This window comes from Bos javanicus, chromosome 1 (assembly GCF_032452875.1).
Source record: "Bos javanicus breed banteng chromosome 1, ARS-OSU_banteng_1.0, whole genome shotgun sequence".
NCBI lineage: Eukaryota > Metazoa > Chordata > Mammalia > Artiodactyla > Bovidae > Bos > Bos javanicus.
Genome location: NC_083868.1, coordinates 60,375,343 through 60,447,431, shown reverse-complemented (window position 1 = coordinate 60,447,431; position 72,089 = coordinate 60,375,343).

The following is a 72,089-nucleotide window of genomic DNA, read 5'->3' as shown; positions in this document are numbered from 1 at the left end:
GAGGCAGTAGCTCTCTTGACATCTGTCTTATCTTATTTTAGGCATTCTAAGAGTTTGGTAAGAAAGCCTGTTTCAGTGTAGATATCAAGAGGTAAAGAGGAAGGGCGACAGAGAGCGAGAAGAGGAACATACGCGTATACTTATGTAACAGTAAGTGAAAGAATCATTATAGGCGTGCTGTTCTTCCACTGCAGAAATAAACAAAGACCACCCGATTGAGGATAAACAGGCTTTTATTTAGTGTGTGCTCCATGTAAGAGATTCAGTCACCATCACTTAAGTTTGGTGGAGACTCAGAGGCAGGCAGGGGAGTGGGAAAGTTTTGTAGTGAAAAAAAAAATGGAAGGCTTGAAGTATGCTCTGATTGAAGGCTGTTGGCACAGGGAAACTAGAAGTGGACCTATAGATGTGGAGCATCCTATGTGATTGGTTTGGGGAGCATCTGACTTTCTATCTCATTGGTCCTAAACTGGAAGCAGGAGGTGGGGCGGGGGGTGGGGTGGGATTAGGCGGTTGACAGTTATTAAAAAGTCCCAAACTTTCTGGACTGGTTGCTACAAAGACTGTGGTTTAGTGCCCTGTACTGATTTCTACAGACTGTGTAGATCAGAACTGTAACATCACCTGCAATCTTGTCATTTTTCATTTGTATGTTATCTCTCGCCCCTCTTCCTGACACACATCCACACTAGAACCCAGTTTTAAGCCAGGGATTTCACTTTTTTCTCCTCTTTCCTCCACTTCCTATTTCTATCCACTCCCCATCTTATACCACCAGCCTTTTAAGTTCAATTCCTCCAGCTTTCTAGTCCCATACCTTGTTGTTCTTTAGTCATTAAGGAGATTTGGGAGAATGGCATTGAAATATGTATAATATCATGTATGAAACGAGTCGCCATTCCAGGTTCGATGCACGATACTGGATGCTTGGGGCTGGTGCACTGGGACGACCCAGAGGGATGGTATGGGGAGGGAGGAGGGAGGAGGGAGGAGGATTCAGGATGGGGAACACATGTATACCTGTGGCAGATTCATTTTGATATATCGCAAAACCAATACAATATTGTAAAGTTAAATAAAATAAAATTTAAAAAAAATTTTTAAAAAAAAGGAGTTTCCAACTCTGTTGTGACCCCATGGACTGTAGTCCATCAGGCTCCTCTGTCCATGGGATTTTCCAAGAATACTGGAGTGGGTTGTCATTTCCTTCTCCAGGGGATCTTCTCAACCCGGGGATTGAATCTATGTCTTCTTCATTGGCAGGTAGATTCTTCACTACTGAGCCACCAGGGAAGTCCACAGCTTAAGTCCCATTGCTAGTCATTACGTTTTCTTGGATAATGCTTGCTTCCAGTAGTTTTATTTTTCTCTATGCTCTTGCTACATTTAAAATTTGTGCCACATCATTGAACACTTGATTATAAAATGATTTTAATTGATTTTCATTAATTTGTGCATGTTAATCTTATCTCCTCAACCAGATTATAAATTTGAAAGCTGGTTTCATAGCTTATACTTTCTCTTATATTTCATAATACTTTACACTGATGAGTACATGTAGTAAATTCTCAGTAGATAATTGCTAATGGAATATTTTTCATACACACTATTCAGCTGAAGAGATAAAGGGGAACTGACTCAGAATTTTATCCACCACCATTGCAGATGCTGATTTCAGCCTCAACCATCCCAGCTTCCTTGTATCTGGTAGATTCTGCATGAAAAACTTCCATGACCCATAAGAAGGGTTTCTCTTGCATCAAGTGAAAAGGAGAAATGTCTCTAGTGATTTTTTTTTCCAATTTATGAGTCCCAGAGAGCAGTGAACCTGCTAAACAATGAGGTACATTGGGTTTTTCAACAAGAGGGATGTGGGGGTTCAAATATCAGAAGGAAATAAAAGTCAAATGTCTCCCAGAATATGTGGCAGAAGTGAAAATTCATGTGAAGAGCTGTATGAGTACAGATTGAGTATGAACATTTTGCTAATTAGAACTCTCTACATAGCTCTGAGAGGATTTCAAATAAATTCTCAGTAATAGTTGGAGTAGAATTTTTTAAAAAAAGGAGTTGTAAATAATTTTTCATCCAAAACTGAAACAAGGATATATATGCTACATATTTTGTATGTGGACAGTCCAGCTAGGTGTGTATGTATGAGTGTCTATTCATTGGGGCGGCTCTTTCTAGCTAGAGGAGAGTCAGAGGTATGATGGAGCAGCTCATACCAGCTTGAGTCAATTGGTCAATTTTCAGAACTTTTGCTTGCTAGTTAAATCACTGATGACTGGGAATCAGCCATTTTGTAAACACACCATGGATATTAGCAAACTACAAATCAGGGCTTTTCTCTTCTGAACACACTAAAGACTGAAGAATAGGATCATTCATCTTCCTTTCCAGAGAGTACCATCAAGGAAGGACAGGCGTGATCAGACAATTCATTTTCTAACTTCCACAGAGTACCCTAGAGTCAGAAGTATACAGTATTAGAGTTGGATGAGATCTTTGAGGTCCAGAAATGAAAACTGACTTGCCCAGGATTTTCATAAAGCTGGTCTGATCATGCAGGGAGTCTGAAGAAACACCAAGTTTTCTTACCCTCACCCCCTACTTTCTGGAAATGCATGGAGTATTTGATTATTCAGGATGGTATATTTTCCTCTCTTCTCCCTCTCACATCAAGGAAAGCTCCTGCTGGTAAGGCCAGATCACTCTCTTGTGTCAGAGCCCAGCTCATAAAATGCTATTAAGTGAATTACTGATGACCTAATTCCCAGCTGCAGGACACATTCCATTAGAGGCAGGCTGGCTGCCAAGTAGTGTCAGCAGTGACTGGATGGCAGGAGTGATTGAAACCATCCTGCCTTGGATGGCTGGGCCTTGGAGAATGCAGCTCCTGGTGGGGAGGAGGTGCTCCTTTTCCCCAACATTAGTCCCATGTCTTTTTCTGAGAACTGAATTCATCAGCTTCAAAGAGAATTTTCCTGAAATACCAAGGCTTACCATTACAGAAGCAACTAAAGTAGTGATTCCCTTATCATAAATATCTAGAATCAGCAGCAGCTTTAACCACTGTGACCCATTGCTCCAAAACTTTGGTCACCTGATGCAAAGAGCCAACTCACTGGAAAAGACCCTGATGCTGGGAAAAATTGAGGACAGGAGGAGAAGGGAGAGACAGAGGATGAGATGGTTGAATGGCATCACCAACTCAATGGACAAGAGTTTGAGCTAGTAGAGATACTGAAGGACGAGGAAACTTGGCATGCTGCAATCCATGGGGCCACAAAGAGTGAGATTTGACTTGGTGACTAAACAACGACAACCCATAGCACCAATTTGCAAGTATTGTTTTGCCATCCACATCATTATTTCTTTCTTGCTTTTATTTATTGTCAGGTTGTCCTCCTACTTACATATTTCATCTTTTCAAAGCACAGTGAGTTCTTAGTTAGTGATATGGTAGGGAAGAGTAGAAACAATATGGTCTATTTTTAATTTACCTAAGTACTCCACACATAAGAGTTGGGTAAGTATGTGCTATTTTTCTTTTTTTAAATTGAAGTATAGTTGATTTACAATGTTGTGCTAGTTTCAGGGATAGGGCAAAATGATTTATGTATATATATATATATATATACACATACATATACATAGTAATATAAACTATGGGCTTCCCTGGTGGTTCAGAATGCCTGCAAAGCAGAAGACCCAGGTTCGGTCCCTGAGTCAAGAAGATCCCCTGAAGAAGGGAATGGCAACACACTCCAGTATTCTTGCCTGGAGAATTCCATGGACAGAGGAGCCTGGCAGGCTACAGTCTGTGAGATCACAAAGAGTTGGATGTGGCTAAATGAATCTCTATATGTCTTCTTCTTTAGTATAAGCTATGAGATCAAATTGCCAAAATCTGCTGGATTATAGAGAAAGCAAGGGGATTCCAGAAAAACATCTACTCTGTTTCATTGACTGCACTAGTCTTTGGCTATGTGGATCATAACAAACTGTGGAATACTCTTAAAGAGATGGGAATACCAGACCATCTTACCTGTCTCCTGAGAAACCTGTATGCAGATCAAGAAGCAACAATTAGAACCTTATATGGAACAACTTACTAGTTCAAAACCAAATGTTGTACTGGTTCAGTACAACAAGGCTGTTTATTGTTATCCAGTTTATTTAACTGATATGCAGAGGACATCATGCAAGATGTCAAGCTGGATGAGTTACAAGATGGAATCAAGATTGCCAGGAGGAATATCAACAACTTCAGATATGCAGATGATAACACTTTAATGGCAGAAAGTGAAGAGGAACTAAAGAGCCTCTTGATGAAAGTGAAAGAGCAGAGTGGAAAAGATGGATTAAAACTCAAAAAAAAAAAAAAACAACAACTAAGATCATGGCATCCGGTCCCATCACTTCATGGCAAATAGAAGGGGGAAGGTAGAGCAGTGACAGGTTTCCTCTTTGGGGACTCTAAAGTCACTGCAGATGGTGACTACAGCCATGAAATTAGAAGATGATTGCTTCTGGGCAGGAAAGCTGTGACAAAACTAGACAGTTATTAAAAAGCAAAGACAGAACTATGCCGACAAAGGTCTGTACAGTCAAGACTATGGTCTTTCCAGTAATCATGTACAGATATGAGAATTAGACCATAAAGAAGGCAGAGCACCAAAGAATTGATGCTTTTAAACTGTGGTGCAGGAGAAGACTCTAGAGGGTCCCTTGGATGTGCAGGAGATCAAACCAGTCAATCCTAAAGGAATACTCACTGAAAAGACGGATGCTGAAGTTGAAGCTCTAGTATTTATGCCATCTGATACAAAGAGCTGACTCATTGGAAAAGACCCTAAAGCTGGGAAAAATTGAAGGCAAAAGGAGAAGAGGGCGACAGAGGATGAGATGGTTGGATGGCATTCAATGAATGTGAACTTGAGCAAACAAACTCTGGGAGATGGTGAGGGACAGGGAGGCCTGGTGTGCTGCAGTCCACGGGGTAGAAAAGAGTCAGACACGACTTGTCAACTGAACAACAACAAAATGCATCTGTTAATCCCAAATTCCTAATTTATCCCTCCCAGTCTTCCCCTTTGGTAACCATAAATTAGTATTTTATGTCTGTGAGTCTATTTCTGTTTTGTGGATAAGTTCATTTGTATAATTTCCTTTGGATTCCACATATAAGTGATATCATATGATAGTTCTCTTTTTCTAACTTACTTCACTTAATATGATAATCTCTAGGTCCATTCATGTTGCCGCAAATGGTATTATCTTATTCCTTTTTTTATGGCCAAATATTATATCATTGTATGTATGTACCACATCTTCTTTATCCATTTATCTCCCTATGGAAATTTAGGTTGTCTCTATGTCTTGGCTATTGTAAATTGTTATGAATATTGGAGGTACAAGTATCTTTTTGAATTAGAGTTTTCTCTGGATATATGCCCAGCAGTGAGATCATATTATAACTCTACTTTTAGTTTTTTAGGGAACTGCCACACTGCTTTCTGTAGTGGCTACATCAATTTACATTCAATATATGGGTATTTGTTTGGGGGAAAACACATCATAAATGGAAATTAGATAAGTCCCATGTGAGTCATTTTTTGTTGATATTTACTCTTCTCAGAATTGGTATACTGCTACTGCTAAGTCGCTTCAATCATGTCCAACTCTGTGCAACCCCATAGACGGCAGCCCACCAGTCTCCGCCATCCCTGGGATTCCCCAGGCAAGAACACTGGAGTGGGTTGCCATTTCCTTCTCCGATGCATGGAAGTGAAAATTGAAAGTGAAGTCGCTCAGTCATGTCCGACTTTTAGCGACCCCATGGACTGCAGCCTACCAGGCTCCTCTGTCCATGGGATTTTCCACCCCACTGGAGTGGGGTGCCATTGCCTTCTCTGAGAATTGGTATAAAAATTAAAAAAGATCAAGCACTTTGTAAGCTATAAAATAATACAGTAAATGGAAAAATTTTGTTAGAAGTTAAAGAAAAAATGAGAAAGTACTTAAATTTCAAAAGAACTTTGGATTCAGTCGGCCTGTAGAAGGATGGGAAATGATTTAGCAGAAGTAACAGTGGACCGGAGTCAGGGAAACTGGGTGTTAATGTCGGCTTCACATGAAATCAACTCTGATATTAGGTAAGTCATTTATCTCTTCTTGACTCCTACTTCCTCATCTATGAAATGTAAAAGTAGGTTGGATGATCCCCAGATCCTTTCTAGCTCTGAAATTTCCATCTTTAAATCAAAATGCAAGTAAACTGGAAAATTCCCTCACTCATTATTCATATCCTAACTTATTTATTAAATGCTTAGGACAAGCCATCCTATGTAGTTTTTTCCTTTCATCTCTTTTTTCTCTAACTTTTACCCTCTCCATCTTTTTATTACTTACAACCCAATTCTTCCTTTCATGACTTTTACTTTGTCTCTATTATCTCTGCTTTAAGTTTTTGGTTGTGTCACACAGCCACTCCTTAAATTACTAAACTCTTCTAGTCACAACATCATGCCACATTGACCACCACTACTATAATGTAGGGTTTCCCAGGTGGCTCAGTGGTAAGAATCTGCCTGCCAATGCAGGAGATGCAGGAGATACAGGTTTAATCCCAGGGTTGAGAAGATCTCCTGGAAAAGGAAATGGCAACCCACTCCAGTATTCTTGCCTGGGTAATCCATGGACAGAGGAGCCTGCAGTCCCTGGCCTCACAAAGAGTTGGACAAGACTGAGCACACACACACCAAAATGTACTGTATAACTGCATTTCACTTTTTGGATGAATGAGGTATCCATGTGTCTGTGGGTGTTTATTTGAAGTTAAGAAGGCAGAGGGTTTTATCAATTACCCAGAAGCTTGGCAGAGTGGCCTTGAAGTAAACAAGGAGTCTAAAGATTCTGTGGTAAACTGTGTGACTGAAAATTAAAAAAAAAAAAAAAAAAAGTGAAAAGAATGAAAGCAAGTAGACTCTTGGCATTCTGTGCTTTTGTTGTTTGTTTGTTTCCCATCTAAAAATTGCTAATATTCTGCTACATTGCCAAAACTCTGGGGAGAAGTTTTTATTATAGATATATTCCTTAATCAACTGAGAGTAGGAGCCTAGAAAACAAACCCTTAGTAATCGATATCTCAAAGACACAGAACTGATGAGTAATTTGAGCACATGTGGCTTTCTTGTTTTCTCTCCTTTCTAAGAAATAACTGCCCCTCTTTAATTCTATAAACTCATGATATCTTCTATCCAAAGGCTTACAGCCAAAAATTACAGCCTTTGGCTTCCTTGTCCTTTAATGTATTTCTGAATTTTTCCTAATTTTAGAGTGAAAACTAGAATATCATGACTGAACACCATGCACCAAACTCAGACCATACGTGATAGGTATTTCAGAAATCTCTCCAACGTGTTCTCCAGTGATGTTATCACTTACCTCTTCATTCCTACATACCATGACTCTGAAAATGAGCTCCAGCTGGCACACATTCTTCTTTATTTCAGTCCTATCTCAACTGGGCAAGTTTCTTAATTCCCTTCATACTCATACAGTTCTTACTCAACCTGAACCCTTATGTATTCTACAGCATTCTTTCTCACAATTCTAGCCTCTGGGTCTATTTTAAAATTAAACCAGTAGAGCATTTGAACCTCTAATATCAAAATATTGTGATTTAGTGAGTGGTAAAATGGAATAGAGGCTAAGCTAGGACCAAGAAAAGTCCCTTATAAATCCTGGCAATAGAAATAATAAGTTATCAGACAGAAAAAAAGATGTGGAAAATTAGCCCACTATGTCACTTGACAGACAATTTTGCAGACTTGGCATTTTATATCAGGCAATTTGTAAAACTTCTTTTCCTATTCTATCCCTACAGAGGTTTTCCCTGTATTTCTCTCTTTTGTGTCGATTATAAAAGGCTAGACTCCAGAGGCATTTAATATAAACTGTTCTCTTTATTTCCCCTGTATTATAATTAATTTTACCTTCCCTAGAATTCCCGTGGTACTGATTACCTGCTGCCTGGCACTATTGATCATTTGTAAGCGTATCTGTCACCCCAATCAGAGTGTATGCCCCTTGAAGGCAAAGACCATTTCACTCACTTTGCACCCACTGGGCTCATAGTAGACCTCAGAAAGTGTATATTAAATTGAATTGCTTTCTCTGTGTAGGACTGGCAGGCACTCTGATGGCTTATAATGGCTTTTTCTTTTTTCAAACACTTCCTTTTTTGGTGCAAACTCCACGTGACCCACAGTTATCTAGGGCAGTAAGTAATGTTTAAGTGATTATAGCAGAAAGCCGAGATTCCACCAGCGCTTTGGGAATTTCAGCCAGAAATCGGCAGAGCCACCTGCTTAATATTTTAAAGAAGCGGCACAGTCGTTTCATAGAGGTTTCTGTCATCGATCCCCTCTGAGGATTCATCACTCAGCCACATTTAACATTCAGTAGGTCAGACCTTTATTCAAGATGACATCATCTGAGCCCTTGTGCAATTCAATCTTCCGCATATATTCTGCCCAACCACCAACTCTTCCTCCTCCCCCAACCTTTCACTAGGGATTCAGCCAATAAATAGCAGGTAATCTGGAGCCTAAAGCTTTTTGCTTAGTGCCATTGCAGGGGGAAGGGTGGAGAGGGAAAGATAACCTTGCAACCCCTCCTTCAACTGCAATGAACCTTTAAGACTCAGGTCTCTGGGCAGAGCAAAAAGTCTCCATTCCTCCAAGGAAATGAAAGGGCCTATCAGCTGGGAGCCCAGACAAGGACAGGGGTTCCCAGTTTCCTGGGGAACTCTGTCCCTTACAACCTGAAATCAAACATGAGCCTTTAGAAGATACTCCTCACATGTGAAATAAGCTCCCCTCTGCCCCTGCTGCTCTCTCTTTGAGTTCGTCTGTGAGCGTGAGGTGACTCAGTAATGGGATTTTTCTTTTTTCCATTTGAGTCCTTGAACACTCACATGCTCGCTTCGACCATCCTCCCTTCTTTTACGTCCTCTTCCCCCGTTTTGCCTCATTTAAATACAAACGCTAGGTTTCCCTCCTGCTAGCTGCCAGTGACTTCAAGTAGGGTCTCCATGGAAACCAGAAGGCTTACACTGCAGCCCCAGTAAGGAATGTGGTAGAGGCTTGGCAGGGTCTGGGGAAGCTGCAAGGAGACCCTCCCTATGTTAAGGTAAACCTGCTAAAGAACAAATTGCATTCAGGAAGAAGGTATAAAATGAGGTAGAAAGAGTTGAGATTCTCTCTCAATTTTGGTTTCAGCCTAGAAACCTTCAAAGGAGAAAACAGCTGGAGAAATCCCAGGGTCCTCGCCTTGGTCAATTTCTTCTGTACTCAGTAGAGCTCAGCCTGATGTGGACATTATTTAGGGGAGTCAGTCTCTGTGTTTAGTTGCAATGAAGCAGCTGCCACGCCCTATTCAAAATGGAAGGGAGCCAAGACCACTGCACTCCTCCAGTGTCCCCGGATAGTCTACATATATTTACTCATTTTATCCTCAGGAGGTGGCATGATCACCCCTATATTATAGAAAGGGGAACAGGCTCAGAGATGTTACTCTTCAAAGTTGATAATTACTAAGGACAGAAATTTGAGCTCAAATCTATGATCATGAAAGTCCAGATTTTTTTCCAATTACAGTCTGAGCTTCCTAGCTCATTTTTTTCCATAAGGAATTTACTGTAGGTGAATCTCTCTCACGTCTTCATTGAAAAGAAGATCACGACAACTGTTCACAAAGAGACTATAGTAGACATTCAGCAACGCTGGGTTGAGTCTGTGAAGCTCTAGAAGTGACTGAGTTGGGGACAGCTGCAATGGTCTTACCTTTTCATGACAGTGCCAAGAGAGGGTCTGAAGATGCAGGCTTTCTGAGAAGCTCTTGGGATCATGTACATGAGAAAGTGGTGGGTAGTTCCATAGCTTCACACTTGATGTAAAGCCTTAAAGGAAACTAGACCTCCAGAGTGGCTATGAAACCCAGTGGGACCCTTTGGGACACCCTTTCCTCCACACACACTATGTCCTCCATCTCTTGAAGTAAAATATTTTCCTTCAGGTCTTCCTTGAGTCTCAAAAGGCTGGCTCAAGACTTAATGATCAAGAAAATGGGAACAAGTAGTAACAAAGACTAGCTCTTGTGCCAGGAATCTGGTAGCCATTTAAACAAGAGATCAGCCATATAGAACAGTGCAGGACATTTAGATCCTCCCTGAAGTGCTTCACTGGTAGTTCAGTTGGTAAAGAATCCACCTGCAATGCAGGAGACTCTGCTTCAATTCCTGGTTTGGGAAGATCCCTTGGAGAAGGATAGGCTACCCACTCCAGTATTCTTGGGCTTCCCTTGTAGCTCAGCTGGTAAAGAATCTACCTGCAAAGAGAAGACCTGGGTTTGATCCCTGGGTTAGGAAGATACCCTGGAGAAGGGAAAGGCTACCCACTCCAGTAGTCTGGGCTGGAGAATTCCATGAACTACAGTCCATGTGGTCGCAAAGAGTCGGACATGACTGAGCGACTTTCACATGGCTGAAGGACACAGATAAGAGTATCTGATGCACATTCATAGCTGTTTTTATAGAAATCAGACTCACACCAGATGGAAACTGCTGCCCACAAGTATTCAGACTTGAGACTGACTGGACCAGAAGAATGATGATGTTGACTCCTGAAACATCATCCTGTTACCTCACCACCAACCAATTAGAAGAACACGAGCTGATCAGGCACCCTGCAACCCACATTCCTAATGTTGTGTTCTTTAAAACAAAACAAAACAAAATAATACCCTTCCCTGAGAAGAGTTGAGGAGTTTGGATCTTTTGAGCATGAGCTGCTCATTCATCTTGCTTTCAGTTCAGTTCAGTCACTCAGTCATGTCCGACTCTTTGCGACCCCATGAATTGCAGCAAGCGAGGCCTCCCTGTCCATCACCATCTCCCGGAGTTCACTCAAACTCACGTCCATCGAGTTGGTGATGCCATCCAGCCATCTCATCCTCTGTCATCCCCTTTTCCTCCTGCCCCCAATCCCTCCCAGCATCAGAGTCTTTTCCAATGAGTCAACTCTTCGCATGAGGTGGCCAAAGTACTGGAGTTTCAGCTTTAGCATCATTCCTTCCAAAGAACACCCAGGGCTGATCTCCTTTAGAATGGACTGGTTGGATCTCCTTGCAGTCCAAGGGACTCTCAAGAGTCTTCTTCAACACCACAGTTCAAAAGCATCAATTCTTCAGCACTGAGCTTTCTTCACAATCCAACTCCCACACCAATACATGACCACTGGAAAAACCATAGCCTTGACTAGACAACCTTTGTTGGCAAAGTAATGTCTCTGCTCTTCAATATGCTATGTAGGTTGGTCATAACTTTCCTTCCAAGGAGTAAGCGTCTTTTAATTTCATGGCTGCAATCACCACCTGCAGTGATTTGGGAGCCCCTAAAAATAAAGTCTGACACTGTTTCCACTGTTTCCCCATCTATTTCCCATGAAATGATGGGACCAGATGCTATGATCTTCGTTTTCTGAATGTTGAGCTTTAAGCCAACTTTTTCATTCTCCTCTTTCACTTTCATCAAGAGGTTTTTTTAGTTCCTCTTCACTTTCTGCCCTAAAGGTGGTGTCATCTGCATATCTGAGGTTATTGATATTTCTCCTGGCAATCTTGATTCCAGCTTGTGCTTCTTCCAGCCCAGCGTTTCTCATAATGTACTCTGCTTTAGAGTCTATAATAAAGGCTATACTTTCCTTCACAGCTGGTGTCAGTAGATTAGCCTTGCTGTGTGTTGGGAGAGTGGAACCAAGTCCAGGTTAGGTAACAGCCATTTCTTGTTGGATCTCTACTTCCCCTTCTCTTGTTTGAGATAACACATCCCAATTCTCCTTTGATTCTTTTCTTGGTATATTAAGGATCCTTGTATTAGTTTCCCCTAGTGCTGCGGTAACAAATTACCACAAATTTGTTGATTTAAAACAATATAACTTTATTATCTTACAGTTCTGGCCCTCAGAAGTCTCAGTGCACAAAACCAAGGTATGGATTGTGTTCTGTTCCTTCTGGAGGCTCTAAGGAAGAACCCATTCTTTTCCTTTCCAGCTTTTAGAGGCTGCTCACATGCCTTGACTATTTCCTCTTCAAAACCAGCATTAGCGTCACCCCCACATCTATTTCCATATTCTTCCTCTGGCCCTGACCCTACTGCCTTCTTCTTTTAACCCCTGTGATTACCTTGAGCCACCTGAATAATCCCGGATAAGCTCTTCATTTCAAGATCTTTAATTTAATTACATCTACAAAGTTTCTTTTGTCATCTAAGGTAATATATTCACAGGTCTGAGGGATTAGGATAAAAGTATCTTTGGAGGGGGCATTATTTGGTTTACCATAACTGTATGTCTTTTCTGTCTTAAAAACGATGATCTATTTTCAACCTTTTGTCACACTTATCACCCAATTGATCTCTTTCCCACAATAGTCAAGTTTTTGTTTTGTTTTTCTTTACAAAAACTAGCTCATACTTGCTGTCTCTTTTTCCTCACCCATCATTCATATAGTTCTGTTACTACTGGCCTCTAGTCTCTTCATGATACAAAAACTATTATGTCCAAATTAAAAAATTACCTTCAAACTTCCCATTTTGGTTGATATTTACCAGTCTATTCCTAACTGAACTTGACAGCAGCCTTTAACTTTGTTGAGTATTTTCTTTTTCGTGATGTTCAGTCTTCCACTGGATACCAAGATAATAATTCCTTTTTCCTCCATTCTTTTTCTACATCTTTGACTTCTACTCAGTCTTTTTTGTGGACTTCTTAACATTGGTCTGTCTTTAAACACTAGTTTTTTCTAAAACCTTACTACTCAAAATGTGGTCTAATACTTGGAGAATCAGCATGAGCTAGTAGCCTGTTAGAAATGATAGCAGGTCTACTCCAAAGACCTGAATCAAATTTCGTATTTTAGTAAGATCTGCAGGTGACTTGTATACACACTAATGCTTTATAAACACCTTCTAGAATTTTGTTTTCAATCTTGTAACATGTTCCATAGAAGAGTTTATCTACTACTCCATCTCTAGACACAAGCCCCAAATTTATATATTCAGTCTATATCACTCTTTGTATATAGATTTATCAGACATCTTTCTATACACATTCCATAGACATTTCCAAATCATCCCATCTCTAATTATCATCCCCAACCATGCTGCACCCCCGCCCCCCACAAGGTTCCCTGTTTTGGCGAATGATAATTTCTTCACCCAAGTATCCAAGTCATAAAACCTTTTTCCTTTCCTCACCCCCACATTCACTCAGTCATTTTCCCATGTCAGTTCTCAGTATCTTCTCACATCTCCAACTCCTTCCACTGACATAAGTCATAATTATATCATCTGTTACTTCTTAACTGATCTACTTGTCTGTGATCGTACTAGAATCCCTTGACTACTGCCATTCCAATGTTTGAGAGATTTCTGAGATACAAACACACAGGCTTTTACACACACACACACACACACACACACACACAGCTTGATCAAGGCAGTCTCTAGTTTTAAATATTCCCTATCATAAATCGACTACTGTCCCAACTCTTTAGCATGATACAAAGGCCCCCTTGATTTGACCCCTGGCTCTTTTTGTTGCTCCCTCCCTGCACAAATATTCTGGAGTATTGGTATCTCATAGCTCCATCCTTCTTTAGTTTGTATAATTTCTGCCTTTTCTTCAACATTTTGCAACTGATAAATCCTTGACACCCTACCTTTCCCCCTCACTCTAACATCACTTTAGCCCCATTAGAGAAGAGTACCTCCTTTGTATATATATTCTTTTACATACATCATATATATCTCTGGGGCTTCCCTGGTGGCTTTGTGGTAAAAATTCTGCCTGCCAATGTAGGAGACATGGGTTAGATCCCTGGGTCAGGAAGACCCATTGGAGAAGGAAATGACAACTCACTCCAGTATTCTTGCCTGGAGAATTCCATGGACAGAGAGGCCAAGTGGGCTACAGTCCAGGGGACCGCAAAGAATCTGACACAACTGAGGGATTGAGCACACAAATGTTTTATGAATTAATTGGTCAAATAGATAGTCAATTGACTGACTGATAAATAGCAGCCCCTAGGTCTCAGATAGGGATGTAAAGATAGGGATCACTGGGCATATTCAGCCCACTCAACACTCCACAACTTAAATTGGCAGGTACCTTAAGCCGGTGCTTTTAAGGGTGCTGGATATCCCCTCAAAATACCTTAGTGTAATGATACTTTCTCTGGTTTTTGGATTATCTCCTACCTAAATTAGTTGGAAGACTAAAAGACATAAATATAAATCTGACTACTGCAATATGATTATAATTCAGTTGCTTGATTTTACATGTAAAAATGTTTGAAATGTAAAAGTGTGATTGATTTATAATTAGATATTTTAAAGAAATTAGTGTGTTTCTTGTGTTTGGGCATCCCAGCCACTAAATGCCTAGTTACACTAGGAATGTGTCGCTTGCTGCATAAATAAAGAGGGCTTCTTCTCTGGAGCAGGCATGCACCTCTAGTCCATGACGCTGCCACAGCCTCTGCTGAGACTTACTGAGAAGGATGTTCTTCCTCCCATGGCTGGACAAGGAAAGTCTTGGTTTCTGAGGGGAGCTTCAGGCTACCATGGCAACTCCCAATCTTTTCTCTAATTTCTGTGTATGCTACTCCACCAGGGAGGTAGAAAGCTGTCATCTTTTCTCCTTTCCTTTCTCCTCTCCCTTTTCTTCTCTACTGGGTCTAGGATGGGCAGAGGCTAACGCTAAGTCCTGCTTGTGATTTTCCACACCTGGTGAGACTTGATGTAAGTTCACTGAATTCTAGTTCTATCTCTGAAATGACATTGTTAACCCTTAATCAGAAAACAGTCTTAGCATTGTTTCTCTATTCTTTTTGAAGTCAAAATGCAGAGTGGGAAGAAATGGAGTCTAGGCTACAGTTGAGAGAAACTAAGCAGGTAAGTAAAAGCCAGATACCAGGATAGGCTGATAGGCATGCAGAGTGTATGTGTGTGCGTGTGTGCTCAGTCATGTCTGACCCCATAGATTATAACCCACCAGCCTTCTGGAATTTTACCTGGTAAGAATACTGGAGTGGACTGCCATTTCCTTCTCCAGGGAATCTTCCCGATCCAGGGATCCAAACTGCATCTGTTGCATTTCCTGCATTGACAGGCAGATTCTTTACCACTGTGCCATCTGGGAAGCCCAACAAGTATGCATAATCCATTTCAATTCAGAATTGGTGGAGTTGTAGAAGGTCCTAGGACAAGGATTTTCAAACATGCCTGCTATTAGAATACATGTCAGGAGTTTTAAGAAATATAGATGCTTTGGCCCAGACTGCATTAGAGTCAAGCAGGGTGACTTTGCATGGTCTGCACCAGGAAAACACGAGCAAAACATGAAAGTAAGATGTCCAGAATAAAATTCTATAAGAGATAAGAGCCAAACTAAGGACTTTTTATAGGTGCAAAAGGTTGGTAGGTAAAGCTGAAAGCAAGCTATCAGGACAGGGAAAAAAGGAATGCAAGGCTGTACCAAAATGGTAAAAAACAAGGTCTAAGAAGCCAGCAGTAAAATAAAAGTGGGTGAAGCCCCCAGTTGGGTTGGGATATATAAATATTGGTGTTGTACACACTATTTACCTCAACCCTTAGGTTTGGTTACCCCTCTCTGTGCTTCTGTAGAGCTTTTAATTGCATTATTATTCACCATTACTGTTACTATGTAGTATTATTTACTACTTTTTAAATTATAATTTTTCCATTTACATGTTTAAATCCCAGGGCCTAGTACTTCCTTACAAAGAAAAGATGCTCAAAAGACAATTTGAATGAGCTACTCAACCAATACTTACAGTGCTCTACATGACAGCGTGGTCAGGGTCAGGGAATAAGAAACAGTCACTGAAACGGACAAAGCCCTGACTCTACCCTGGACAGGGAGGAATGACATGACTTCATACTTTCTTAATAAAACCAGTGCATCCATTTCTGGGAGATATCAACTAGACTAGACTGTTGTTTTGGATGTGAAATCAATGTTGACTTTCTTCCATTCTATCCAGAAGCACAGTAATAACCAGAGGTATAAACGGGTGGATGGTTTGATAGTAAATAATGTGCAATTTCTTCCTAGTTCCCAATTCAGTCACTGAACAAAACTATTTGAACAAGGAACTGCATTAAACATTCAGGGATATAGTGATAATTGTGTTCGTGTGTGTTGTGGGTATATTGTGGCATTATTACCTCATTTTTTTTAAAGGAAGAGGTGTTTTATATATGATATAAATACAGATATTTAAAATATTAATTTAAGATAAATTATATATCATGATTTTAAATTATAATTAAGTGGTGGAAGTGAAAGTGAAGTTCGCTCAGTCATGTCTGGCTCTTTGCGACCCCTTGGACTATACAGTCCATGAAATTCTCCAGGTCAGAATACTGGAGTGGGCAGCTTTTCCCTTCTCCAGGGGATCTTCCCAACCCAGGAGTCGAACCGGGGTCTCCTGCATTGCAGGCAGATTCTTTATCAACTGAGCTATGAGAGAACCCAATTTAAGTGATAATATATGTCAAAAACAGAGAAGAATCCAAGATTTTGCCCAACTTGCAAGGTAATTAATTAGCCTCCCATAGTTTTATGAATGCTAGCATAAATCTTATAGGTCAGAGACAAAGAAATTTACTACTTGCAGCTCAGCAGCTAGCATTAGATTTATGTTTGAACCACTTCCTTGTGTCCTCTAAGACCCCCAAAGTTGACACAGGTAGGCACAGATAACTGCTATGGAGTAAATACAGTTGTATTTGTCACAGCTGAGGAATCCTGAGGTTAGGAAGACCCAATCTTTTATAGTGGGCTGCAAGCAAATCCACCCAGTCTTTATCCTTGAGGAAGACATTGTCTTTATTAAACTGGACAGCAAACAAGCTTGCTCTCTCCTCTGGAGAAATTAATGCCACTATTTTCCAAGGTGGTTTGCCATATATACTCTTGAAGACACAGTTTAGAACCAAAAGTTGTCAGTGCTTCTGCTCACAAGTTGTGCAGAAAAATAAGGGATTCGTGGTGAACTGTCTCCCAGTCGTATAATGGTACAGGTTAGTGTTCACTTGGGTATATAGAGAGGAGGGTGAGGAAAAGGAAGAGTGAATTGTCAAAAGTAGATACCAATAATAAAGCTAACACAGAATAATATATCCTAGATCTAATTAAGAGCAGAGCTGGAGAAAAGTAGAGAGAAAAGTGGACATATGCTTGAATCATGGAGAGAGAATAACTCAAAGGATTTGAGTGAGAATTAGAGAATCTAAGCAGCTTCTCAGGGCATCTAGAGGTCAATAGCAAGCATCTCCAGGTTTCAGTGCGAGCTTGAAAGAACCCGTTTCCTTCCAAAATGATGTTGCTAAGAAACAGTAACTAGAAGATATGGAAGTAAAATAGGGTAAAGATAAAAGAAAAGCCAACTTTAAGTAGCTATTACAAAGAAACATAATAAAGCTGCTTCATAGGAGGCTCAGTGGTAAAGAACCTGCCTGCCAGTGCAGGAGACACAGGAGATCTGGGTCCAATCCCTGTGTCAAGAAGATCCCCTGGAGGAGGGCATGGCAACTCACTCCAGTATGCTTGCCTGTAGAATTCCATGGACAGAGGAGCCTGGTGGGCTACAGTCCATAGGGTTGCAAAGAGTCAGACATGACTAAGCAACTGAGCACACATACTAAAGCTGCCACACTCTACCTGTAATGTGCTCAGTTCAGTCATTTCAGTCATTCAGTTGTGTCTGACTCTTTGTGACCCCATGGATTGCAGCATGCCAGGCTTCCCTGTCCATCACCAGCTCCCGGAGTTTACTCAAACTCAAGTCCATTGAGTCGGTAATGCTATCTAACCATCTCATCCTCTGTCACCCCCTTCTTCTTCCACCTTCAATCTTTCCCAGCATCAGGGTCTTTTCAAATGAGTCAGCTCTTCACATCAGGTGGCCAAAGAAAGTATTGGAATTTCAGCTTCAACATCAGTCTTTCCAACGAACATTCAGGACTGATTTCCTTTTGGATTGACTGGTTGGATCTCCCTGCAGCCCAAGGGACTCTCAAGAGTCTTCTCCAACACCACAGTTCAAAAGCATCAGCATTTCAGCACTCAGCTTTCTTTATAGTCCAACTCTCACATCCATACATGACGACTGGAAAAACCATAGCCTTGACTAGACAGACCTTTGTTGGCAAAGTAATGTCTCTGCTTTTTAATATGCTGTCTAGGCTGGTCACAACTTTCCTTCCAAGGAGTAAGCATCTTTTTATTTCATGGCTGTAGTCACCATCTGCAGTGATTTTGGAGCCCCGCCAAAATAAAGTCTGCCACTCTTTCCACTGTTTCTCTGTCTTTTTGCCATGAAGTGATGGGACTGGATGTCATGATCTTAGTTTTCTGAATGTTGAGCTTTAAGCCAGCTTTTTCACTCTCCTCTTTCACTGTAATGTGATGGCTTACAGTAAATAGGGTTGGTGGATGCTCACCTCTATCCCAGCTTTATGGAGAAGTCTCAAGCTGGTTACCTTGAATTCTACCCCATATGAGGACCCAGGTTCCTGTCTATCTACATCGTTATAGCCCTCCTGTTTCAAAGGCCAATGAGTATCCTAGGGTATTGAAATGGGGAAGGATTTGTATATAACAGAATTACAAATAAATAACTAAAAAACATATAGGGGTTTAATTCAATACTTTTTCCCTCTCATTCACAAAATTCATTCCTAGTGTTCCTAATCAGGGGGTATATTCATCAGCTTTGCAGCATTCACAGATGACCCCCAAATCTTAGTGGCTTTCAATAACAGAGCACACTATAATTGGTGGCTGCAGTTTGACTGTAAATTCTATGTCCCTGCTTGATTCCTTTTGGCTCTGTTCCATGTATTGTTTTATTCCTGGACCCAAGCTAAAGAAGAAATTGCTGAGTGGGATGGGCCATTTCATGGCAGGAGACATAAGCAAAAGAACTGGCAGGAGCTCACAATGCCTCATGGGCTTCTGGAAGATGGTAACCCACACCAGGTGTGCTCATATTCCTTCACCTCAAATATATCAGACAGCTGAATTTAACATCAATAGGCAGCAGTTTTTACAGGAAGTGAATGTACTTGTAAATTATACTATAGTTTACGATGGGACATTTTCTTGGGAATATTTCTTTACTATCACTCAGGGATCTTTCCTCCATTTTGGGTTAGCACTATTGTCTAGGGTCTCTCTGAAATGGAGAGAAAAGTAACTGTCAGGAAATCTGCTAGAAAGCAACAGTCAAAAGATGTACATATGGGGATGAAGGTTTCTAATCCAAAAGAAAGTTCAAAAAAAGACATCAAGGGAACAAAGTGGTGCAGGTCAAAGGCATGGCTTAGAAGTTGCTGACCGTGATCACGGTGTCCTGTGCTTTGGGTCACTCAGAGGAGTCTCAGGACTCCTGAGGACACTCAGAGTCTCCCTGAAAATCAGACAGGTTAGAGGCACCAACAGTTTGCTTTTCTATCCCTAGCAGTTCACTAGCTGTCCCAGGCAAAGATGATTAGATTGATTCCCTTCCCTTTTGCCCTAGCCACCTTGTACGGAACACATAGATGGAATGTTCCTGAAGCTGGGCATTCTGGTTTCCTTGGGCAACTATATCTGTTTCCTTCACTTTTAAATCATAAATTGTTGTTGTTCAGTCTCTCAGTCATGTCCGACTCTCTGCGACTCCATGGACTGCAGCGTGCCAGGCTTCCTGTCCTTCACCAACTCCCAGAGCTTGCTCAAATTCATGTCCATTGAGTCAATGATGCCATCCAGCCATCTCGTCCTCTGTCATCCCTTCTTCCTCCTGCCTTCAATCTTTTCCAGCATAAGGGTCTTTTCTAAGGAGTCAGTTCTTTGCATCAGATGGCCAAAGTATTGGAGCTTCAGCTTCAGCATCAGTCCTTGCAATGAACATTCAATGTTGATTTCCTTTAGGATTGATTGGTTTATTTTCTTGGGCTCCAAAATCACTGCAGATGGTGACTGCGGCCATGAAATTAAAAGACACGTAATCATAAATAGGTCTGCTCTTAAATAAACTCTTATCTTTACATTTACTACAAGGCCCAAGTGCCTAGGGGGAAGTAGAACAGTAAGGAAATGCAGTGAGTCAGGAGAGCATCTTTATTAAAGAAAGAATTTCTTTTTTATCCTTGGGGAGAAGGAAAGGGCAACCCACTCCAGTGTTCTTGCCTGGAGAATCCCAGGGACGGGGGAGCCTGGTGGGCTGCCGTCTATGGGGTTGCACAGAGTTGGACACGACTGAAGCGACTTAGTAGCAGCAGCAGAAGCAACAGACAAATGAGACCGAGTGACAGACAGAATGCAAGGTTGCTCTTGCCCTTGCCTGAGTACTGCATCCTGATTCATCCCTCAGGTAAATAAGAGGGCTGTATATCTAGATTAAAATTCACATATGCAACAGGACCTTGAGGAAATACTTTGCTCACCAGGGTCCCTGTTTTATGTGTCTCCCAGGCCCTATCCAAATCCCAATCTTCTATGATTACACTCCAGATATAGAGATTATTTTTCTATTTGCTTAATAACCTCACTTCAACATCTCAGCTTTAAATTGAGAAACCAACGCTGTTTAAATTCTAGTTAAACCCCACAGCTTTCAGGAACCGTGGGGACCTGGCACTTTAGTTGAAATTACACGTGTGCATCAGTGAAAAGAAGAATGCCAGGATGACTAAAAGATTTGCTCATCATGTCCCCTCAATTCTTTAAAGCTTTGATCCAAAGAATTGCTCTGTTGATTTCTTGGCTATTTAGATTTCATTACTATTCTAGCCACAAGTGAATTTTTGACATTCTGAATGAGCAGTTTGCTTGCATGCCCAAAACAGGAGGGGAGACGTCAAGGAAGTGCTCCTGAGAGTGACAGAGGACATGGTTTGTGAGACCATTTGGGTTGTTTTTGTGAAAGACTTGGAAGCTGTAGCTGTATCTCTCCTACAAAGGATAAACTCCCCAATCTCAGTGGCTTTATCAAATGACATATGGCTGTGGGGGGTTGGCGGGGTGTGCATTCTCTTTGGTTGGCCAATTCGTGAGTAGATCATATACACACACAGGCCCTATCTGTTTGGGGGCACTTCCCTCCTCTAGAGACTCAGGTTACTCTCTGCTCAGGCTGTGAATGAGGAAAGAGATAGTAGTGGATGATGAGCCCGGCCTGGCCGATGGTATCAATCACTTCTGCCCGTATTTCACTAGCCTGAACTTACCACATGGCTCCATTTAACTAGAGGCGGGGGAAGGGTTGGAGTAGGAAATGGCAACACACTCCAGTATTCTTGCCTGGGAAATGGGCTACAGTCCAGAAGGTAGCAAAGAGTCAGACATGACTGAACGACTGAGACCAGGGAAACGATGGATAATGTAATCTAGTTAAATGCTGAGTCAGAAAGAACAGCACAGGAATTTAATGAATAACCAGTCAATTTTTGCAACAGGCTATTTCTGAAATTGAGAATGCAGTCCTCCTCACTTTGTATCCTCGGTGTTCACAAATTATTGCTGAACACTTTCTCTCTGGCTTTCTGGGTGATGCTGTTGCTTCAGAAGTCTCTGCAACGCTTAGGAACCCTGCCAGCCAGCCTCCCTCCCACTCAGCTATCCCGACCCCCACCCTCTGCTCTGTATGGTGAAGATACTGCTGGTGAGAGAGAAGTTCTGTTTACGATTGGGGCGGGGGGCGTATAAAACACTTATAAAATATTGCTCGGGGCACTGAATTTATAATTTTACCACAATCCCCTTTTCCAGCTTCCTCTACATCCACAGTATCTAGAGATAATTTCTTTCTGTTTTCTTAGGCTACAGACTGAGTTTATTTTAAACACTAGTGCCCACCCTCAGGGTTTCCTGACACTCATCCTATGGGCAGGACTCCATGCCAACTTGAGGATATGAGACAGGTTTAAAAATAGCATTTCTGTCCCCACCCATAACTTTCAGAGAATAGGTGTAGAAATATTCTTGTGTGAGATTAAAATTGGTACCTATCCCCTGGCCCCAGCTTCCCCTTCATTTTTAATTGCTTCCTTCCTCCTACTATTTTCCACACTATCTGAATTGTATCAGCCCCAGGCATATGGGAAAGTGGGTTCTACCGGATGGCTATTGTCAGTCAGGAAATAGCTACCATCAAACACTGTTTGCTAATGATCATATTTGATGTGATAAAATGGATGTGAATATTAAGTTTGAACCAACTCAGCACCATCTCAGATTAAAAAAAAAAAAAAAAAAAAACAGGCATGAGGACTGACAGCTTTGCATACACCATTTTCTTTCTATTTTCTGTAATTCTGACATATTCACATTTCACTAAATAAGAGTGAACACCACCACCCACCCACTCACCAGGCGTTCACTTTATATATAGCTGTAGATATTCAATGCAAAACAAAGCAAAGAAGGATTCATGTGACAGCATTTGTGACGGGATTTTGAAGAGAGCTGAGACTAAGATTTTTATATTTAATTACCAGTCCAGGTTGTGGTTCTACAAAATGCTGTTGGTTAAGGCACTACATATCCTTGTGCTTCAGTTGCTTGTTTATTATTCATTCATTCATTCAATATTTTTGTGTATGCCCTGAACATCTGGGACTATGCTAGTCCTATGAACACAGAGTAGAATGAGTAGAACAATATTCTTGCATAAGGAGATATACATATGCAACTGTTGCTGTTGTTCAGTCACACAGTCATGTCTGACTTTTTGTAGCCCCTTGGACTGCAGCATGTTGGGCTTCCCTGTTCCTCACCATCTCCCGAAGCTTGCTCAAACTCATGTTCTTTGAGCCAGTGAAGCCAGTTACATTTGCAATAGTAACTGCTATATCTGGAGAAAGGGGAGCATGAGAAAGGCTTCATAAGTCTGAATGGTTCTTTAAAGATGAAGCATTATCCAGACAGAACTCTATCTTACATACCTTTGTGTTGAGTGTTTGCTATGGGCTGGGCACTGTTTGGGGGACTGCAAATGTGATAAGACCTATGGGTGTAGAGACTGGTAGGATTTAGAGTTTAGAAGACCTTATTTACTGTGCATGGGTTTGAACTTCACATCTGAAGACTTTGTGAGTAGAGAGTCATAGGATCAGTTTCTCAGAATGGCTTTCTTACTCACCATCGTTGTGGGAAACAAGAGGATTGCACAGATTCAAAGGTTATGCCACTATTTGGCAACTCTTTTATTTATTCACTCTCAAATCCTTAACTTCATACAATGAACTATTTCTGGATCTTTTTCAAATGGTCAGGGTCATTCAGTTCTGTTTGCGTTCTCACCCTGAACACATTCCACATTTCAATCACGGTGAGAGAAAACATTACTCTTGGCTTAAAGTTCCTTTCTCAATTTCTTTCCACTCCTTGGATATTGGAAAGTCCCGGAAATCAAAGTTCTTGAAGCTTAGCTTGAGGAGTCTAGGAGATACAACTCCTAGAAAAGAGTAAATTATCACAGAGGGTGCCCTCGATTCTCTGTAGGCATCTAAACACAGAGTGTGAATAAGAAGTGTCATGCTTCTGAGAGTGTGGGCCTAGCATTCTAAACTGGTTAGTTTGAGTTAATAGTGAGGCTCCCTACTGGCTTTCAAGTTCTGGATACAACTCACTGACTCCAACCACTGACCACCCACAACTCATTTCAAGAAATTCTGGCCCAACAGGCCTGAGTATGATTATCCTTCAAGATAAGTTTGTTTTTTTCATGGAGCAGTTTGAATACAATGAGCTCTTGTGACTCGTCAAGAAAGCCCAGTTGCTCTCTCTGTCCAGTCTTCTCCACTCAGAGGCCCCAGCAGTTCTGGGAGAAATTTAAGCTCAAAAGACAGCCTAGCCTGGACTTCTTCTGAAATTTTCCAGGAAGGGCTCAAGCTCTGCCCCTATTCCCCCTTCATCCCCTGAGATAATGGGCTTAGAGTACCTACCTTCCTTATTACCATCCCCCTGTGGGTGTTCTGGACCATGTCAGTGAGAAAGAGTTGAGCGAGTTCCCTCTCAGCGGGATACTGGGATCCACTTGCCTCAGCAGCTGTCTGGTAGCCTGTAGCCAAGTACACTAGCCGCTGACACCCAGGAAGTCCAGACAGCTATGTTCAAGGGGTTCAGCTACTGCTGTTTTCCTCTACATCAGCTCCTGAGGATGGGTGAATAGGGCAACTCTTTTTGCGGGAAGTAGCCACACTTCCTGGAGAAGGCAATGGCAACCCACTCCAGTACTCTTGTCTGGTAAATCCCATGGATGGAGGAGCCTGGTAGGCTGCAGTCCATGGGGTCGCTAGGAGTCGGACATGACTGAGCGACTTCACTTTCACTTTTCACTTTCATGCATTGGAGAAGGAAATGGCAACCCACTCCAGTGTTCTTGCCTGGAGAATCCCAGGGACAGGGGAGCCTGGTGGGCTGCCGTCTATGGGGTCACACAGGGTCAGACACGACTGAAGCGACTTAGCAGCAGCAGCAGCCACACTTTCTTTGCCCCTACCTACCACGCCACACACCAACCAATATTTATAACTTTGGGGAGGGTGTTTAGTTTTTAGCAGGCTGAGTTTGAAATGTAAAGTTCACTGAGAACTTTACACAGTTCTCTGACAGAACTTTACACAGAGTGCGCATCAGTCTCAGGTGGACCTACTAAACACTTCCTGTGTCTAAGGCTCCCTTAGCTAGTGCTCTCTGAACCAGACCTCCAGCATCACAGTACTTGCAGCACCCATTTCATTAACTTCACAGGCATTCAGGAGAGTAACTCACCCAGCTCTCCTGCTCTCATCCTGCTCACCACTGCTTAGGCATTAAGAACAAAGATTGAAGGATTAATCAGTTTGGAGATACTGATAATGTCAACACAGAGGGGTGGGAGGGAGCCTCTGTGACATTATTCCATGTGCCTTCAGCATTTGGGGGGCTCATGTTCCTGGTATTCTTGAAGCATCATAGTGGTATTCCCTCGTTAAAGTTTACATAATTTTCTCACTAGCTCTAGAAAAGCACTTCCCCCAAACCTCAATTTTCAATAACTATTTTTTTCAGAAACAAGGGGAAAACTTCTCTTAAGAGTAATGGAGGGGATTATTTGTAATTGCAAATAGGACTTTTATCTCTGACTATATTTACAATGCTGACCAGAGCTCTCCCCTTAGAAATGGGGTCATACTCTTTTTTTTTAAGAAAGCTGAATCAAAGACAGATGAATTTGTGAATCATATTTCATGATGCTTTTGGGGAAATGAATTAGAATCAACAGACTGGAGCACCTTATACAGATTGCATCAGAATCAAAGTGAGAAAAATGCTTAGGGCCATTGCACATGTGCTCTGATGCCTGTGATATAATTTAAGCTGAGACCAGACACACATGTTAACACTGTCACAAAGGGTATCTGCTTGTGTTTGTCCCTTACTGACTCAGTTCAGACTGTTTGACAGCCACTCCCAAAATAAAGCTTCCTGCAACTTCCCTGACTGATGTTCAGGGACTGCTCTGGGAGTTTTGACTCCAAAGAGAAGTTCTTGGTACACATGAAGAGATATTCCACTCTTTGACAGCCAGAACACCAAAGGGTTCAGGTCTTAGTTGTGGGCAACCTGAGTCCCTCTAACAGAAAGAAAAATATTATCTAGAGAGAATTCTAACTCAGTAAAGTTTCTGGAAGCTTCCATGGTGCCTTTCATAGCAACCCAGCAACCTCAAGACCCTTTTATCTCTTTGTACCAACATTCATTCTCTTTCTCAACAAATGATTATTCAACACTCACTATTTGGCAGACATCATTCTAGGCCAGTATTTCTCAAACTTTAGCTTGCATCAGAATTGCCTGGAGAGCTTTTTAAAACACATATTAGCAGCATCCCATGGCCAGAATTTCAAATTCAGTAGGTCTGGGGTAGAAGTCAAGAATCTGTGATTCTGACAAGTTCCCAGGTGATAATTATGCTTCTGGTCCAGGAACCATACCTTGAGAACCTCTGTTCTACTCATTCATAAAGCAAAAAAAAAAAAAAAAAAAAGCAAAATATATGGCAAAAAGATCTGTATTATCCTGAAAATTATACTATTTTCTGTCAAAAGAGCAACCACAATGACCCATTAAAGCTGAAACTGAATAGTTCAAACTACAGGTATGAATAAAGTTGGCTTCTCTTTCCACAATACAGGATGGACTATGTCTTCAGAAAACATAACTGCTTGATCTCTGTTCCCTGGGAGATGAAATAGTCTTACCCTCTCTCATAGAATGGGTCAAATCACTGTTTATAATGGTATAGATAATAAGACAAAACAAGTTTAATCTCCATTTTAAAACATGTAGACATTCATTTCCTTCTACATAAGTTTTGGGAAAAAATCTCTTACAAAGATATAATGGAAGAAGCAAGTTAAAAGACAATTAAAGTAAAGTTGGCCAATAAAAGATCAAATTCTGAGTTAATACAATAGTAGTGCAGGTAAACAATAGGAAGGAGGGAAGACAAGAGAGGTTATAGAAATAGCAGCACCTGGGCTTAAAAACTCATCTAGAGTGTGAAATGAAAATGAGAGTGATATCAAGAGTGAGTCTTAGACTTCAGTGTTGGAAGTCATTTACTAAATTGTCATTCACTAATACCTAAAATCAGTAAAACTTGAAGGAAAACAAGATTAAGGAAAAGTCAATGAGATCAATTTTAGAGGTTCCTTAGGCTATTCAGATGAGAAAGTTCTATTAGACAGCTGTGTCTAATAAAGTTGAGATCAGAGGTGTATTTTAGTCAGTCAGTTCAGTTGCTCAGTCCCGTCCGACACTTTGCGACCCCATGGATTGCAGCATGCCAGACAACCCTGTCTATCACCAACTCCTGGAGTTTACTCAAACTCATGTTCATTGAGTCCATGATGCCATCCAACCATCTCATCCTCTGTCGTCCCCTTCTCCTCCCACCTTCAATCTTTCCCAGCATCAGGGTCTTTTCCAAGAAGTTAGTTCTTCCCATTAGGTAGTGGAAGTATTGGAGTTTCAGCTTTAATATCAGTCCTTCCAAAGAATATTTAGGACTGATTTCCTTTAGGATGGAATGGTTAGACCTCCTTGCTGTCCAAGGGACTCTTAAGGGTCTTCTCCAACACCACAGTTCAAAAGCATCAATTCTTCGGCGCTCAGCTTTCTTTATAGTCTAATTCTCACATCCATACATGATTACTGGAAAAACCGTAGCCTTGACTAGACGAACCTTTGTTGGCAAAGTAATGTCTATGCTTTTTAATATGCTGTCTAGGTGGGTCACAACTTTTCTTCCAAGGAGCAAGCGTCTTTTAATTTCATGGCTGCAGTCACCATCTGCAGTGATTTTGGAGCCCAGAAAAATAAAGTCTACCACTATTTCCACTGTTTCCCATCTATTTGCCATGAAGTGATGGGACCGGATGCTATGATCTTAGCTTTCTGAATGTTGAGCTTTAAGCCAACTTTTTCACTCTCCTTTTTCACTTTCATCAAGAGGCTCTTTAGTTCTTCTTCACTTTCTGCCATAAGGGTGGTATCATCTGCATATCTGAGGTTATTGATATTTCTCCCATCAATCTTGATTCCAACTTGTGCTTCATACAGCCTGGCATTTCTAATGATGTACTCTGCATATAAATTAAATAAACAGGGTGACATATACAGCCTTGATGTACTCCTTATCCTATGCTTCCTGACTTGCATACAGATTTTTTAAGAGGCAGGTCAGGTAGTCTGGTATTCCCATCTCTTTCAGAATTTTCCACAATTTGTGGTGATCCACACAGTCAAAGGCTTTGGCAAAGTCAATAAAGCAGAAATAGATGCTTTTCTGGAACTCTCTTGCTTTTTCAATGATCCAGCAGATGTTGGCAATTTTATCTCTGGTTCCTCTGCCTTTTCTAAATCCAGCTGGAACATCAGGAAGTTCACAGTTCATGTATTATTGAAGCCTGGCTTGGAGAATTCTGAGCATTACTTTAATAGCATGTGAAGTGAAGTCGCTCAGTTGTGTCTGACTCCTTGTGACCCCATGGACTGTAGCCTACAAGGTTCCTCTGTCCATGGAATTTTCCAGGCAAGAGTACTGGAGTGGGTTGCCATTTCCTTCTCCAGCATGTGAGATGAGTGCAATTGTGTGATAGTTTGAGCATTCTTTGGCATTGCCTTTCTTTGGGATTGGAATGAAAACTGACCCTTTCCAGTCCTGTGGCCACTGCTGAGTTTTCCAAATTTGCTGCCATCTTGAATGCAGCACTTTCACAGCATCATCTTTTAGGATTGGAAATAGCTCAACTGGAATTTCATCACCTCCACTAGCTTTGTTCATAGTGATGCTTCTTAAGGCCAACTTGACTTCATATTCCAGGATGTCTGGCTCTAAGTGAGTGATCATTGCATCATGATTATCTGGGTCATGAAGATCTTTTTTGTATAGTTCTTCTGTATATTCTTGTCACCTCTTCTTAATATCTTCTGCTACTGTTAGGTCCATACCATTTCTGTCCTTTATTGAGCCCATTTTTGTATGAAATGTTCCCCTCGGCATCTCTAATTTTCTTGAAGAGATCTCTAGTCTTTCCCATTCTATTGTTTTCCTCTATTTCTTTGTACCGATCACTAAGGAAGGCTTTCTTATCTCTCCTTGCTATTCTTTGGAACTCTGCATTTAAATGGGTATATCTTTCCTTTTCTCCTTTGCTTTTTGCTTCTTTTCTTTACACGGCTATTTGTAAGGCCTCCTCAGACAGCCATTATGCTTTTTTACATTTCTTTTTCTTGGGGATGGTCTTCCTCCCTGTCTCCTGTACAATTTCAAGAACCTCTACCCATAGTTCATCAGGCACTCTGTCTATCAGATCTAGTCCCTTAAATTTATTTCTCACTTCCACTGTATAATCATAAGGGATTTGATTTAGGTCATACCTGAATGGTCTAGTGGCTTTCCCTACTTTCTGGTTCCAAATAGGGAAAGAAGTACGTCAAGGCTGTATATTGTCACCCTGTTTATTTAACTTATATGCAGAGTACATCATGAGAAACACTGGGCTGGATGAAGCACAAGCTGGATCAAGATTGCCAGGAGAAATATTAATAGCCTCAGATATGCAGATGACACCACCCTTATGGCAGAAAGCGAAGAGGAACAGAAGAGCCTCGTGATGAAAGTGAAATAGGAAAGTGAAAAAGTTGGCTTAAAGCTCAACATTCAGAAAACTAAGATCATGGCATCCAGTCTCATCACTTCATGGCAAATAGATGGGAAACAGTGGAGACATTGACAGACTTTATTTTGGGTGGCTCCAAAAATCACTGCAGATGGTGACTGCAGCCATGAAATTAAAAGATGCTTGCTCCTTGGAAGAAAATTTATGACCAATGTAGACAGAATTTTAAAAAGTAGAGACATTTCTCTACCAACAAAGGTCCATCCAGTCAAACCTATGGTTTTTCGGGTAATCATATATGGTTGTGAGAGTTGGACTATAAAGAAAGCTGAGTACCAAAGAATTGATGCTTTTGAACTGTGGTGTTGGAGAAGACTCTTGAGAGTCCCTTGGACTGCAAGGAGATTAAAACAGTCCATCCTAAAGGAAATCAGTCCTGAATATTCATTGGAAGGACTGATGCTGAACCTGAAACTCCAATACTTTTGCCACCTGATGGGAAGAACTGACTCATTGAAAAAGACTCTGATGCTGAGAAAGACTAAAGTTCAGAGGAGAAGGAATCGACAGAGGTTGAGGTTGTTGGATGGCATCACCAGCTCAATGAGCATGAGTCTGGATAAACTCCAGCAGTTGGTGATGGACAGGGCTGCCTGGCGTGCTGCAGTCCATGGGGTCACAAAGAGTTGAACACGACTGAGGGAATGGACTGAGGATGAGACTGAAAGGATCTAACACAGGAAAGAAGGTAAGTGTACAACATTCTTTTGAGTAATTTGTCTATGAAGTGATAGACAAAGAAATTGTGGTTTTTAGAGAGAACGATTTTTTCATGAGAGGTTTAAATACATGTTAAGAATCTAAATGAAGGACATGAAAAAGTTGAAACACACGAGAATGACAGAGAGAGACACAGAGAGTGAGAGAAATGGAGAGAAGTAATGAGAATGATCAAGAACATTGATGTTTGAATTCCCTTTGAGCAGGAGGTATATATAACTCTTCCTTTAGACTCAAAAGAAAGGAGGTAAGGCTACGCACATCAGTTGATCCATTTGTAGGAAGGTGAGAAAGCCTGCAATTGACAGCCTATAACCTTTCATGCAATAGGAGGAAAAGTTGTTTTCTGATATGGAAAAGAGACCCAATAAACAGTTTATGGAGGGAGAAGTTTGGAGGGAGAAATTTCTCACAGTGTGAGAAATAGAAGAATCAATGCATGAGAAAAATCAGGTGGTATGGAGAACTTAATATCATTCCAGACTATGAATTTGTAATGACACCATTTTTCTCAGTAGCAGTCAATAGTCCAAGTGAGGAGCAGAAAAGGAGAATTAAAAAAATGACTCGATGGCTGGTTTGCTTCTTCAGAATGTCAACAGGGCTACAAAATCAAGGACAGTGGCAAAGAACACTGGAAAAGATTATCAAGGGAGAATAAGAATGAAACAGTATTTTAGGAGCCAAAGGAGATTTTCCTTTTAGAAGGACTAGGTGATGGACCATGGAGTCTAGTACACAGACTCCTGGAGGTAAGCAAAGCTACCTCCAGAATGATAGACTGCGCGAAAATCAGAGTTCAGAATGTTGGAGAGTGAGAAACTAAAAAAGAGGAGGAGAAAAAGTGCTCAGTAGCTGGTGTATTTGGAGAAGGCAATGGCACCCCACTCCAGTACTCTTGCCTGGAAAATCCTATGGACGGAGGAGCCTGGTGGGCTGCAGTCCATGGGGTCGCTAAGAGTCGGACATGACTGAGCGACTTCACTTGCACTTTTCACTTTTCATGCACTGGAGAAGGAAATGGCAACCCACTCCAGTATTCTTGCCTGGAGAATCCCAGGGACAGGGGATCCTGGTGGGCTGCTGTCTATGGGGTCGCACAGAGTCGGACACGACTGAAGCGACTTAGCAGCAGTAGCAATAGCAGTAGCTGGTGTATTTACATTTATGTAACACTGTGACCTAAATATTGTTTAATATTAATTTACTGAATCCATATGGGCTTCCTGGGTAGCTTAAACAGTGAAGAATCTGCCTGCAATGTGAAAGACCTGGGTTCAATCCCTGGGTTGGGAAAGATTCCTAGAGAAGGACATTGCAACCCCCTTCAATATTCTTGCCTAGAGAATTCCATGGATAGAGGAGCCTGATGGGCTACAGTCCATGGAGTTGCAAAGAGTCAGACATGACTGAGCAACTAACACTTTCACGAATTCATATAATAACCTTAAGAACCATTATCATGGTTATGGCCCCCAGTATACAGATGAGGAAATGTGAGTCACAGAGAAATTTACTTGCCTGTGATCACACAGATACTAAGCAGTAGAGCTGGAATTTAAAGCTAGGCAATTTGTCTACAGAAGCTGGGCTGGTAATCAATATTTTGTGTTGCCTCCCCTTTGACATTTTAGATTTCAGAGTTGCTCTGGGCCAATAGCTTTCAATCTTGGTTGCACCTTAGATTCACTGACCATATCAAAATCTCTGAAAGTGGGATCCAGGGATTTGTGTTTTTATAAAGCTTCTCAGGTGATTGCAATGTGCAGACTAGGGTGAGAACCATTGATCTAGACCTAAATGAAGAAGTAGCAGAAGTTAATATGATCATGCTGTGCTGTGCCATGTGCTTAGTCGCTCAGTCATATCCGACTCTTTGCAACCCCATGGACTGCAGCCTGCCAGGCTCTTCTGTCCATGGGATCCTGCAGACAAGAATACAGGAGTGGGTTGCCATTCCCCCCTCCATGGGATCTTTCCAACCCAGAGATCAAACCCAGGTCTCCTGCATTACAGGTGGATTCTTTACCATCTGAGCCACGAGGGAAGTCCAAATATGATCATATTGATAGACAAATCAAAGTGGAGGAAACCAGAGTCAAAATGCTAACAAGAAAATGCTGCACCCAGGTAGGATATAGAAGAATTCAGAGTCTCTATGGACAACTAGATGGTATAGAGATTAAGAATGAGAAGAAAGACAAAAATTCAGATAATAATCTCTAGAGAATAGTGATGAACCTTAACGTCTAATTTCCAACTCACATCCTTGAGTATAGTAGCATTTATCTTCAGACTCAAAACAACATTAGAAAATTGAATGATCTTCCTGGGAAAAGCCAGGCTTTAATGTGAGTGCCACACCCCAGAGTAAAGCTCTCTTCAGTTTGGTACTGGAGTATGTGGGGAGGGGCACACATACCTGTCTGCTTCTTCCACTAGTGCACCTAAAATGAAGCATACCAATCAAAAAACTCACACAACTGCCTACAACACAAATGCCCTTAGAGGTGGAAGTGAAAATTTCTCAATTGCATCTGACTCTTTGCAACCCCATTGGCTATACAGTCCATGGAATTATCCAGGCAAGAATACTGGAGTGAGTAGCCTTTCCCTTCTCCAGGGGATCTTCCCAACCCAGAAATCAAACCCAGGTCTCCCACAGGCAGATTCTTCACCAGCTGAGCCACCAGGGAAGCCCTTAGAGGTAACAAGCTTAAATAGCTGTGTAAGAAAACCATGCCAGCTGATCTAACTCTTTTGAATGTTAGCAACCAACTGCAGATGATCAGATCATTTGTTTCCTTTCAACTAGGATGATATTAATTGTAGAACATGTTATTTTATGTACCACAGAAAAAGCACTGCCAATTAAATTGTGGCATTTCTCTGATTTTAAGACGCACCCTGGTTTCAGAGCAATTTTCATTTGAGTTGATTCTAATAAAGTGGATGAATCTAAAGCCTATTACACAAAGTGAAGTAAGTCAGAGAAAAACAAATATTAACGCATATATATGGAATCTAGAAAGAGGTACTGATGAACATATCTACAGGGCAGCAATGGAAATGCAGACACAGAGAACAGACTTTTAGACACAGTGGGGCAGGAAAAAGGTGGGATGATTTGAGAGTAGCATTGAAACATACACATTAGTAAGTGTTAGTTGCTCAGTCGTGCCAGACTCTTTGTGACCCCATGGACTGCAGCCCACCAGGCTCCTGTGTCCATGAGATTTTCCAGGCAAGGATACTGGAGTGGGTTGCCATTTCCTTCTCCAGGGGATCTTCCCAACCCAGGATTGAATCCGGGTTTCCTGTGCTGCGGGCAGATTCTTTACCGACTGAGCTACAATGGAAGCCCAACATACACATTACCATCTGTAAAATAGTCAGTAGGAATTTATTGTATGACACAGGAAACCCAAAGCCAGTGTTCTGTGACCACCTAGAGGGATGCGATGAGAAGGGAGGTGGAAGGGAGGTTTAAGAAGGAGGGGACATATGTATACCTATGGCTGATTCATGTTGATGTATAGTAGAAACCATCACAATATTGTAATAACCCTCCACTTAAAAATAAAATAAAATAAAAAAATAATAAAGTATTTAGAACAAAAAAAATCTTAAATAAAAGATTAAGTGTCTTAAATTGACTTCATTCAGAATTTAGGGAAAATAGTGGCACAAAAATGAAGGAAAATAAACTAAACCATTGACCTCAAAAGAAAGAATAATTCAAAACTTGAAAGTATTTTATTACATATGCTCAGAAAGGTTTAAGAAAATATTGACTCCAAAAAGTAAAAATAGGATACTAAATCAAAATAAAGAAATCTGAGTGTAAGAAAGAGGTTTTAGAAATTTAGAATGTGATTAACCAAATTTTTTTTTAATTGGGAAAGACACCACAATACAGTCGAAGAAATTTCCCACAGTATAAATCAACATAGAAAAGGATACAGAATTTAATAGAAAAGCCTAAGGTTAGAAAAGTATTGCATGATATCTAACACGTACCTAATGCCTGTCCTACAAAAAAAAAAACAGAGAAAATGAAAGAGAGCAGTAAGATTTTAAAAGATGGAGTATATGGTTTAGAGCTAAAGTACTACCCAAGTTTTCAGATCCAGGGTGGATAGAATGCCAAGCAGGATGAATGAAAAATTAAAATTTCAAAGACAGAGGGGAAAAAAATCCCCAAAGTTTTCAAGAAAAAAATAGGGAAGAGTGTTAATAAACAGAATAACAGACAGGTCGCCATCCAAAGTCTAATCAATATCATAGAATTCCAAAAGGCAATGCAGCAAATGCCTTCAAACTTACAGACACACACACACACACACACACACACACACACAAATGCCATATAACCTTGAAGTACTATACTCAGCCAAAATATTGGCAAAGCAGTAGGGTAAAGTCACAGTATTTTAGTCATGAATATACTTCATATCTTTTACCCACCATTTCTGGAAAATATTTCTTGTGGAAGTACTAGAGCAAACTTCATGTCTGTATGGCATTTGTATGTGTGTGTGTGTGTGTGTGCAATTTGACATGTTATTGTTGTTCAGTTGCTAAGTCATATCCGACTCTTTGCAACCCCATGGACTGCAGCACACTAGGCTTTTCTGTTCTCCGCTATCTCCCAGAATTTGCTCAAATTCACGTCCATTGAGTAGGTGATGCTATCTAACCATCTCATCCTCTGTCACCCCCTTCTCCTTTTGTCTTCAATCTTTCCCAGCATCAGGGTCTTTTCCGATGAGTCAGCTCTTTGCTTCAGCTGATCAAACTTTTAAACCTACTCTTTTAGCTTATAAAGTTAATGATGAAAATGCTAAAAAATTTTTAAATGAACACGAAGCAAAATCATATACATGGACTAAATTCTTCATCTTTATCTTTCCGAGTTGGTAGGTAAGAGACAACTGCTTAGATTTGTTAAATAAAACAGTAGAATTATATTATTTACAGTAACAGAACTCATCAATAGATCTAAAAATAAAATTGTCCAAAATGGGTTACTTAGGAGTGGGACTGCAGGAGAGGTAGAAAGATAATTTGTTTTTATTTCAGGCTTATATATGATGCTTAGGCTTTTATTACCACTGCTTTTATAATAAAAAAAAAATGAACAGTAAAGATGATAGCAAAGGTAGTTGGCTATAAGCAATTCCCAGTTTCCCACATCTATAAAATAAACCTCAATAACTGGTGTGCAGATAATCTGTAAACGTCATTACACCCAGTAGCCCCCACATCTTCTGCATTGTCACAATAGCTTATCTTGTTATCCACCACCACAAAACAGACAGAATTGATGTTTCACTTCTTTTTCTATGGTCCCCTACTGCAAGTTCTAATGAGCAGCGAAATGACCAAAAGGACAGCCACTGTAGGAAGGAAGAGAAGAACATTCTAAAGACCTTACTGATCCTCTGACTTAAAATAAATCCCCAAACAATTGGAGCTGACTGTTTCACAGAGTTCATGACCACCAGAATTCAGAGCCCTTATAACGCATTTGGAAGGATGGATTTCTTTATGAATCTGCTAGCAATTTAACATGGCCTATCACATAATGAAGCTGCTTTTGAAGTCAGAGTTTAGGTATACCTACTGTAAAACTGCATCAGCTGTAATAAGGTTTCAATAGCCAGGTCTGGGGCAAGAGTTAGGAGGTGAGCTATGGACACACTGCATCGCAGGTGGGGCTCAACCATACTCTCCTGACTGAGGTGCACGTAGATTCAAACCATGTTTTCATCTATCTCCTGCATAATCTCTGATGCTGATCCCTGTATTAAACAAGTACCAAATGCCTTTCACACTGTTTCTGACTGCTTAGTGATCAACTGAGTGGAATGTTATGCGAAAGAACAAGAAATCCTACCGGTTAATATAAGAGGGCAGACGAGAAAAGCTTACCTTCCCATCTGCTGCCTCCGGCACTCATTAGTCACCTTGGCTTTCAGGAAATGGCAGGCAGATACAAGAGCTGGTGGAAATGGAAGTATGGAAAAGGGAAGAAATGGAAAGGTGAGTCCTGTGCCTGAGCAATCATGACATGTGCTCTTGATGACTGCTCCACAGACAAGCACGTCTTTGTGCTTCCCAAGTTCCTGCCTCCAAATCAGAACCAGAGGAGGCAAGTGTATGGAAATGTTAGAATAACTTTTTATTGCTGTTTCTAGATATTAATATTCAGAAATTTTGAGGTCCAATCTCAGAATAACCTACTATGAGATCAAGAAAATCTACTTTTTAGTGATTACAACATGGCTAGTCACATCTGGTTTAATTTTCTATTACCTGATAAAATAACAAAACACCATACTGTTTGATTATGTACCAGACTCCTGAAAAATCTTAGTACAGGTTAGAATAGCAAGGTTTTCCTCTAGCAGTTATTGAAATTTGTACAATGTAACACTACAGGGAAAGGTAAATTCTAGTGTCTTGGTGACAAAAAGAGTAGTAAGTTTAAGTATTAAATTTGGAGCCAGGTGACATTTTGCTGAATCTAGTACTGCCACTGTTCTGTGATTATTACCTATGAGTGATTTTTCTCATCCTTTTTTATATTTAAAGAGATATATCAGACAATCTCTCCTTTACAGTATCTAAGTTTACATAGTTCTATATGTATTTTGGAGGATAATTTCTTAATACAGAGAGTTGAAATGTAAGTGTGGATTACAAGTGGATTCATGATAGAGTTAATTATTGAACAAAATAGAGAGGAGAACATGGTTGTGACTATCTATTTAGCTGGTAAAGCTCAGAAGATGGACTTAGTAACTGAATAACACATAACAATAACTTATTTGATTCAGTTATAGTTTTAACCCTCAGATTTTCTTGCAGTCATGTCATATTCATTACAATAGAATGTGTCAGGCTGCAAAAGACTACACAAGATCTGAAGAGAAAGAAAAGAAAGAAAGACCTTGAGTTTTAATGTCAAATTCTTTGGAGGAGAAATTAATACAGTATAGAAAGTAGAGGCAATAAGAACTTACTATAAGAATCAGGGAACTTTCTTTTTGGTGAGGTTAATGGACAAAAGGAAGGAGAAAAGGGGAATAAAAGGGTATTTCACCTTAATTAATTTAAAAAAATAGCAAGGAGATAAGAAGAACCAGAGGTAAAAAATCCTTGACTAAAGGAATCAATATCCTCCTCATTCCACCACCATCACCTTTATTTCTTAACTTCATTGCCAATTACTCGCCACAATGTGATACTTAAAGACTTAAATTCAGTGTTCCAATACAACAGAAATAAAAACAAAAGTAAACAAACGGAACCTAATCAAACTTATAGGCTTTTGTATAGCAAAGCAAGCCATAAACAAAATGAAAACACCATCTATGGTCTGGAAGAAAATATTTGCAAATGATATGACCGACAGGGGCTTAATTACAAAATATACAACAGCTCATCCGATTCAATAACAACAATAAATCAAATTTTAAAATGGGTAGAAGACCTAAATAATATTTATCCAAAGAAGTCATACAGATGGCCAACAGACATATAAAAAGATTTTCAATATTGCGCTAATTATTAGAGAAATGCAGATCAAAACTACAATGAGATAGCAACTCACATTGCTCAGAATGGCCATCATTAAAAAGTTTACCAAGAACATGTTGGAGAGAGTGTGGAGAAAAGGAACCCTCTTACACTGTTGGTAGGAATATAAGTTCTAGCATGTTCAGTCGTGTCTGACTCTGCAGCCACATGGACTGTTGCCCATTAGTCTCCTCTGCCCATGCAATTTTCTAGGCAAGAAAACTGGAGCAAGTTGTCATTTCCTCCTCCAGGGGATCTTCCCAACCCAGAGATCGAACCTGCATCTACTGCATTGCTGCGAAATCCTTACAGCTGAGTCACCAGGGATTCTCTGTAAGTTGGTGCAGCCACTAAAGAAAGTACTATGGAGGTTCTTTAAAAAACTAAAAATAGAGTTGTCATATGATCCAACAATCTCACTTTTGGGCAGATATCCATAGAAAACTAATTCAAAAAGATACGTGCAACCCAATGTTCATAGCAGCACTACTTACAATAGCTCAGATATGGAAGCAACCTAAATGTCCATCGGTAGATGAATGGATAAAGAAGATGTAGTGTATATACATACATATATATATACACACACAATGAAATATTAGTCACAAAAAAGGAGGAAATAATTTCATATACAGCAAGATAGATATAGCTAGAAATTATCATACTAAGTGCAGTAAGCCAGACCAAGACAAATATCATATGATATCACTTATATCTGAAATCTAAAATATGATATAAATGAACTTATTTACAAAATAGACATAGATATAGAAAACAAACATACAGTTACCAAAAGGGAAAGAGGGTGGGGGAGGGATAAATCAGGAGTTTAGAATTAGCAGATACAAATACTATTTATAAAATAGATAAAAGGGTCTTACTGTAAAGACAGGAACTATATTTGATATCTTGTAATAAACCATAATGGAAAAGAATGTAAAAAAAACCTTTGATTCAACCCATAATCCACAAAAATTATAAAATTTCAACTGGAATAATTTTTTGCCTATTTCTTCTATGTTAGTCAGATTGTCCAGGCTCTTCTATCACAAGAACCTGAAGAGACCTTGTATCTGAGAATCAAGTATTATTCTTAACAATGCACAGATTCTGATCTAACATACTGAAATGTTCATTTTATCTCAAGGAATGCCCTATACAAGAAAAGTCATCAAAATGCCTAACTTATGAGAAAGTTTGGTTGAATTATCAAAAGGGATGTTCTTCAGGTTTTAAAGAATGTATATGGGACTCTCCTCCGTATAACAATCTATAGGATAGATGGAGTAACTTCCTCTGAAAGGAACAGATTGTTTAGTTATTTGGGCAGTTGGTTATACACTCTCTTGAGTCTTTGCTTTTAGTAATCTCTTCAACTGATTTAAATATTTTAACTAAATATTTTTAGTTAAATCTCACATCACATCAGTGAGAGCAAAGATGACTTCTTTTAATTATTTGTGTTGCACAACAAGTCCTGTACCTAGTATAACAGGTTCTCAATCACCAAATGAGTGCTTGGATTGACTGAGCAATAATTTATCTAACAACATAGAAATTCTGATTTCATCACTCTGGTTATTCCTGTACTTCATTTGTTCCTTTATTATTATATATGAATATCAAATTCCTGGAACTGTTTTAATGAACAGATGAGAATCATTTCTAATAAACATTTTCTATTTGTATGTAAACAGATAATAGCAAAGGCCTTGAAAATACTTTATCTTCTGTAATCCTGTCTGCTTTATGAAAATGTTTGGCAAAAATAGGTTTGTAGACATTACTAATATAAAAATCTAAACCCATGTGTCCAAATTAATAGGTTATACATGCAATAACAGTTTTTACTGAAATGTAAATAATTTATTTAATCCCAACTCTTGAGTGTTATAATACAAATGATTTTTGAAAGTGTTTATTCAACTTTTGATATAGATCAATAATTTTCAAAAAATTTTGACAGCAGTGGGAATTTTTAAAAATAAAATTTATACAAATATCTTCAAGCAAAATTGATAATCTGTTATGATAGTGAAATCATTTCATAATAACCTAATTGAAACAACTCATAAATTAAGGAGAACAAGGCTTTTTATGAAAAGGAAAAATTTAATCAGTAACTGTAAAATCTTAGTCTCAACAGTATATTTTATTTCCAGAATTTATTTTAGTATGAGTAGTGGGAAAAAAATCTGACAAGGTTAAAAAGTAACAAAAGAATAATAGTTGAACTTTTTTTAGATATTGCTTTTCTAAAAAAATTAGGATATTTCTCTTTTAAGTCCATCCAGAAACTTAAAAGCAGATGAATTGGAAGATCTTTTACACAGAAGTATATACACTAAAATTATCAAAACAATAGAATTGTCCTAAAATGATTTGACTAATTATCTACTCTTAATAATCATACTATTGTAACAATTTTAAAAAACATTTGCTATAATGTCTGGAATACATTGGTGGTATGATTCTGCAATTGACTCATCAGTTAGCAAGGCCTAATCAAACATAATTGAATCAGATAATGCAAATCACTAATAGCTGAATCAAAAATTACTCTCTCAGAGGAAGTGAAGATCACTTGCTTTTCATGGGACAAAGCTCACTTACTGCAGGGGTGGAGACAGTTCTTGTGCAACTAAAAGGTAGGTACACTAAAAAACCAGAGCAAGAACAAGCATACAACATGCTCTGTCTGATCTTTTCAAAAGGACTTTTACACCATTCTCTCCTCTAGTTTTTTGCCAAGTGTCAGTTCAGTCACTCAGTCATGTCTGACTCTTTGCCACCCTGTGGACTACAGCACACAAGTCTTCCCCGTCCATCACGAACTCCCAGAGCTTGCTAAGACTCATGTCCATTGAGTCGGTGATGCCATCCAACCATATTGTCCCCTTCTTTTCCTGCTTTCAATCTTTCTCAGAATCTGGGTCTTTTCAAATGAGTCAGTTCTTTGCACCGGGTGGCCAAAGTACTGGAGTTCTAGCTTCAGCATCAGTCCTTCCAATGAATATTCAGGACTGATTTCCTTTAGGATTGACTGGTTGGATCTCCTTGCAGTCCAAGGGACTGCCAAGAGTCTTCTCCGTTCAAAAGCATCAATTCTTTGGCGCTCAGCCTTCTTCACAGTCCAACTCTCATATCCATCCATGACCACTGGAAAACTCATAGCTTTGACTAGATGGACCTTTGTCAGCAAAACAATGTCTCTGCTTTTTAATATGCTGTCTAGGTTGGTCATAACTTTTCTTCCAAGGAGCAACTATCTTAATTTCATGGCTGCAGTCACCATACACAGTGATTTTGGAGCCTAAGAAAATAAACCCTCTCACTGTTTCTATTGTTTCCCCATCTGTTTGCCATGAAGTTATGGGACTGGATGCCATGATCTTAGTTTTTGAATGTTGAGTTTTAAGCCAGCTTTTTCACTCTCCTTCCTCTTTCACTGTCATCAAGAGGCTCTTTAGTTCTTCTTTGCTTTCTGCTATAAGGGTGGTGTCATCTGCATATCTGAGGTTTTGATATTTCTCCCAGCAATCTTGATTTCAGCTTGTGGTTCATCCAGTCTCATATTTCACATGATATACTCTGCATATAAATTAAATAAGCAGGGTGACAATAGTAGCCAGCCTTGACTACTACTACTACTATCCTTTCCCTATTTGGAATCAGTCCGTTGTTCCATGGCCGGTTCTAACTGTTGCTTCTTGACCTGTATACAGATTTCTCAGAAAGCGGGTAAGGTGGTCTGGTATTCCCATCTCTTGAAGAATTGTCCATAGTTTGTTGTGATCCACACAGTCAAAGGCTTTGACGTAGTCAATGAAGCAGAAATTTTTCTGGAATTACCTTGCTTTTTCTATGATCCAACAGATGTTGGCAATTTGGTTTCTGGTTCCTCTGCCTTTTCTAAATCCAGCTTGAACATCTGGACATTCTCAGTCCTTGTTCTGTTGAAGCCTAGCTTGGAGAATTTTCAGCACTACTTTGCTAGTATGTGAGATCAGTGCAATTGTGTGGTAGTTTGAACCACAATCACAGAAAACTAACCCAACATGGGTCACTACCTTGTCCAACTCAGTGAAACTATGAGACATGCCTTGTAGGGCCACCCAAGATGGACGGGCCATGGTGGAGAGTTCAGAGAAAATGTGGTCCACTGGAGAAGGAAATAGTAAACCACTTTAATATTCTTGCCTTGAGAAACCCATAAACAGTTTGAAAAGGCAAAAAATATGACACTAAAAGATGAATTTCCCATGTCGGTAGGTGCCCAATGTGCTACTGGAGAAATAGCTCCAGAAAGAATGAAGAGGCTGAGCCAAAGCAAAACAACACCCAGCTGTGGATGCAACAGCTGATGGAAGTAAAGTCCAATGCTGTAAGGAACAATATTGCATAGGAACCAGGAATGTTAAGTCCATGAGTCAAGGTAAACTGGAAGAGGTTATATAGGAGATGGCAAGAGTAAACATCAACATTCTAGGAATCAGTGAACTAAAATGGACTGGAATGAGCAAATTTAATTTGGATAATCATTACATCTACTACTGTGGTCAAGAATCCCTTAGAAGAAATGAAGTAGCCCTCATAGTCAACAAAAGAGTCCAAAAAGCAGTACTTGGGTGCAATCTCAAAAACGACAGAATGATCTCTGTTCATTTCGAAGGAAAAGCATTCAACATCACAGTAATCCAGGTCTATGTCTCAACCACTAATGCCATAGAAGCTGAAGTTGAATGGTTCTAAGAAGACCTACAAGGACTTCTAGAACTAATACCAAAAAAAGATGTCCTTTTCATCATAGGGGACTGGAATGCAAAAAGTAGGAAGTCAAGAGATACCTGGAGTAACAGGTAAGTTTGGCCTTGGAGTACAGAATGAAGCAGGGCAAAGGCTAACAGAGTTTTATCAACAGAACACACTGGTCATAGCAAATACCCTCTTCCAACAACACAAGAGATGGCTCTACACAGGGACATAACCATGGGGTCAATACCGAAATCAGATTTTTTGATGGAGAAGCTCTATACAGTCAGCAAAAACAAGACTGGGAGCAGACTGTGGCTCAGATCTTGAACTCCTTATTGCTAAATTCAGCCTTAAAGAAAGTATGGAAACCCACTAGACCATTCAGGTATGACCTAAATCAAATCCCTTAGGATTATACAGTGGAAGTGACAAATAGATTGAAGGGATTGGATCTGATAGACAGAGAGCCTGAAGAACTATGGAGAGAGGTTCATAACATTGTACAGGATACCATGATCGAAACCAACCACAAGAAAAAGAAATTCAAAAAAGCGAAATGGTTGCCTGAGGAGGCCTTACAAATAGCTGAGACAGGACATGAAAGGCAAAGGAGAAAAGGGAGACACCCATCTGAATGCATAGTTCCAATGAATAACAAGGAGAAATTAAATAGCCTTCTTAAGTGATCAATGCAAAGAAATAGAGGAAAACAAAATGGGAAAGATGAGATCTCTTAAAGAAAATTAGAGATACCAAGGGAATATTTCATGCAAATATGGGCACAATAAAGGACAGAAATGGCATGGACCTAACAGAAGCAGAATATATTAAGAAGAGATAGCAAGAATACACAGAAGAACTATACAAAAAAGATCTTAATGACCCTGATAACCATGATGGTATGCACTCATCTAGAGCCAGACATCCTGAAGTATGAAGTCAAGTGGGTCTTAGGAAGCATCACTAAGAACAAAGCTAGTGGAGGTGATGGAATTCCAGGTGAGCTATTTCAAATCTTAAAAGATGATGCTGTGAAAGGGCTGCACTCAATATGCCAGCAAATTTGGAAAACTCAGCAGTGGCCACAGGACTGGAAAAGGTCAGTTTTCATTCCAATCCCAAAGAAAGGCAATGTCAAAGAATGCTCAAGCCACCACACAATTGCCAAGTACAATGGATGTAAATGGTTTTGGTATACTCCAATATACAGACTAAGGATGTCTTAAAAAATAGAAATTCCATTAAAATACTGCATGATACATTTTATAAGAATTAAGGAAATGAACATACATTAGTAATTCTAAGAGTTGATAAGCAGAATTTGTTGTATTCTCATCATTTACCAGCGGTTTCTCATAAAATGAAACATACTTTTACCATTTGATTCCGCCATCTGTCCTTGATATTTAACCAAGTAGCTGAAACTTATGTCCAAGCAGAAATCTGCATTAAAATGTTTATGGAAACTTTATTCATAATTGCCTGAACTTGAAAGCAACCAAGGTGTCCTTCAGTAGGTGAACTGATAAATAAACTATGGTACATCTAGACAGTAGAATATTATTCAAAGCCAAGATGAAAAAAAGTATCAAGCTATGAAAAGACATGGAGAAGACATAAATGTAATTATTAAGTGAAAGATGGCAATCTTAAAAGAATACATACTGTCTGATTCCAACCAAATTACATTTTAGAAAAGTCTGATTGTGGAGACAACACAAAAAAGCAGGGTTTGTCAGGGATTAGGGGAAAGGATGGACTTCCCTGATGGCTAAAGCAGTGAAGAATCTGCTGCAGTGCAGGAGACACAGGAGACATGAGTTCAATCCCTGGGTCAGGAAGATCCCCTGGAGGAGAAAACAGCAACCCATTCCAATATTATTACCTGGAAAATTTCATGGAAAAGGAACCTGGCAGACTACAGCCCAGGGGTTGGCAAAGACTGAGCACATGACTGAGGGATTATTAGGGATAACTGGGAAGAGCACAGAGGACTTTAAGACAGTGAAACTACTCTGTTTAGTAATAATATGGTGGTAGATGCATATCATTATAAATTTATCCAAACCCATAGAATTCAGAATACCAACACTGGAACCTAATATAAACTATGGGCTTGGGGCAATGATATGTTGGTGTAACTTTATCAGTTGTAACAAATGTACTAATCTAGGGGCTTCCCAGGTGGCACTACCTGCTTGCCAATGCAGAAGATGTAAGAGACACGGGTTCAGTCCCTGGGTCAGGAAGATCCCCTGGAGGAGGGCATGGCTACTCACTCCAGTATTCTTGCCTGGAGGATTCCATGAACAGAGGGGCCTGATGAGCTACAGTACATAGGGTTTCAAAGAGTCAGACACTACAGCAGTGACTTAGCAGGCAGGCAGGTACCAGGCTGTTCAGTTTGGTTCAGTTCAGTTGCTCAGTCATGTCTGACTCTTTGCAACCCCATGAACCTTAGCATGCCAGGCCTCCCTGTCCATCACCAACTCCTGGAGTCCACCCAAACCCATGTCCATTGAGTCAGTGATGCCATCCAACCATCTCATCCTCTGTTGTCCTCTTCTCCTCCTGCCCTCAACCTTTCCCAGCATCAGGGTATTTTCAAAAGATTCAGCTCTTCGCATCAGGTGGCGAAAGTACTGGAGTTTCAGCTTCAACATCAGTCCTTCCAGTGAACACCCAGGACTGATCTACTTTAGGATGGATCTCCTTGCAGTCCAAGGGACTCTCAAGAGTCTTCTCCAGCACCACAGTTCAAAAGCATCAATTCTTCTGCGCTCAGGTTTCTTTGTAGTCCAACTTTCACATCCATACATGACCACTGAAAAAACCACGTCCTTGACTAGATGGACCTTTGTTGACAAAGTAATGTCTCTGCTTTTCAATATGCTGTCTAGGTTGGTCATAATTTTCCTTACCAGTCTGTTAGGGTATATTGAAAATGAGGAATGCTTTACATGTAGGGGCCCTGAGCAATACTGCCGTGAACCTAAAATTGCTCTAAAATAAAGATTCAAAAAAGTTCTTATTCCCTTAAAAAATAGACATTAGCTGTGATTCCTGGGTCCTTTGAAGGAAGAGGTGTGTGTGTTTGTGTCTATGTGTGTGAGTTGTCTGGTGTTACTTTACTGGCATCCTTGTAATCTGACCTGGGTTTCACCTAGCTGTGGTAGTTTATTGCTGGCTCCTCTCATCAGGGGCTTTGTGGATTGCTCAGACATCCCCTCTTCTCAGTTTCCAGGGATCTCCTCTCAAAGCTCCCTCTATAGTAAAAATGCATCTCCTGAAGCTGATAACTTTATTGCTCCATTAGCCTTAGGTCTGTCTGTTAGCTGAGATCTCCTGGCTCATCTTAGATCTCTCAAATTGCATCTAAGAATACTCCAAGCAAGGTCCTCCAGAGAGTCCACACTAGATCCGTGGGAAACCTTCACAGGTCTTTAGCCCATCAAACTCTGGGCATGCAGGCTGTCCCTGCCATAGCTATTTCTCTTTTTGTTTTTTATGTAAACAAGCAACTAAAAGATGTGGCCTTCTGCTCAATCCTCAAGACGATATCAGACACCACTTTACTATTCCTCAAGCTACAGGAAAGTTACTTAAATGTTTAGATTGGTCCCACTAAGTTCCTCACGTTAGTAAAGTGAGAATGAAGCCCTGCCCTCCGTACCCTCTACCTTCAGGAGGGTGAAGGTGGTGAATCCACATGACTTGATTTGAGCATCTCTCTGGGAAAATCCTTTCTCAAAATTCTCACCTTTCCTTCTCCAGGCCTCCGTGTCCCCCTTTAAAAGCTAAAGGTATATGGTCAGCCAAGGGTCATAAAGTTAGTAGTTTTAAGCTTCCTTTGCAAATCCTGGGAAGATGGTTTATCATCTCATTTTGGATGGTTATTTCAGAATCTGCCACCTTTCTTTTGTCCCTGAACTTTTGGTAAATCAGTCCAAATCATGAGTTTCAAAGAAATTCATTTTAATATCTTGCTCTCTATAAAGGCCTTTTGTATAATGATTTCCAAGCCTACCAGCAATACGCAGCATTTCCCACATTTGTGTTTTTATGCACATGACTGACTTCTGAACCACGAGCAGAACATGCACCAGACAGCTATGCTTGAAGCTGCTTGGCTTTTAAATGAGCTCTGTAGACATGTGCTGCAGAGATGTGCAGGTGTGAATTAAAAACAAACTAACATGGGATTAGAGCTTTTCCTAATCTATGTCATGTGACACTAAGCTTATATAGATGCAGAGGGGGGATGGAAAAAGCATTATTCTCAGGATTGCATAAAGTCCCTGAAAACAATAAATTAGAGGTATAGTCTTCAAGATATTAATGTGTGTAACATATTTTAGTGTCTATAATATTATATATCATAAAATTGTAGTTTTGAGAGTTAAAATACATTTAAAGAATAAAATTAAAATCAGACATTTGTATCATAAGGCAAAGAGGCAAGAAGTTAATGACTCTGGGTTATTTTTATTTAACCATTATTGAAAAACCTGCTAGGCTGTTTTGTGTATTTCTATTAGCATAAATAAAGAATATTTGTTAAATATGTATGATAAACTTCCTAACATCTTTGAAAGTTGAGCTCTTTAATGTGTGAGTAAATTAATAGCCAGATATTGATTTTAAAAAAGGGAAATCCATTTTTGGATTTGGAATTGCTCATTTGAAAATGTGCCTACTCCTACAATTGTCTCTAAGTCTGATTGAGAACAGAAATATTTACAAGGGCTCAGAAAGGTGAGCAGACAAAGCAAAGTTGAAACATTCTAAAGATGGTTCATTAAATGGAGAGGGGTAGATTTTGGAAGAGGCCAGAACTCTGGGAAAGCCTTCCCTCCAAATATCTATTCTAGACTCAAACCTTCAATTAGTATTTCATTCAGATTATAAAAGTAGAAATTTATGAATTGTTAAATTCCCTTTTTAATAATTTCATGTGAATTAAATCAATTGAATCCGACATAAGTGAAACAAATTGCATTCTGAATCTGGGAATTTGTTGTAATGAACTGAGAAAGGGAGGGGTCATTTGGAGATTTGGGCATTGACGGAGGATGGCAGAGGACCTAAGTGAGGTATCCTAAGGGGGACCCTATGACAGCTGAAGAGTACACAAGAGTTTTGGGAGAATAACAGAAAAAAAAATGAGGTACAAGAGATGCACAAAACTTTCTCTTTAGAAAAAAAAGATCCATAAGAAGCTTTAGAAAGTTGCTTGACTTAGGTACTCAAGATTCTCAATGACCCTTAAATACCAAGACTGGAGTGAAAGATTGGGATTTCGATATCTCCTTCTCACATCCCTTCTCCCAGCCTAGTTTCTGTTATTTCAATGTTTAATCTTTCTCCACTCAAGGTTAAAGTAAAGGGAGAAAGGAGGAGAGGTGCTGATATGCATACGTATCTGGCAGAGTTTGGCTGTCCACCCCCTCTTTACCTCACACCCTCCTCAGCAACAGCTCTCACTTGTTATTTTGGCTCATTGTTATATCCCCAGACTTCACTTTTCATTATATTTTGCTTAAAGAATTCCCCCAAAGTACTCCTGTATTTTTTCCCCTTTCCAAAATGTTCCATGTCTTCCCCACTGGACTAGAGTGAGAGGGGAAAACAACTTATTCAAAATGATGAATCAATAGGCACATGCTGCTGTGACATTCCTTGAGATAATTCAGCAGCCATTTATCCACTCAGCTCAAGAATGCAGTTTTGAGTCTTCTCCTTCCTAGGGAAAAAAAAGACTAGACTTCACCAAGATTTGCAGTCACCATGAGACTAGAAATGTGAGCTTGTGGAGGGCTAGTATGTACTGTGACATTAGCTTCCTTCAAGACTAATTATAGTCTCACTGCTCTCTGCCAACACATACACATAAATCACAACTTTTCTCAAGCTTTCATATGTTCAGTCCTATAAGTAGCCTTGAAAATAAATTAACATGCTGATTTAGCAGGGGTATAAAAGAAGTCAAGTATGAAATAATCTTTGTAAATCTACAGATAGACGTGCAAATGTGTGTCTGGGTGTGGTGATGATGATGGGGGTAATGTTATGTACACATTGCTTTTTTTCACTTAATGTGGAAACATTAAGGAAACAGAGAAAATTAAACTTAACTCCTGAGAAAGGAAGTAACCTGGCAAAATATAAGTGAGACAAACATAAATATGATAGGCCAAGATATTTTTCCAGGTTTAATGATTTTCAAAGACCATATAAAAGGTTGATGTAGCATTTTTGTTTTGTGAGCTCCTTCAGAGGCCCTGTCTTTAAACAGATAATGCAGGATAAGCCTATTGAAAGAAAGTGGTAGAATTCCAGATTTCCACCTTTAAAGAAATGGAAATGGCAGGAAGTCTGTTATTTATTGCCTGCGTGTGTGTGTGTGTGTGCCTGCTTAATTGCTCAGTCATGTCAGACTATTTGTGACCCCATGGACTCTGGCCCACCAGGCTCCTCTGTCCATGGGATTCTCCAGGCAAGAATACTGGAGTGGGTTGCCATTCCCCTCTCCAGGGAATCATCCCAACTCAAGGATCAAACCTGGGTCTCCTGCACTGCAGGTGGATTCTTTACTGTTGGAGCCACCAGGGTGCCTATGTATATTATTTATTGCTGAAGAGCTTAGGCAAAAATAGAAAGCTAGTGAGTGAGTTCAAAGGAAATAGAAAGAAGAGCCTGGCTTGTTTCAAGTGTCTATAGTGTACATGTTACTGCACTGGCATTTTTCACACATGATATCCTTCATCTTGGAAATACTAGGCTGATAAAGAGCATGAATGATTATACAAACTACATATTAGCAATAACAATCAAGATGTGACATTAGCCATGAAGACCTTTATGATTCTGATGTTTAACATCCAGTACAAATCCTATGTGTCTAATTAACAATGAGGTCATTCTGACGTTGAGTGAACAAGTACCTTCTCTGAGCTCACTGGGACTATCCTAGGTCATATATAGTCTCTCATACAACACATTAAATCTTTGCAAGAGCACATAATTTCCATGTTTGAAATCTTTATATGTATTTAAGTTCAACATATCAATAATGGTTTTCTCAAAAGGAGCCAATCTTAAATCTACTTCAGTCTTACTCCTCCACCTTCTAGTATTTGGGTGGACTTTCTACTGTCTTTTTGTTATGTGATATTAGAAATCAGATTTAGAATTTAATTACTCTTGAGCTTAAACTCTGGCTAGAACAGCAGAATTTATGTCACCACACTGAACATAGTGGGCATTCTCAGAGGGACAGAAAATGGCTGACTCTTGTGAAAGCTGATTACAGCAGAACAGGATGCAGGAAGTGTATTCAGATGGTTTAAATCAAGGAAAAGCTTTTAACCTGACAAACTGGGATTCTTTTCCTAATACAAATGTATGACGCAATGTGGTATTTCAACTGAGTAGTAGATGTATGTAAAAAGTTGTATTTCAACTTAATAAAATGATAGATGGGAAAATAAATTTGAGGAATTATAGGAATAAGGCAAGACTTCCTGCTAATCTCTCAAGGCCAATGTTAATTTTTCATGTCAGTTCATGCTAAATGTAAAAAACATAAAAGAAAAAAATCATTTGGAGATGCAGCTAAGACTAATCCCAGTGCTGGGAGCTGAGAGCACTAGTAATAACGGAAAAGGAGACACATACTGGAAAGGTGGGAACAAAGTCCAACATTGCAAAGTGCGCAGCCAAAGAGGGGGTCAGACAGAATTGCAATTACCCTGAAGATGTTACTTTGGTGGCCATGCCAGAGAGGTTTTATTTTATCTTATAGTTTCTTTTATTTAAATTGTTGCTTAGACTTTAAAGAAGATGGGGTGGGAGGCGGGGAGTTGGGGAAAAAAACCTTTCTGAATGATGGAATCCTAGAGTCAGGAATAATCTGGAAGGAATCATTCCTCTAAGACATGACACTGCAATGTTGGCATTCCTTCTCCAGGAGCTGATAAATAGTCAGCTCCTACCTGGGCACATCCAGAGGCCATCACTTAGTTGTAGTTATTAGAAAGGTCCTCCACAAACTGAGTTACAGTCTTTCTTCTTCGCACTTCCCAGGATTAATCTTCATTCTGTCTTCGGGAGCTACACAGAATAATCACAATTCTTCTTTTCTGGGGAACAACCTCCCCAAACAACCTTGGGGAGAGAAGTCAGGAAAAAAAATAGCAAAGTAATGGGACTTTTCATTATAAGAAAGTAATTTCTTAAGTAGATCTAACTTTAACAGGGAAAACTGGGAAAGATGTTCAAATGGAAGAAGAAGAAAGTGAATTTCTAAATTAAGAGAAATTACAATAAAGCATAGAAACAAAGTGGTACACTTATAAATAAAACTTGGAAAAAAAGAAGCTGTTGATAACATGAAGGATGTAGGAAAAAGATTTTTTTAAATGTGCTTATAATCCAATTGAAGAGACAAGAAAATATGCAGTAAACAAAATGAATATAATGCATTAAAACTAAGATCAAACAATAGTACATCATTGTCACTAAACCATGATTTGTATGATAAGTATTTTAATTTTAAGTTTGGAATTAGAAGAAGATACTCTGAACTGCATTTAGTGAGGTCAAGCATCTTTTCATGTTCTTCTTGACCATTTGTATATATTGTTTGGAGAAATGTCTATTCAAGCCCTTTGCCCATTTTTGAATTGAATTTTGTTGTTGTTGTTAACTTTTAGGAGTTCCCTGGTACTTTATTCCTTTTATTATAGAATAGTATTCCATTGTATAGCTACATCACATTTTATTTTTCCACTCCCAATCTTTTAAAATAAGAAGGCTTTTTATAGAATTAACAATAGCACAAAGGGACAGCCACTGAACATCCTTGGATATATGGAGTAAGAAAGAATATATTTCAGTTTTAAAACATGTGAAATATTATGAAAGATAATGAAGAGATAAAATACTGGAGTAGTTTTCTGAGTAAACAAGTCAGATGGAAGCATACTACTATGAACAAAATCTTTTACATTATTCAGGCAGAATGTGCAATCCTTTTCTGAAGACATCATGCAATTAGTGTCAGAAAATCCAAATATAATAAAACTCCAAAAGCAATGTACTTATATTGTCATACTCTCTGTAACAAGTGTGTCTGCTTGCTCAGTCTCTAAGTTGTGTCTGACTCTTTGCGAATCCGTGGACTGTAGCCTGTCAGGTTCTGTAGCCTGTCTGTCCACAGGATTTCTAGGCAAGGATACTGGAGTGGATTGCCATTTCCTCCTCCAGGGGATCTTCCCAACCCAGGGATTGAACCTGTGTCTCTGACATCTCCTGCATTGGCAGGTGGAGTTTTTACCACTGAGTCACTTGGGAAATCTGCAACAAGACACAGAAGAAACTTGATAAAACAAGGAGCCTTTCTCTCTAATAAAATATTAAGCTATTTACCAAAAACAAAACAAAGAAATAAGTATAAAGCAACAACAGATAAAGTAGCAATAACAAAAAATCATCTAAATAACTAAGAACAACCCCATGCCCACATAGAAATAAACAACAGTAAACAAAAAACTAACCCTTTAGGAACCTATTAATGTATTCGAAAACAATAGACATTCTTTCCTTTCCATCACCCTCCATACATCCTGAGCCTGTCTCTAAACTAAATATTACATCTTTCTACTTTTTTTTACCTCTTCTTTTTCACTTGAGTCCAGGAGTTGACCAATACTCACTTGGATTACAGCAATAGCTTCCTAACCATCTCCTTCCTTCTGCTGTTTCTGTTCTCTCACATTTCATTTCAGCAGATGCAAGAGGTTTCTTCTCAAAACATAATTCAGATCATAAAGATCCTCTTCTAGAAATTTCTCTATGGTCTTGTACTTCAAACCTCTTCCAAGGCTCTGTAACGTCTGGCTCATGCCTGTGACTCCAACCTCATCTTTTGTCTGTCTTGCCCTTGCCCACCCTTCTCACCAGACTCCAATTCTGCTGGCCTTTTTTCAATATCTCAACACCTCCCATCTCAGGTCTTTACACATGCCATTCCTTCAGTCTGGAGTGTTTGCCCCTCTCCCTCTTTCCTATGACTATATCTTATAGATAGAACTTCCTCAGAGAGGTCTTTTCAAAATACCCTAAAGTGGTCCTCCAACACTTAATTATTTTTAATATTAGCACAATGTTGCTCTCCTTCTTGACATTTATCCCAGCTTACAATTATTCTTATTCACTTTATGGTTAATTTCTTTATCATACAGATATCCAACTAGACCACATGATCTGTAATACAAATCTTTATCATTCATCATTGGATTCCTCAGTTCAGTTCAGTTCAGTCGCTCAGTCATGTCCGACTCTTTGTGACCCCATGAATCACAGCATGCCAGGCCTCCCTGTCCATCACCAACTCCCAGAGTTCACTCAAACTCACGTCCATCGAGTCAGTGATGCCATCCAGCCATCTCATCCTCTGTCGTCCCCTTCTCCTCCTGCCCCCAATCCCTCCCAGCATCAGAGTCTTTTCCAATGAGTCAACTCTTCGCATGAGGTGGCCAAAGTACTGGAGTTTCAGCTTTAGCATCATTCCTTCCAAAGAAATCCCAGGGCTGATCTCCTTCAGAATGGACTGGTTGGATCTCTTTGCAGTCCAAGGGGCTCTCAAGAGTCTTCTCCAACATCACAGTTCAAAAGCATCAATTCTTCGGTGCTCAGCCTTCTTCACAGTCCAACTCTCACATCCATACATGACCACAGGAAAAACCATGGCCTTGACTAGAGCCTAGCAAAATGCTGGCACATAAGAAACATGCAACAATTACTTATTAAATGAATATCTGATGGTAACTACACTATCTAAGTTTACCTACAGATCAATATTGTACAGACTATATAGATCAATTACCTATAGTTCAATATTATAACCAAAGTTTTCATATCTGAATCAGGTAGTGTATGTTTCTAAAACATTTATACTGAATAATAAGTATAGTGAACTCATTTGGAAAATCTTTGTCTTTGTTGACAACCAAATTATTTGTGTTTCATAGGGTGTTTGCATGCATATATGCCTGCCAAGTTGTTTCAGGCATGTCTGACTCTTTGTGACCCTGTGAACTGCAGCCGACAATGCTCCTCTGTTCATGGGATCTCCGGGCCAGAATACTGGAATGGGTTACCATGCCCTCCTCCAGGGGATTTCCTGACCCAGGGATCGACCCGCATCTCATGTGGCTCCTGCATTGCAGCTGGATTCTTTACTTTAGAGCTATTGGGGAAGTCCTCATAAGGTGTTTCTGTCCAATTATTCTGTATTTAAACACATATGGATGAACATTTATTTGTCCCATGAACTGAAAAATCAATAACATAAAACTGTGGAATATTAGAGTTAGCTGAAAGGCATTAAGTCATCTGGTCAAGTGTGTTGCTCAGTATAGGCATCTGTGCATCTCTGGCAAAAATCATCAAGCTTCAGCACTTGCTAGATTAAAGAGCTCATCAATATACAAGGCAGCCTAAGGTTAATTCCTCAAATTTTTTTTCATTTATTTGGTCACAATCAGTGCCATTGTTCCATCTTCTGACTTATCACAGTAGATTCCCTCTTTGACATCAAGGCAGCTTGGTTATTTGAAAACAATTTTTATGTAAATAATGATAGCACCAGACTACATTTACCTGGATTTCCAAAGAAATGTCATGTTTAGAATTTGGGACACCAATGCAGGCCATCTTAGAGGTACTGATCCAAAAGAGCGGCATCGAATTTAGCACCTCTCCACATGAATCGATCTCTGTTTCTCTTGCTGCTTACCTACCTTAGGTTTTCCATTTCAGTTAGCCCTCTGAAGAACTAACCAAATTCATGATAATACATGAAATAACTGGATAATTGAGAAATGTTGACTTTTCAGAACTCAGTGAGGTGATATCATTAACCATGGACAGAAGAAGTAGCTAAAGAGACTTCAGAAAGAGACTGACTTTTCTGTACCTCAAGGGTTTTAATCAACAAATTCACATTTTTTTTCTGTGACTGACTTACCAGCCTACTAAGAGATGCTCAGTAACTTAATTCACTTTCTAATTCTATTTGTAATAAAAATTGAAAATCTACAAAAATAAACTCTAGTTAATTTGCAATTCTTGCCAAAAATAATTTTTTGTCTTAAAGTATTATGGTAAAAATCAGCTTCTTGGGTGATCCAGAGGTAGAGAATCTGCCTGCCAATGCAGGAGGTGCAGGTTTGATCCCTGGATCAGGAAGAACCCCTGAAGGAGGAAATGGCAATGTGCTCCAGTATTCTTGCCTGGGAAATTCCATGGACAGAGGAGCCTGGTGGGCTATAGTCCATGGGGTCACAAGTCAAACATGACTGAGCACACACACACACAAAAATTATGGTAAAAATATTTTAGGAGCTATCCAAGGTATGTGTGTTTGTGTGTGTATGTGTGTGTGTTTTAGTCAAAGCTATGGTTTTTGTGAAATTTGGACCATAAAGCAGGCTGAGCATTTAAGAATTAATGCTTTTGAACTGTGGTGCTAGAGAAAACTCTTGGGAGTCCCTTGGACAGCAAGGAGATCAAGCCAATCAATTCTAAAGGAAATCAACCCTGAATATTCATTGAAAGGACTGATGCTGGAGCTGAAGCTCTGCTACTTAGGCCACCTGATGGGAAGAACTGATTCATTCTACTATCCCTCATTCATCCCTCATGCTGGGAAAGACTGAGGGCAAGAGGAGAAGGGAACAACAGAGAATGAGATGGTTGAGCAAACTCCAGGAGATAGTGAAGGTCAGGGAAGGCTGGTGTGCTGTAGTCCTGGGGTCGCAAAGAGTCAGACACGACTGAGTGACTGAATAACTACAACAACATATATGTGGGTGTGTGAGTGTGTATACCTTACATTCCCAAACAATTTAGATCAGTAAGTAATAGCAAAAAAATCTGTAAGAGGAGTCTTATGATAAAACTTTCAGTATTTCCCTAATGCTAGATGTTTCATGACTGCAGGCTTTTCACATTCATCTCAATTTGTCGTCTATGGCAACTGAGGTTGAGTTGTACCATGATTCTTTTTACCTGTGCACCAGTGAGATGTTCCATTCCCTCAAACTATGGAATTACAGAATGACTTCCAGATATATAAGTTGGAGAAGGGAAGTTCATTTTTTGTTAAAATAAGAAACAGTAAACTTGTATTGATTCAGAGTCTCTGGAGGAAGTACAGCATTAATTAACATAAATTTGTGGATTATAACATAGAAGAAACTAAGCTTTATTGCTTTTAATTGTCTAGAAAAACTCAAATTTGAGAACATATTGCCAAGCACTAGTCCTACTGAAGTAAATTAGCACTAAAAAATGATTTATTTATTAACATATCAAATGTGGCAGTTTCTCTTTATGTCACAAATGCACTTGTTTGTAAGTTGGCTGCTTCCTCAGTTCTCATAAATAGGCAAATCATTCCCTCAGCTAGGTGTTTACTCTCTTCACTTCACCCACCAGTTCAACCTCTCACAAACAACAAAGCAAGCTTGCCTAGCTGCATTCCCGTTAGGAGGGAGGGGGACTTAGTGTTTGCCAAGGTGGTGGCACTGTGCTAAAGAATCCACCTGCCAGCGTAGAAGATGTTAAGAGACCCAGGTTCGCTCCCTGGTTCCAGAAGATCCCCTGAAGGAAGGCATGACAATCCACTCCAGTTTGCTTGCCTAGGAAATCCCACAGGCAGAAAAGCCTGGCGGGCTCCAGTCCATGTGGTCACAAAGAGTGTAGGGCATGACTGAATGTGGATACACACACACAAGATTCCTTCTAATGCTGAGACATTTTAGGTATGGGGCAACACAGCACAAGTAGATTTGTTTCTACGAAGAACCTGAATTAAAACATTCTGTATTTTCTATGACTCAAAAATCTTTAGCACTTCTTTGTACTCTTTTGAGCAGGGATTGTGAAGGTTGACTCATTGGAAAAGACTCTGATGCTGGGAGGGATTGGGGGCAGGAGGAGAAGGGGACGACAGAGGATGAGATGGCTGAATGGCATCACTGACTCGATGGACTCCGGGAGTTGGTGATGGACAGGGAGGCCTGGCGTGCTGCGATTCATGGGGTCACAAAGAGTCGGACATGACTGAGTGACTGAACTGAACTGAGCAGGGATTGGCACACTTCTCTGCTTTTTTTTTTTTTAATAAAGGGCCAGATAGTAAATATTTTAGGCTTTGTGGGCTACTTAACCCTGCTGATGTGGCAGGAAAGCAGTCATAGAAAAGACATAAAGAATTAGTGTTTCTGTGTTCCAGTAAAATTTTATTGGAAATACAGGTGGCAGACTGGGGTTGCCTGGCAGGCCATGGTTTGCCAATTTCTACATTAAAGGTACAATCTATGTAGGATGGAGGATATTTTTTTTTTTGGAAACACGAGTGCTAATGTGGTCGGTGCTAACCTAAGCAGAGTTGGAGTGCCTCGTGATAACTTAGTCCCGGTGGAGACATGGTCTCTTCATCTTTTGGGGAAAGCTTCTCCTGAATCCCATCAGGCCTGCACAAGGTTTCTTTGAACTATCTCACATATAATTATAGGTCTACAAGACTACAGAGAAGTTTATGATGCACTTCATAATACCAAGGATCTCCTAACAATTCATAAATGCCTCCTGTCCTTTATCCTTTCTTCTTGATCATTTCCTTGACGGTGACTACTACAGCCTCTGTAAAACCCGCTTGCTACAATTCAGCTAACAGAATTAGAGTTGTCACAAAGGAAGACCATTGAGACAAAGCTTTTGTCAGCTATAAGGCAGAAAGAAAAATAATGGCAGAGGGAGAGGACATAATTGAAGAAACAGCCACACTAAAAAAAATTCACCTTATGGGAATTCCCTGTTGTTCAGTGGTTAGGGCAACTCCAACTGCCACTGCAGGGAGCATAGGTTGCTTCACAGCGAAAATTAAAAAAAAAAAAAAAATCACTTTAGGATAATACAGGAGAGCCCTCATTTATTGAAAATATCTGCAAAACAATGTGTTACTTTAGTAGCCAGAAGTGTACAGTTCAAGGCTGCTGTGCTAGCTCTCAGTGGGCATGAGAGAAGTCAGCCATAAAAGCCTATGTATATATATAAATAAATATGTTAAGCATACTGTTACCATATGCATACAAGTTTAAAAAAACTTTATTGGAGTATAGTTGCTTTACAATGTTATGTTATTTTTTACTGTACAGCAAAGTGAGTCAGCTACACATCTATTGGTATATATCACGTAATCAGTGTACATCTATCCCCCCCCCCCGCCCTTTTAGATTTCCATCCCATGAAGGTCACCACAGAGCATTAAGTAGAGTTTTGTGGGCTATCAGTTCAGTTCAGTTCAGTAGCTCAGTCGTGTCCAACTCTTTGTGAGCCCATGAATCACAGCATGCCAGGCCTCCCTGTCCATCACCAACTCCTGGAATTCACTCAGACTCACGTCCATCAAGTCAGTGATGTCATCCAGCCATCTCATCCTCTGTCGTCCCCTTCTCCTCCTGCCCCCAATCCCTCCCAGCATCAGAGTCTTTTCCAATGAGTCAATTCTTCATTGGGGTGGCCAAAGTACTGGAGTTTCAGCTTTAGCATCATTCCTTCCAAAGAAATCCCAGGGCTGATCTCCTTCAGAATGGACTGGTTGGATCTCCTTGCAGTCCAAGGGACTCTCAAGAGTCTTCTCCAACACCACAGTTCAAAAGCATCAATTCTTCAGTGCTCAGCCTTCTTCACAGTCCAACTCTCACATCCATACATGACCACAGGAAAAACCATAGCTTTGACTAGACGTACCTTTGTTTGCAAAGTAATGTCTCTGCTTTTGAATATGCTATCTAGGTTGGTCATAACTTTCCTTCCAAGGAGTAAGTGTCTTTTAATTTCATGGCTGCAGTCACCATCTGCAGTGATTTTGGAGCCCCCAAAAATAAAGTCTGATACTGTTTCCACTGTTTCCCCATCTATTTCCCATGAAGTGATGGGACCAGATGCCATGATCTTCGTTTTCTGAATGTTGAGCTTTAAGCCAACTTTTTCACTCTCCTCTTTCACTTTCATCAAGAGGCTTTTGAGTTCCTCTTCACTTTTGCCATAAGGGTGGTGTCATTTGCATATCTAAGGTTATTGATATTTCTCCCGGCAATCTTGATTCCAGCTTGTGTTTCTTCCAGTCTAGCGTTTCTCATGATGTACTCTGCATAGAAGTTAAAGAAGCAGGGTGACAATATACAGGCTTGACGTACTCCTTTTCCTATTTAGAACCAGTCTGTTGTTCCATGTCCAGTTCTAACTGTTGCTTCCTGACCTGCACGCAGATTTCTCAAGAGGCAGATCAGGTGGTCTGGTACTCCCATCTCTTGAAGAATTTTCCACAGTTGATTGTGATCTACACAGTCAAAGGCTTTGGCATAGTCAATCAAGCAGAAATAGATGTTTTTCTGGAACTCTCTTGCTTTTTCCATGATCCAGCGGATGTTGGCAATTTGATCTCTGGTTCCTCTGCCTTTTCTAAAACCAGCTTGAACATCAGGAAGTTCACGGTTCACATATTGCTGAAGCCTGGCTTGGAGAATTTTGAGCATTACTTTACTAGCATGTGAGATGAGTGCAATTGTGCAGTAGTTTAAGCATTCTTTGGCATTGCCTTTCTTTGGGATTGGAATGAAAACTGACCTTTTCCAGTCCTGTGGCCACTGCTGAGTTTTCCAAATTTGCTGCCATATTGAGTGCCTTTTCCAGTCCTGTGGCCACTGCTGAGTTTTCCAAATTTGCTGCCATATTGAGTGCAGCACCTTCACAGGATCATCTTTTAGGATTTGAAATAGCTCAACTGGAATTCCATCACCTCCACTAGCTTTGTTCATAGTGATGCTTTCTAAGGCCCACTTGACTTCACATTCCAGGATGTCTGGCTCTAGGTCAGTGATCACACCATCGTGATTATCTGGGTCGTGTAGATCTTTTTTGTACAGTTCTTCTGTGTATTCTTGCCACCTCTTCTTAATATCTTCTGCTTCTGTTAGGTCCATACCATTTCTGTCCTTTATCAAGCCCATCTTTGCATGAAATGTTCCCTTGGTATCCTTAATTTTCTTGAAGAGATCTCTAGTCTTTCCCATTCTGTTGTTTTTCTCTATTTCTTTGCATTGATCGCTGAGGAAGGCTTTCTTATCTCTTCTTGATATTCTTTAGAACTCTGCATTCAGACGCTTATATCTTTCCTTTTCTCCTTTGCTTTTTGCTTCTCTTTTCACAGCTATTCTGGGCTATACAGTAGGTTTTAAGTAGTTATCTGTTTTATACATAGTATCAGTACTGTATACATATGTCAACTCCATCTCCTAATTCTCCCACCCCACTCTTTCCCCCTTGGTATACATCCAATCTTTATGGAAGTCATTTCAGAGATATTCAGTATTACATCAATTCAGTACTGTGCAGAGATAAAAGTGACACATTTATCATACCTTGGGGAATTTGTCTAGTAGAAAACAAAATCCTTATACTCATGGAACTTGTAATACAGCAACCTTTAACATGCAGATAATATATGAAATGTATATCACATGTATTTAATACCTCAGAAGTTTGTGATCAGCCTGAATATAACTGTTTTAGAAAGAACCAGGTAAAATGTACATTGATTTTCAGTAACTGGGCTAGAGTTGACAGGTGGTATGCAGCACACTAATGGATTTTATCCAAATTTCAGATGTGATTTAGGTGAGGCAGGTCAGAGATCAATATGCTTCCCCTGGAATCCCAAAGGCAGTGTTCAAGAGGAGCAATTAAAGAGCAATTAAAGAGACTACAGTGGGCATTACTAAAGGTACAAAGGAAGGAGAAAGGGATGGATGGAGGGAGGACCCAGTGAGATGTTTCTCACTGAGACATACCAAAAACATAAAGAGTAAGGGTTCTTGAATGTACAAGGAGCCAGGAGAGCTCAGCACAATAAAAATAATAGCTGGTTCCAAAAATAAATCATCAGAGGTGTTAAAATGCAATGTCTTGCTTTTTGAATGTCAAATGATTTCCTGCAGGAGCTTGTGCCATGATATCACTAAGACTACAAAGCCAGCTTCTAAAATGCAGTCATTCCCTCATACTCAAGAAGAAACCTCAAAGATCCCAAAGGAAACTTAAACTTTATTTCAAAAATGTGCTTTGAACTTTGAAAATAAAAAAGAAGATGTATTATTGCAAACACTGAAAGGACTGATCTAAAGTGCTAGACAGCTAGTCCTGATTTTAGAGGGTGATGACAAGCAGGCACATAGATTTTGGTGTCCCTGTGTGCTTAGTCGCTCAGTCAAGTCCAACTATTTGCAACCCCATAGACTGTAGCCTGCCAGGTTCCTCTGTCCAAGGGGATTCTCCAGGCAAGAATGCTGAAGTGGGTTGCCATGTCCTCCTCCAGGGGATCTTCCCAACCCAGGGATCAAACCCAGGTCTCCCGCACTGCAGATGGATTCTTTACTATCTGAGCCTCCAGGGAAGCCCTTGGTGCCCTAAGCAGGCAAAGAACAGTGAGTAAAAAGGGTAACAGATCACCAACCCGCACAACCATCTCAGAACACAGGGTTTTGTCAGGACTTCTTTTCCATTGATTGCTCTGTCATTCTGCCTCTCTCTTAGCTCTTTATGCTGTTCTGGGAACATAGGGGGCTTCCCAGGTGGCATTAGTGGTAAAGAATCTGCCTGTTAAGGCAGGAGACATAAGATCCCTGGGTTGGGAAGATCCCCTGGAAGAGGGCATGACAACCCACTCCAGCGTTCTTGCCTGGAGAATTCCATGGTTGGAGGAGCCTGGTGGGCTACAGTCCATAGGGTCCCAGAGAGTCGGACACGACTAAAGCGTCTTAGTATGCAGGCATGCTTGAGAACACAGGTGGTGCTCACTGAATACACACCTATCTTTCTCTCTCTCCCTCATTTTCCTTATTTTCTTACCCAAGTTTCTTCTTAATATCCCCTTCACTTCATTTTTTTGCACTTTCTCATCTTTTTTTTTCCGTTTCCCTTGCCCTTCTCTGTATGTCTTTCTTTTTTCCTATCTTAAAGGTTACATCATAAAACTGAAATATATTTACAATTATTTCTTTCAGTCACTGAGTTAATTACACTCTAATCTTAAATGATAATACTATGCGTGTGTATATACACATACAGTATATTTTCCTTTAGGAACAAAGACTATAAAACAATTGATTTTACATGAGGGCACATTCCTCTGTGTTTTGTTTGTTTGTTTTGTTTTTCTTGTTTCTTCCTGTGGTTCCTCCTGTTACTCAGCCTCTTGGCTATTCAGAAGTAGTACCATAACCTATGAATGTGCTGCTGACCTTTCAAACAATCAATACATCTCCACGTTAGACATTTTTTAATCCTTTGAAATGGATGGAAACTGATGCCAAACTTTCCCTTTGCAAGTGTAAGCATTTTTAGAAGGAAAGAGGAAAGGAGCTGTTCAGTGTTATATTTTACACAATTAAACAACGAGCTATCTTGGCACAGAAGTCCAGGGAAATACATCACGTCTCTGAGAGATTCTTTTCTAAGGTCATTATCTACTCCAGCCACACAGCATCTACCTTTCTCTCCCATCAGGAGAGTCCAGGGCCCTTTGCACAATGCAGAGCTATCACATTGCACCGCTTCTTATCTCACAACCTATTCAGGGCTCATTTGTATGCCTGCAAAAGTGGGGTTCTGTCCCTCGGAGAGCTGGTGGGCATCCCATGGTCTGATTCTTCTTATCCTTGAACATTAGATACTCTGCTGCCATGGAAAAGCCACCAGGGATGTCAGTTGATCGACAGTCTTGGAAATTCCACTTTTATCTCAGTCGATTAGCAAGTTCTTTTTTTTCCTCTCTTTCCTACTGTCAGCATGAAAAGATGACAAGTTAAGGAAAATGTAAAGTTAATGCTGATGGAAAGGCAGCATAGAAATAGAGAATTGTGCTGTTCAGTATTCAGTAGTAAAAAGACAAATTTATACTACTGGTTTCCCTGCCACAAAAAAAAAAAAAAAAGCTATAGAGGCTCCAGCAGATACAGTTCTCTTAGATGAATTTTACTTTTCTATTGTCTTTTATTATGAAACCATGGGTGTGTTATGCTGGAACACTTCAACTTCTCCCTTCTTAGGGCCAGAGTTCTCATGTTAATTGCCTTCACTCACATTCCTGCCTAAGTGTTCCCTGAAATCTGTTCCTACATTTTCTACCTTATTGAACTCTCTCTCAAGTGTCACCGATGATCTCCAGTCTCTCCTCAGGTTTCATGCTTCTGAATGTTTTCAGCCTCTTTATGACTTTTGACACTATTGAGTACCTGCTCCTTCATTCTTGGCCTTCTCTTGGTTTCCATGACATTGTGCTCCTTTGTTCTTCGACTTCAGTGAATAGCTCTTCTTTGTTTGCTTTCTGGCTCCCCTCCCTCCTGCCATGGTCAAACTGTTTTCATCAAAGCTATTGTCTTGGCCTTCTGCTCTTCTTTATTTACACTATTCCATCTTCCCCTTTTCAATGAATATTCTTAAATATAGACTCCAATTGCCAACCCCAATGCTTCTCAATGAAAAGACAATATCTTAATTCAAACTGTCAAAGGAGTGTATTTACTTGGGTAATCAGTCAATGACATCTTAAATTTACCTTTTTTTCAGTACAATGAAAGTTTACCTCCTCATATTCTCTTCTCTCCTCCCACTAGGAAGCTCTAACTCCACCAAATACCACACCTCAAAACCAAATTACAAGAACAATTTTCAGTTCAGTTTGGTCACTTAGTCGTGTCCAACTCTTTGTGACCCCATGGACTGCAGCACGCCAGGCTTCCCTGGTCCATCAACTCCTGGAGCTTGCTCAAACTCATGTCCATTGAGTCAGTGATGCCATCCAACCATCTCATCATCTGTCGTCCCCTACTCCTCCCACCTTCAATCTTTCCCAGCATCAGAGTCTTCCAATGAGTCAGTTCTTCGCATCAGGTGGCCAAAGTATCGGAGTCTCCACTTCAGCATCAGTCCTTCCAATGAATATTCAGGGCTGATTTCCTTTAGGATTGACTGGTTGGATCTCCTTGCAGGCTATGGAACTCTCAAGAGTCTTCTCCAACACCACAGTTCAGAAGCATCAATTCTTCGATTCTCAGCTTTCTTCATAGTCCAACTCTCACATCCATACATGTCTACTGGGAAAACCATAGCCTTAACTAGATGGACCGTTGTTGGCAAAGTAATGTCTGTGCTTTTTAATATATGCTGTCTAGGTTGGTCATAACTTTTCTCCCAAGAAGTGTCTTTTAATTTCATGGCTGCAGACACAATCTGCAGTGATTTTGGAGGCTGCAAAAAATAAAGTCAGCCACTGTTTCCATTGTTTCCCTATCTATTTGCCATGAAGTGATGGGACAGGATGTCATGATCTTAGTTTTCTGAATATTGAGCTTTAAGCCAAATTTTTCATTCTCCTCTTTCACTTTCATCAAGAGACTCTTTGGTTCTTCTTTGCTTTCTGCCATAAGAGTGGTGTCCTCTGCTTATCTGAGGTTATTGATATTTCTCCCGGCAAACTTGATTCAAACTTGTGCTTCCTCCAGCCTCTCAGTTCACATGATGTACTCTGCATATAAGTTAAATAAACAGGGTGACAATATCCACCCTTGATGTACTCCTTTCCCTATTTGGAACCAGTCTTTTGTTCCATGTCCAGTTCTAATTGTTGCTTCTTGACCTGCATACAGATTGCTCAAGAAGCAGGTAAGGGGGTCTGGTTCCCATCTCTTGAAGAATTTTCCAGTTTGTTGTGATCCACACAGTGAAAGACTTTGTAATAGTCAATAAAGCAGAAGTAGATGTTTTTCTGGAACTCTCTTGCTTTTTCTATGATCCAACAGATGTTAGCAATTTGATCTCTGGTTCCTCTGCCTTTTTTATATCCAGTTTGAACATCTGGAAGTTCACGGTTCACATACTGTTGAAGCCTGGCTTGGGGAATTTTGAGCATTACTTTGCTAGCATGTGAGATGAGTGCAATTATGTGGTAGTTTGAGCATTCTTTGGCATTGTCTTTCTTTGGGATTGGAATGAAAACTGACCTTTTCAATCTGTGGTCACTGCTGAGTTTTCCAAATTTGCTGGCATATTGAGTGCAGCACTTTCACAGCATCATCTTTTAGGATTTGAAATAACTCAGCTGGAATTCCATCACCTCCACTAGCTTTATTCATAGTAATGCTTACTAAGGCCCACTTGACTTTGCATTCCATAATGTCTGGCTCTAGGTGATGAAATGTATTAGTTCAAGAACTTTTATAACACTACAGGGAGAAGGAAATGGTAGCCCACTCCAGTATTCATGACTGGAGAAATCCATAGACAGAGAAGCCTGGTGGGCTACAGTCCATGGGGTTGCAAAGAGTCAGAGGGACACGACTGAGTGATTAACAAACACACCCACATAACACTACAGTGCCTGCTACATTAAATTCAAACTCCTGTGCAGGGCTTTCAGGATTTTTCACATATGGCATTGATCTACCTGATTTTGGTTTCCATGACTCCAGTGTGAGCCATCACTGCTGGCCACAACTTTTTGTGGACATTCTGCTCCACCTCCTCCCATACTAGCTCTATCTCTCTAGGTGGAATTACTTTGCCTAATCAATGTATCTATTTGCGGATTCTAACTTTCTAACAGTTGTCAATAACCAAGTATTATCTGGCAATAATTCAGTTCAGTTCAGTTCAGTCGCTCAGTCATGTCCGACTCTGCGACCCATTGAATTGCAGCACGCCAGGCCTCCCTGTCCATCACCAACTCCAGGAGTTCACTCAGACTCACGTCTATTGAGTCAGTGATGCCATCCAGCCATCTCATCCTCTGTCGTCCCCTTCTCCTCCTGCCCCCAATCCCTCCCAGCATCAGAGTCTTTTCCAATGAGTCAACTCTTCGCATGAGGTGGCCAAAGTACTGGAGTTTCAGCTTTAGCATCATTCCTTCCAAAGAAATCCCAGGGCTGATCTCCTTCAGAATGGATTGGTTGGATCTCTTTGCAGTCCAGGGGACTCCCAAGAGTCTTCTCCAACACCACAGTTCAAAAGTATCAATTCTTTGTCCCTCAGCTTTCTTCACAGCCCAACTCTCACATCCATACATGACCACTGGAAAAACCATAGCCTTGACTAGACGGACCTTTGTTGGCAAAGTAACGTCTCTGCTTTTCAATATGCTATCTAGGTTGGTCATAACTCTTCTTCCAAGGAGTAAGCGTCTTTTAATTTCATGGCTGCAGTCACCATCTACAGTGATTTTGGAGCCCAAAAAAATAAAGTCTGACAATAATTAGTGCTGTACAATAGAAAGATATTATATCTCAGTGGTTAAGATCTCAAAGTTGTGTTGAAACATAACTACTTATGATGTGACCTTGGGCAAATCACTTAACTTCTCTCAGCTCCTGTTTCTTCATTTATAAAATGGAAAGATATACTACTTACCACATAGTGTTGTTGGGTGGAATATACAAAATAATACATGTGAACTGAGCACTTAACATAGGGCCTGACCCTTAATATATGTGTGAATGTGCTCAGTCGTGTCCAATTCTTTGTGACCCCATGGACTGTAGCCCAAGAGGCTCTTCTGACCATGGAATTTTCCAGGCAAGAATATTGGAGTGGGTTGCCATTTCCTCCTCCAGAATCTTCATGACCCTTAATAAGTGCTCTTTAAAATTAGTTATTATTGTTATAAAATGTATCTGTCTTCAACCAGCTGAATCGAATTTCATAATTTTTTAATGTATTAGATCAATCCTAGGTGGGAATGAAGATAACAATAAGCATGTATTAAAGACTAAACACATATGAACGCAGGATACTACTGAGTTACCGGAAACGGGAGGGTCACACATGCATTAGATGGCAGGTAGCTGATGGCACCATGAGGGCAAGCTCTCTCTCTATTTTGCTCACCACTGTATCTAAGGTGGAGCACACTGAAGAGAAGAGAGTTGGTTCTTCATACATATGCATTGAGTGTACTATATAGAATCTCCAAATTCAGAATTTGAATCTAAGATCTAATGAATTTCTCAAGTAATTCCAGTTAGTAAGTTGAGGAGAGCCCCTTGAGAGACAACAAGATCTCTTCCTTGTTGGGGATCACAAGGAACTCTTCCCAATGGGTGACTGAAAGGACAAGAGTCTGGGCTTATGGTTTGCTATCTTCGTTCACCATCTTGGCCTCCATCTTTACTCATATTGATAAGAGATTCTCCTTGAAAATGGTGCAGCAATAATGCTTTATAAATGGCTATTAGTTCTGAGTAATCCCTTAGGAAAAAACATGACGCAGCCACAGAAACAGCATTAGGAAAACAATTGTATATGATAAAACTTAAATGATTCCATATATAATTTGTCTATTAAAGTATCTTCAACATCAAAATTAAGGTAATAATATATCCCCACTGATTTTCTAATTATATACAGGCAGCATAACATAGGTATACAAGGAGATCTTATCCCTAGATAAAATTGTGAAATGAAATAAATTTCCTTGGTATTCTCCATATCTTCTCCCACACTTTCTCCTACATCTTCAAGTTAACTATTTTTCCTTTATCTTACTCTTGGGGAATAATTCTCAAGCAGACTGAAATGAAAACTCACCCAGTACAGAGCCAAACACAAGGTCTCTTTCTTCCAAAGTTTTTCAGGTTCAAAGATCACATTTTATTTTTGTCCCACCTATTCTCTTTGCTTATATCTCTCATTTTCTACAACAGCTAAACAAAAAGAAATCTATTATCAAGGTAAAAATACGCATAGGTATGAATGACTGAAAAGCTCAGTATTTTCAGAGATGCATCTATTTTTAAAATATAAGCTAATTAACACACCTGATGGTTAGACAGCATCACTGACTCAATGGACATGAATTTGAGCAAACTGGGAGACAGGGAAGGACAGGGGAGCCTGGCGTGCTGTAGTCCATGCGGTCACAAAGAGTCAGACATGACTTAGTGACTAAACAACAACACACCTGAACCTCTGATTTTTGAGTTGTTAAAATCTTAGATTTGGATACCTCATGTAAGTCCTCAATTGGCACCTCAAAACTTAATCACAGGGAAAAGGTTCCTCTATTTTCCTTCCCCTTAATATTCCTGAAAAGACAAGCAGATGACAGCGTTAGCTGTCTTTAGTTACTGTAGTCATCAATTAGTGATGGGTGGTCACCAACATTAAGTTACTCCTCCATCTGCCTCTACCAGGGTAGTATATTAAGTGCCATACAGTTTTGTCAGTTCTATCTCCTGTTTCCACTTGCAGAGAATTTTCCTCAAGTGATCCTAAGTGATTAATAAAAAATATATAATAACACATGGTCCTTTCCCTAAAGAAAAGATAGTCAATTTTCCATTTCCATTGTTCTCAGATGGAAATTAGCAAACACGTTTGAAAAGGTCCAGATAATAAATATTTCAGGCTTTGTTGACCAAGAGGCAAAATCAAGACTATTATGCAGGTACTCATATGACAAGAAAGAAAACAAATTTCCACATATATTTTATTCATGAAATTAAAAACATTATTTATAAACACTAAAAACTGAATTACATATGATTTTTATGTGTCACAAAGTGTTTTTTTTTAAATTTTTCCCCTCAACCATTTAAAAATATAAAACCCATTCTTTGCTTGTGGTCCTACAAAAACAGACTGAGGGTGTGGGTTAGAGAGGGAGGGCAGGAGGGGTAGCTTTGGCTATAGCTTGTCAAAATCTGTTTTAGGAAATATCTTACATGGAATCTATTAATCCAAGTTTCTAACTTTAAAAGGAAATAACATTTAATATCAAATATCTTTGAATTGAAGAGAAGCGAAAAGCAAAGGAGAAAAGGAAGGATATAAACATCTAAATGCAGAGTTCCAAAGAATAGCAAGAAGAGATAAGAAAGCCTTCCTCAGCGATCAATGCAAAGGAATAGAGGAAAACAACAGAATGGGAAAGACTAGAGATCTCTTCAATAAAATCAGAGATACCAAAGGAACATTTCATGCAAAGATAGGCTCGATAAAGGACAGAAGTGGTATGGACCTAACAGAAGCAGAAAATATTAAGAAGAGATGGCAAGAATACACAGAAGAACTGTACAAAAAGATCTTCACGACCCAGATAATCACGATGGTGTGATCACTGACCTAGAGCCAGACATCCTGGAATGTGAAGTCAAGTGGGCCTTAGAAAGCATCACTATGAACAAAGCTAGTGGAGGTGATAGAATTCCAGTTGAGCTATTCCAAATCTTGAAAGATGATGCTGTGAAAGTGGTGCACTCAATATGGCAGCAAATTTGGAAAACTCAGCAGTGGCCACAGGACTGGAATAGGTCAGTTTTCTTTCCAATCCCAAAGAAAGGCAATGCCAAAGAATGCCCAAACTACTGCACAATTGCACTCATCTCACACACTAGTAAAGTAATGCTCAAAATTCTCCAAGCCAGGCTTCAGCAATATGTGAACCGTGAACTTCCTGATGTTCAAGCTGGTTTTAGAAAAGGCAGAGGAACCAGAGATCAAACTGCCAACATCTGCTGGATCATGGAAAAAGCAAGAGAGTTCCAGAAAAACATCTATTTCTGCTTGATTGACTATGCCAAAGCCTTTGACTGTGGATCACAATCAACTGTGGAAAAATCTGAAAGAGATGGGAATACCAGACCACCTGATCTGCCTCTTGAGAAATTTGTATACAGGTCAGGAAGCAACAGTTAGAACTGGACATGGAACAACAGACTGGTTCCAAAGAGGAAAAGGAGTACATCAAGGCTGTATATTGTCACCTGCTTATTTAACTTATATGCAGAGTATGTCATGAGAAACACTGGACTGGAAGAAACACAAGCTGGAATTAAGATTGCCGAGAGAAATATCAATAACCTCAGATATGCAGATGACAGCATCCTTATGGCAGAAAGTGAAGAGGAACTCAAAAGCCTCTTGATGAAAGTGAAAGAGGAGAGTGAAAAAGTTGGCTTAAAGCTCACCATTCAGAAAACGAAGATCATGGCATCCGGTCCCATCACTTCATGGGAAATAGATGGGGAAACAGTGGAAACAGTGTCAGACTTTATTTTTCTGGGCTCCAAAATCACTGTAGATGGTGACTGCATCCATGAAATTAAAAGACGCTTACTCCTTGGAAGGAAAGTTATGACCAATCTAGATAGCATATTCAAAAGCAGAGACATTACTTTGCCGACAAAGGTCCGTCTAGTCAAGGCTATGGTTTTTCCTATGGTCATGTATGGATGTGAGAGTTGGACTGTGAAGAAGGCTGAGTGTCGAAGAATTGATGCTTTTGAACTGTGGTGTTGGAGAAGACTCTTGAGAGTCCCTTGGACTGCAAAGAGATCCAACCAGTCCATTCTGAAGGAGATCAGCCCTGGGATTTCTTTGGAAGGAATGATGCTAAAACTGAAACTCCAGTACTTTGGCCATCTCATGCGAAGAGTTGACTCATTGGAAAAGACTCTGATGCTGGGAGGGATTGCGAGCAAGAGGAGAAGGGGACGACAGAGGATGAGATGGCTGGATGGTATCACTGACTCAATGGACATGAGTTTGAGTGAACTCTGGGAGTTGGTGATGGACAGGGAGGCCTGCGATTCATGGGGTTGCAAAAAGTCTGACGTGACTGAGTGACTGATCTGATCTGATCTGATCTTTGAATTGGGTACCCATGATCTCTGAGATGCAATAGATAATGTACAGAGCATTTTTATCAAGACTGTATGCAATGATTGCAGCTATAAAAGGCTAAATTAAGTCCACAAAAGCAAAAAAAAAAACCAAAGGAAATGTGTTACAGGCTCAGATAAGAGGATCAGTGGTAGAGAGTTGAAGGGATAAGAGAAAAAGGTAAAGGAGATTAAGAGGTATAAACCTCCAGTTATAAATAAGTCATGAGGACATAATGTACAGTATAGGGAATATTGTCAATTGCACTACTAACTTTGTATGGTGGCAGATGGTAACTAGACTTATGTAGTGATCATTTTGCAATGTAAAGAAATATCAATCATTATGTTTGTGTGCGTGGTTGCTTTGGACCTGTCCAACTCTTTTTGACCCTATGGACTGAAGTCCACCAGGCTCCTCTGTCCATGGGATTCTCCAGGCAAGAATACTGGAGTGCATTGCCATTCTCTACTCCAAAGGATCTTCTCGACCCAGGGATTGAATCTGCATCTCTTAGATCTCCTGCTTTGGCAGGCAGGTTCTTTACCACTAGAGACACCTGGGAAGTCCATGTTTGTGTATCAGGGATTAACATAGTGTTATAAGTCAAAACTTCAAAAAAATCAAGCATTCTCATAGACAAAAAGATTAAATTTACAGAGGTGGGGGAGGGGTCTCAGGGAGGGGGAATTGTTACAAGTAACTGACTACTAAAGATGCAATGTATAACCTGATAATATAATTATAACTGCTATTGTTTTATCAAAGTTGAAAGAGTAAATCCCAAGAGTTCTCATCATGAGGAAAATAGACATCTTTATTTTTTTTAATTTTGTAGTTATATGAGATGGTGAATGTTCACTAAATACTGTGTTAATAATTTCATGATGTATGTAAGTCAAATCATTATGCTATACACCTCAAACTCAAACACCATTCCAGTCAATAAAACTGGAAAAGAAAGAGAGGACTACTGGTAGGCCTGATTGTCAGAGGTGTTAGTAGAACTTGAAACAGTATTAGGATTTTTTATCCCTGTCTTCTCTCTGCTTCTCTCTGAGTGCAGATTCCATTCTAAACTACTACAGAAGGGTCTTCTCCACAAGGTGGAGAATATACCTACAGGCAGCCTTTTCACCTTCATGCATTGGAGAAGGAAATGGCAACCCACTCCAGTGTTCTTGCCTGGAGAATCCCAGGGACGGGGAAGCCTGGTGGGCTGCCGTCTATGGGGTCGCGCAGAGTCGGACACGACTGAAGCGACTTGGCAGCAGCAGCAGCAGCAGGCTCAGGTGCCAGCTTGTTTATCTCAAGGGGATGGTTTTTCTGTGGTTGGCTCAGTAAATACAGTCCCAGGGAGGACCACAGCAGCAGATGCTGTCAGAACTTCACCCATATCCCCTCAGGGTCAGGTCTATTTTTTTTTCTTTTTCTTTTTATGCACATGTCTCCCAGAGAGCTGTCACTCTCAACAGCCAAAACCTGCATCTCTTTGTTGGAGGACTTGCCCTCAGGCAGCTGAAACTAGCTTGGTCCACCAACACCGATTTCCAGAAGTGTCTGGAGATTTATGTCCCTGTCAGATAGTCTTTAAACAATGACTGACAGGTGTGGGAATAGTCTTATCTCCCTTACCCAAAAGCCAGGTGTAGCCTACACAGTTTTCAGGGCTTTCCTAAGGGATTGAAACAAAGGTATCTGTGTAGGAAAGAGTTAACACGGTAAGACTGAAACTGCTAGCCTGAAAAAGGTCCACTTGCAAGGCTGGCCCTTGGTTGGTATTTGGGAACTGGGATTTCAGAAGGGTCTCCACTATTACCTGATAAGAGCTACTGTACCTAAATTGTACAAACCATGTGGTTCTTGCTGA